We start from the raw sequence: 72,089 nt of genomic DNA, 5'->3' as shown, positions 1-72,089 counted from the left end.
AGTGAAAGTGAAGCTGGTGGGAAACTCTGCTCTGGATCTGAATGACCCTGCTGTCCTGGAAAACCTGCAGGAGGAGGTAAGTTACATCAGGAAATCACCTCCAGGTTCATTTTAAACTTTTAGTATTTAAACTAAGATATCTTTTGAATCTGGCTGATGTAGAAGTGGCCTGTTGGAATCTTCCTTCTTGCACATCCAGCTGGTTTTAAACAAGTCCAGTTCTTTTTGATTCAAGATTAAAAACACATTTATTTGGGATTGCTTTCGACTGTCCTACCTAAACTGTTTTACTGAAACATAATTAGTTCAATTTTGTAGTCCAACTGTTTTTAATATTTGCTTTTAGTTTATTTTCTCCCATATTTTATTTTGTTTCTACATTTTATTCCAACTTGCTTTTATTCTGTTTTTATTTTCCTATGTTTTAATCATGTAAAGCACTTTGTATTGTCTTTGTACTGAAATGTGCGATACAAATAAATTTGCCTTGCCTTCCAGTAAAACCAGTGACTTGTGCTTTAAACTCATCAAATCAGCAATTCTTGTGTTGCAGCTCAAACAGAAGATAAGGGAGCAGGGCGTGGATGCAGAAATCAGGCTGAGCTGGAAGAAACAAGTGGATGGAAAGATCTTCTACAAGGAGAAGGAGGACCAAAAGTGACACGAAGACATGTTGATGAGAAGCTGTTCAGTTATTACTAGATTCGTTAATATTAAACACACGCTAGACATTATATTAACTAGTCAGCAAAAATTTGTTTTGGTTTAGAAATACAACACTCCTATCTTTTATTATAGCTTTAGTTATGCTCAGGGGCTTTAAGTTGCTTCAACCCATCATGGATTCATGTCAAAGTTTTTTGTTTTGTTGGTCAAAAAGGATCAGCTTAAATCCTTGAAACCAGGTGTTAGGATTACTCCAACTTAAACATTCATTTGTGTTTAGTTTCTGATTTGTTTCCTGTGTTCTTTCCTCTGTGCATTTTGCTTTATACACTCCTACTTCTAGTGATTTTATGTCAGTTTCAGTCTTTCTTAGCTCAACTCTCTGTGTTAATTACTCACCCTGTATGGAGTAAGAAAGCTGTCAAAAAGATATGTGTATGATTTTAACAATTCAGATTCAGATTTGTATGTCAATAAAAATTACACAAAAATTCAAATACAAATTCTGCTCTTATATATGTGAATGTGAAAAATGTTGTGGGTTAGGACAGTTTATAGATGAGCATGAATCTAAAGCTTAGAGTCCAAAGTCTCCTGGATACAACTGTAATTTCTACGAGTCTTCACTTCTATGGACACAAAGTCTGAGGCTTTGAGTAATAAAGTGTTTAAATGTCGTACATCCCCCATATGGAGGAAGTCTTTGCAGTGAGTTTCTTGGTGGAATCATTTTTTTCCTCCACTCCCCAGCAGCTGCAGCACAGCCGCTAACTAGTGTTAGCTAACACGCTACATAAGGCTAAGATACTTTTTTAACATGATTTATCTAATATATTGATTTTTATTAAACTATGCTGCTCCCTTCCAACTCTGGTGCCATCATAGAGTGAGGCGATAAGGACAGAGAAAATAAACAAACTGTAGTCACACACACCAACAGCTCACCAGATGCTTCTGCTCATTAGCCTAGCAATTAGCCATCATGCTAAATCTGGCTGCTGTTTATGAACAGTTTGCACACTGATCTGTCAGCATAGCAGGTATTCAATACAAAATTCCCTTTATTTCCTCACATTTAGATCCACGTGTTTTTTTAAGCTACTAAGAGGAGCGACAGCAGCTTTAGTTGTAGATTAAAGACAACATTGTAACTTTTTATTGAACATTTCTACAGGATATGTTGACGTAGACCCAGTGAGAGCAGATTAAAGGTCCATTAATGCCAGTATGGGATCACAGTGACTTTATAACTTGCTTGATTTATTACTGAAATTGCTAATCTCGTTTCAACTTTATTTGTTACTTTGTAAGACGTGTAAACACACCTGCCAGTCACCAATGCACTTAGATGAGGTGAACACACACCCAACCCTGAGGATATGACATCCAGAATATTAGTTTGACTCTTCTGTCAGACTTCAAACTTTCTGGTTTGTGGTGAAATTGTGTTCTTACCTCTTGCAACTTGTCATCCCAACGGTGCTCACTGGAATGCTGAAGTTTAGAGATCCAATTTAAATCAATGTCATCAGTATGTTTAGCTACAATAAGCTTATGGAGGTTACTCGTAAGAGAAAATTGCTTTCAGAGATCATGAGATGCTTCTTGTGTGATGCCAAGCTAAAAATAGGATTTCATAGGCCATCTTTGTAGATAATCTTGTTAGTTGTTGTGTTCAAGTGGTGCTGGGCCCCGAAATGCAGAACCAGACGTTGGAGAAGGAGCAAAATAACAGTTTATTGGCAGTAGAGGGAGAGGATGAGGGGTTGGAGGCGTCTCCAGACTCAGAGGCTGATTGTGGAGGCAGGCAAGCTCATAGGGGGTGGCAGCTGGAGGCTAAGGAAGCAGTGGAAGGTGTGGCTGGGGTTTTGGTGGCCAGGTGTGGTGCTGGAACCTGGAGACAGAAAGCACATGTAAGGTAATCGTAGAAAATCCCAAAAGGCAGGAAATATGCTTATATTATAGAAGATGTCGGCCGATCTACCAACTAAGCGGTGACTATCTGGCAGCGAGCACTTCTTCTTCTTCTTCTTCTTCCAATTATACATTCTCCCACCTATTCCCATCTGTTTCATTTTTATAAGTAATCCTTCTTTCCATAGTGAGTCATATGCTTTTTCATTATTTCCTTCATTTTTAAAGCTTTCTCTATGTCATTGCTGACTCTAATTAGAGCATCCATTGTTGATCTTCCTGTTCTGAATCCACATTGTTATTCATTAATTAAATTATTCTTCTCAAGAAAGTATCCTAATCTATTAACCATTATTTTCTCCATCCATTTACTTAAATGAGAAGTGGCAGCGAGCACACAGGAGGCCAGGCTCTAAAAACTGCTCCTGATGAAGATTGGTCACAGGTGTGTGCAGTCAACTCCTCCCCGAGCCACACCTATCGAAGAGAAAGAGCACACCCAAACCACACCCACACAGGCTCACTCACCACAGTTAGCCATCCACTTTATTACGCAGAACTTAATTTATGAGCAAAGTTTTGATGTTTTTTTTGCACATGAGAAACTGCTTTTAGATTTATGAATTGGGAGTTTCTTGTCAGTAAACCCTTTAAAAAGATAGTAACCAATAACATTTTTGACATGTTCAGTATTTTTTCTTTTGTTCAACATAAGATGTAGCACTAATAAGATCAGCTCAGAAGTAAATAATTAGCATTATTTACCACTGCCCACTCCTGGTGCCTTGGATATAGAAAAGTTCCCAATTTTAAGTGCAAAATCTGTACATGAAAGTTTGTAAATTTTTTTCTCTACAAATATTTACTGAGGTTTTGGTGTGATAGTCACAGCTATTTCTGACTTTACAAGCAAACTAAGTAATTCCCTAACTTTTGGATTGTTTGGGGAAATGTATACTTTTTGATGAAACAAAGAACTCTTATTAAAGTGATTAAAAATGTTTTTCGGTTTCATGTTTAAATGAGGTTCAAACATATTTAAAACGCTTTCTGTTTACAGGTTGGCACCTGTAGAGTTTTTCCTCCTTTAGTCCGGATCTTTCTCTGAACTTCTTCAAAACAGTCATGTTGTCCCCCCTTTAATCATGAATCCTGTGTAGTGCCATTGAGCCATGATGAGAGCAACATGGGTTGGGACCCTCACATGCATTAAGGATGCTCCCTCTCAGCGGGGTGCCTGCTGTAAACCACCCCCAAAGAACAAAAGAACAGACCTTCTTCTGACCAAGCTCACTTCTGACCAGACTTCCCTCAGACGACTTCTCCCTGGAGCAAGCCAGGACAAAGCTACTGCGTCTCACCTCCTCCCTCCTTGAGACAAAAGGAGGAGAGGGAGGCTGGCTGAACCATGAGGCCACTGAACAGGGACGTGCAGAGGGGGGGGCGGAGGGGGCTTGAGCACCTGCCCCTTTGCCCCTTGGTGCCCAAAGTGCCCTTTTGTCAGGGTTTTTTTTTTTTTTTTTTTTTTTTTTTTTTTTTTTTTTTTTTTTTTTTTTTTTTTTTTTATGTGTACGTGTTTGTTGGTGTGTGCATGGTGCATGTCCAAAAGAATAATAATTTAGATATACCGTGGCTGGTTACATGATCCACATAACGTACCATCACTCTGCCCTACTTTTCCTCTCCCAGCTCCCAGCTCCGCTGCCTCACGCTCGCCAATCTGTCCTGCCCACTGAGCTATATAATACACTGGAGTGCTAATCACCGTCTGTTTGAACGAGTCGCTTTGAAGCCACCAGCCGCCATATTGGTACTCCCTATTTCCCCCCAGTAACTAGGGAATATGTGCGCTACAGCATCGAATAACGAGGATTTTCTCATGTTCAGGGGGGGCTTAAGACTTTTAAAATGTCAAATGCCATATAGTTTTATGTTATGTTCTAAAAATATCAAGTACTGAGAAAGTCATGTGCTGAAATATTTTGCATTTTATTCATTTAAATAATATGTTTAACATTTATAAATATATAAATAACAATGTACAAAAACATATATTTACATATGTGTATACATATATATACATATATACACATACTTATATATACATATATATATATTTAATATGAATAACATGTAAAATATTTCAGCACCTAATTTCCTAGTAGTTGATAGTGTTAGTACATCCACTGACTGTAGAATTACCTATGAAACGTTTTCATACAGCCAGAAAACTGCTTGTTGTTGCAACCAAATCCTATGGGATTCTGTGAGAGTAGGGAGTAGCAAGATGGCGGCCAGTGACTTCAGTTTTTCGGCAAAATCAGCACTCCAGTGTATTATATAGCTCAGTGGTCCTGCCCCTTTAAATCTGCAGCACACTTGACTGTGCTCTGTGCTGTTTAACTCCACTGTCATTGGTTATACTGCTTTAAATCCCGCCTTCCCTCTTTCTGATTGGCTGTTTTCTAGTCTGTCCGTGTGCGTGCTTGCTTGGAGCGGAGATTTCAGTTTTGAGTCATACAGGAATACTGTGGTTACCACAATTAATACTAGGCTACGGAACTAGTCCCAGTTAAGAAACTAATTATCTGCAGTAAAATAGGTGAAAGCTGCTGAGTGCAGTTCTGTAAAGAAGCAGGCGAGAGAGTTTTGATTTATGGAACTTGAGAAATGTAAGTAACCAACGTTAGCATCTCAAAATAGCATCTAATTCTGAAGTATAATGCATTTATCAACAGAAACCTAATCTGTTTTATAAAACTAAATATTTTGTGCCAGGCTGGAGTTCTGAAGCCGGCTGGAAAGATGGAAAAGCAAAGACTGTAGACTATTAAAAATTCTGATTCTTAGCCACAGCTGCCTGAAAAAGAAAGGTGAGGGTTTCCCTTTTACCAATATTTCGTTGCTATTATTGTTTAATTTTTTTGTTGACCCTCTGATGCAGTTCAGGTATAAATAGCAGGTGATATTTCTTTTATATGATATACAACACAACAACACTATATGCTGCCTAAACAACTGCTATATTTTGTTTAGACTTTTACTTATTTATAATAGCGTAATTAGGATTTCACAAAATGATAGTGCTATTTATTTCACTATTTCTACTTCTAGAATTAGAATTACGACAAATACAACCGAGGAACACTATTTACATTGTTTTTATTGTACAAAGATTTCCACACTGTCTATTAGTAAATTAGTGCAAACCAGGGGCCGAGCTAGACATTCTTATCATCAGGGACTTAATCCATAAAATATTACTTCATTACGAGGGTAATTTGGTACACCAAAAAAGTAAAAAGTATTTAATCTGTTGATATGGTCGTAAAATTAATTTAATATAGGCCTTAACATATCTTAAAGTTTTATCTGCTGTTCTTTATTAGTCTTACTAGTATATACCAATAGTACGTGGTTCTCATTTGAGTGATGAAATGGACAACCACTCATGAAACAATTCAGTTTTGGTGTCACCAATCTTACTCAAAGTACAGTATTGGGTCCTCCATGCTCCTTATGTATTAAGATTTAGTGCACATTTAAACATCGACAACTCACTATTGTTAGGGAAATAATTTAATTGTCTGAGAAGATGTAGGTAAGGAGAAGCTGTTATCTACTCTTCAGATATATGATGTAAGAAATGTGTTTGGAATGTTGCAGATGGTAAAAATTGATAGGTCTCTGTTGCTGGTAAGTTCAAATGCAAACTTTTTCAAAGTGGGAAAAAAGTCTCAATTCAACGTTCATCAGATCGGGCGCTGCTTTATAATTTATAATAATAATAGAACTTTATTGATCTCACAATGGAGAAATTCACTTCTGCATCTTTACCCATCCCCTTGGTGAGCAGTGGGCTGCCACTGTGCGGCGCCCGGGGAGCAATCGGGGTTAAGTGTCTTGCTCAGGGACCCAGAATGGTAGTCTGTGGGAGTTGAACTCAGAACCTCTGGGACCCAAGATCAATGCTCTAACCACTAGGCCACCAGATTAACAAAAAGCATCTAGTGTGTGTCGTGCTTATAAAATCTGTATAAATGTAGTAAGAAATACTGCTTTTCTCTTTAGACAGAAGAAACGCGCCCTGACGCTCAAGTCAAGCATAAAGAAATAGGAGCATGCATACTGCGTATGATGTCAGAGCAATGAAGTGTCCCTAGGGTTAAAGTTCAAATCAAACCTACGCCCTTGATTCCATGTTACATTCTTCATAGTATGGGTTGGTACATTTCAGCCGGTTGTATAGCAAGGTATGTTTCTGTATCGTGTTTTAAATCCGTGCCCCATGTGCCCTCTTTTAACTTTGAGCACCTGCCCCTCCAACGGTCTCTGCACGTCCCTGCCACTGAACCATGAGGCCACATGGTCTCCTCTGCCTGAGACATCTGAAGGAATGTGGCTGGGCCAGCCACGCCTGATCCAGGGTCTGCTTTGACCGGCAGAAATGGGACTTAAGGCCCAAAAGCCTAGCTGCACAGAAAGTAAGATAAGATAAGATAAGATAGTCTTTATTGATCTCACAATGGAGAAATTCACTCGTCACATCGGCTCATACAAGAAGGTGCAGAGTAGGGAAGGTGCATTCAGTTATATACAGTGAATCTTCATATATACAATGGATCAGAAAGAATACCAAAAAATACAAAAAGGGAAATAGGAATGGGCATATGATGTCTGCTGTGCTGCTAAACTCTTCTGCCTGCTTCGATGGAGTGACAAAGGGGGGAGGAAATTCTCGTTCTCTGCGTAGGACCCGACTGAATTCGGAGAATGATCGACCAAATCGAAGTTGCACTCAGAAGTTGCACTCTGACTTCTGTGCAACCAGCCGCACAGTAAAGAATGCCGAAACAGCTTTGTTTATTTCTTCTCAGCCTTTACAGGAATGCAGACTCCAGATTGAGCCGAAAAGCCAGCAAAAGGAGCCACTACCCCAAGCTGAAGGCAAAATCTGCTGAAATCGTGGCTGCAACCGGGTCAGAGGACCCCGCAGATCCCAGGCCTCCAAATCTGACCACAGGTGGCTGCTGCTAGACTACAGAGCCGCAAGCTAGCCCATAGCTGCTAAGCCACTAGCCGCTGCTAAACAGACCAACGATTTCCCTGCTTTTCAGTGCTCCTTCCTTGGATGACCACACGAGGCACCGACAGGTTGGACAGAGAGACTCAAAGGGACAGGTTAGATGGTTTATTGGGAAATGTTGTGTGATGCGTTACACATGGTTGCTTTAAAACAAAGGGCTAACGGAATAGCTCATTGCTAGCATTCAGTACCATGTCATTGTTCGGTGTGTTTTTATGGTTATAACCAGACCTCTCAACTTTTATCAAAAGTTAGGAGTGAGATTATGCTAATTTGGGGGCGGGGCTTGTTTGGGGGCGGGGCTAACCGGACCCTGGAAGAGCCGATGGAGTCAACTCCATCTCATTTTTATCCCACCAGACAATGAAGTAGACATGTATTACTTGTGTTAAAAAGAGAAAGAGACATATTAATACTTTATTGTTCAGTTAATGGATTAAAACATAAATAATACACAATTGTTCAAATAATACTGAATAAAATTAAGTAGATTTTAATTATTGACCGAATTATTATACTGTTACACATTCATCTATGGGTTGTTTATCATTGTAAATCTATAACCTGATTGGTGAATCAGGCTGAGTTTCATCAAGCCTTTATGATCCCCTCAGCAGCAACACTGAAGCACACAGAGGTTCCCGCTGCGTCTTTACGCACCATTCAGCTGCTGATGTCTCCCTCTTTTCAGCTCAATGCACTTCTAGACTGTTACAGTTTATAACCATTATCACCTTTCACAGCGACAGGTTTCTCAGTCAGTCGCCGCGCTGACCAGACAAATCTCTATTGCTCTCGTCAGTGCGCTCTGGGCGCACTGACGCCCAGAAAGCACCTGCTCCGAGGGAGAGGAGGGGGAGAGGAGCAAGCGCGGAGGCACAGAAATACGGTGCATGTAGTTAAAAAAATGCAGAATTAATAAAAACGAAACTTATAAACAGACCAAGTGGCGTTTTAAACTGCATCTGGTTAGCAGAACTGTTTTATTATCCAGCGTGCAGCCATGTCTGGTTCTGAATGGACCGGTCATCTTGCAGCAGCTCTCCCTCCGCCCCCTCCCCTCCTGTGTACGCGGTACAGGATCTTACCGGCTCACTTTCACCACTGTTAAGACTAAAATTATTCATAACTCTGATCACTCTTCCTGCTGCTCTGTTAACACGAACTGCAGCAGGAATTACTGATGGCCACAAGCTGTGAAAGAAGCCGAAACAGCTCAGCAGAAGGCGGAGTTTTGTGGTCCGCAGCCCAGAGGGGCTTTGTGATTTTTATGCGTGAGAAATGCCATGTTTGCGTGTGAAATGTCATGTGTTGCGTGTGAGCGTGTGAAGTTAGTGAAATGCGTGTGTCACACGGTCAATGCGTGAGAGTTGAGAGCTATGGTTATAACAAAGGTTATCTCCACAAGGGTTTCATACATTGATGGGACAATAATGTTTACGTTATCCGGCCCACTCATTATGACTAAAATAAAACCGGAGCTTTTATTTGTTAGCGCCGAAAATCCGCTAGCCAAAATGCTATTAGCTTCTGGTAATTTCCGGTTCCGGTTTTTCTACAAATGCCCGCTCCAAGCATGAACCTTATTTTTTCTGCTCTGCCATCATTCAATAGAGCTATGAGCCTTATTCCCGTATTAATACTGAATATTAATGTTGATTTAAAGCACTGCGCTATATGATACACTGGAGTGCTGATTTTGCCGAAAAACTGAAGTCACTGGCCGCCATCTTGCTACTCCCTACTCTTACAGAACCCCATAGGATTTGGTTGCAACAACAAGCAGTTTTCTGGCTGTGTGAAAACGTTTCACAGGTAATTCTACAGTCAGTGGATGTACTAACACTATCAACTACTAGGAAATTAGGTGCTGAAAGATTTTACATGTTATTCATATTAAATTTATATATATGTATATATAAGTATGTGTATATGTATATATGTATATGTATACATATGTAAATATATGTTTTTGTATATTGTTATTTATATATTTATAAATATTACATATATATATTTAAATAAATAAAATGCAAAATATTTCAGCACATGACATACTTGATAGTTTTAGAACATAACATAAAAGTATATGGCATTTGACATTTTAAAAGTTTTAAGACCCCCCTGAACATGAGAAAAATCATCGTTATTCGATGCTGTAGCGCATATATTCCCTAGTTACTGGAGAAAAATAGGGAGTACCAATATGGCGGCTGGTGGCTTCAAAGCGACTCGTTCTAACAGCGGGCGATTAGCATTCCAGTGTATAATATAGCTCAGTGGTTGAAACACATGTCAAATGTTGCTCTGAATTAGTCAAGCTAATTTAACTCCATTCCATGCATTTTGAATCAGATCTGTAGTGATAGATAGATAGATAGATAGATAGATAGATAGATAGATAGATAGATAGATAGATAGATAGATATCTCTATTGTCATTTTGTATGCACAAAGTGCGTACAGAACAAAATTTCGTTTGCATACAGCTTGAAAAAAGTCACTCTAGAAATCACTCTTAAGTTTCACTTGCCTAGTAGAGAGGATTTGTTAATCGAAATATTGTGTTAATTCACATAAACAGCATTACATAGTGATGTTCTCTGGATGTTCATTTTATTTCTGTTATTAAATTCTTGAACTTGAAAAGAAGTTGTCACTCCTTTATTCTATGTGTGTGCAGGTTTTGCTGTTAAAATATCTCTAGTGCTTGAATTCATCCCTTTCAACCGTTGTCTTGATATCAGCTTAAAAACTGATCATCACCAGACAATACTTAACAGACAGAGGGTTATTTAATAAACATTAAATAACTTGTGTATAATTGCACAACACCAGGGGTCCGTTCTTCGTACGTCACTAACTCAGTTAGCTGGATTGATTGTTGTCGGTTTGGCATGATCTTGGATCGTTTGGTTCTTCAAAACTCATCCTGGACTTGTTGTCATAGCAACATGTGTGCCAGCTTAAACCTGCTCGTGAGCATAGACATCATATACGTAGACGCGTCATAGGGCGCAGGTTCGCACGTCAACGTCACCGCCATATTGTATGTGGCAGAAAAAAGTTGAGTTCTGTTATTGTGAACGTGGATCAGAGAAGATGCCTCATTCCTGTGCTGCAATAAATACACACACACACACACACACACACACACACACACACACACACACACACACACACACACACACACACACACACACACACACACACACACACACACACACACACACATTATATATATACATTTGTGTGTGTATGTGTTATGAATATAAGGATCAATTTGTTAAATCTAAACATTGTGGTCTTCATTATTTCATTAAACCGTGTCACATGTGAACCTTTAGGAACAGACTTTTTGGGGGAGTATTAAAGAGGTAAAATTAATAATATGAGAAAAAAAGTACTAGGTAAATAAAGTAAAAATAAACACACAAACACAAAAGTGATAATGTTATGATAAAAACATCATATTATGAGAATTAAGGGGGAACATTTCCAGATTAATCACAGTTTGCAGAATTATTTCACTCCTGGAGTAATGGGGCCAGGTTAGATTATTTTAAATATTTTTATTCTTTAGGAGAATAAATTCAGGAGAATGAAGCTAAAGGGATACGAAAATAAACTTGTAATATTACAAAAAATACTACGAATACAAAGTATATTCAGAGATTAAAGTCCCTCTGATACTGTTTAAGTGACTGAGTAACTGCAGATTTGCCACATTTAAGATGGCGGACGCTCTGACGCATCGCTGCAGAGGCAGAACCCGCCCAATGACGCGTCTACTCTTATATTATGTCTATGCTCGTGAGCAGGTTTATTTCATGTAAACAGGATTAGATCGCAGCTTTATAAGCGGAGGCGATAGGGAAGTCTGTCCAGCCAGCGCACTTGCACCACCTAGTGGCAGAGGACGGGACAGAATTGTGGAACACCATTTTTTAATGTTTAATAAAAGACGAAACAAATAATGCTTAGTTCCTGTTGTTTTATTTAAACAATTCTTTATAAAGAAAAGACAGCAAGTCATGTTTTGCCTGCAATAAGGGATAGTTATATAAAGTCAGCAATACTACTGTCAAATGGTTTATTAGAACTTACTCTGAACGTCCTTTTGAATCAACTCGATCTCTAGTGCAATTTTTCTCTTTTTTCAAGTTGTGGAGTTCAATTTCTTCTCTTAATTTGTTTTTTTTTTTCAGGTCAAAATACAATTTTTTTGTTGAAGAAGCCGTTTATATAGGGAACGGATGACCCCTGTGTCATTTTGTGAAAGAAAAAGAAAGGGTGAAACATGCCTCATGCAACAAGATTAAAAGAAAACTGTTTTTTTTCCAGCCTTTTTCTTGGTGGCTGTTATAAACAAACAAACACATCATTTAACAGTGGCTTTTAAAAAAGAAGAAGAAGTTGCTTTTTAAAATACAGTATAATAATTAAAGGCTACCATTTTGTAGAATATTCTTGTATTTCACTTTTACTTGTCCCCATGTTCTAGTGGCTCCCATGGAGGCTCTGATATAAAAGAACAAAGTAAATATGAAATTATTAAAAAGCAAAAATTCATACTGTAGAAAGTGATAGAAACATCTACCATGGACAGTATTTACGCATTAATTTGTCTGCTACTTTTTGCCAGCCCTCTCTCCTGGCTTTAGCAGACTTTGAGGTGTTTTAATTGACTCAAATTCAGCATAACCTTCCATTAAAAGCTCTTGTTCTGATTGGGAGAAAAACTGTGGGCGTTCTTTGTTCATGCTGAACAGCCAATAGCAGCGCTGCTGATCAATGTTTCTACTATCGATACATTTCCCCTTTTAAACAAACGCATGAACGCGCAGTTGTCTCAGATAACTCAATCCAGCCATACTAATCATAAACAACAGGTGTGTTTGAAGAACCCAGTTAGCCGGATCATGATTAGCCGGATGAAATCATCTTGGATGTGTCATTTGATCTCGGATGTTTTAAGCAACGTACGAAGAACGGGGCCCTGTTTAGCCTGATCATTGTTTTTATTATCTGTTTTCTGTATTAGTTCTGATTTTAGTTCTGCGCTTAGTTTTCATTATTATCCTCGTTCTTTGGTTTATTCCCCAGCTCCTGTCAGTTCCGCAATTGCTTCCACCTGCCTTTGGTTAATTAGTTTTCACTCCGCTTACCTGTTTGTCCGTTTATTTAAGCCTCACTTCCTCCTCAGCTAGTTGTCGGTTCGTCACACTTACTTCCATCCCTTCGTATTCCTGAGTGCACGCTCTGCTTTTTGGTCCCGTCTCTGGTAAGAGCTTCCAGCACCTTGATTCTGTTTTTATGACCCTGTTCTGTCTGTTCTGCCCAGTGGCCGAGTGTTTTTTACCCCGGTTTTTTTTTTTATGTTTTACGTCATCAATTTTCAATTTTAATGAATTAGGCTCAGTCTTTTCTGATACATAGGGTTCTATAGATGGGATTTATACACTGTGGGGCAACAATAAAAATACCTGTTGTGGTAATTCTCACTTTAACTCTTTCAAGTAGGAATTTCTTAATCACATCCATAAGAAGCTTGTTACTTACAATCCCACTGTTGTTAAATGTGGTACTTCATTTTCCAAACACACACACGAGCACACACTGCAGACTTTAATTTTGTAGGACTCTACCGCCCTCCCTCGAATTACACGGCCTATTATCTGGACGCCCTTATCCTGTTTTTTTTTTTTTTTCTACACAGACTTTTTGGGCTCTGTTACCCCTTTGCGTACCTGTCAGTGCCAAGGATGATAGGGTGTGTTATCACGGACTTTCCCGGACTCCGTTATCCCATCTATGCGCAATACCCCTCAGTCACTCACTCACACCTTTAAATAAACTCCACTCACCACTGATGTCAATCCTTCCTCGGACTTCCCGTCAACAGTCAGATACCAGGAGTGAGATAGACTAGGCCCTTTAAAAAAGATCTGAATGCAGTGGCCATTGTCTTATCACCCGGTTCACCTCACCCACAGGAATCCTCCGGCATGTTGGGATCCGGCTCGGAAGAATTAAATGTCAGGTTCAAACACCTAAAACATTCATTAAACAAACACAAGGAGGAGAGACAACAGAAGAGTTAGTTTTCAAGACTTGCAAGGAGAGCTAAACGGAGATGCTTAATACAGATCTCCAAATTCGCTCTGAAGCAAATCCGTCGCCTCCTCTCTTTTTATTTTGGAAAAGGAAACCCTGGTTCCATTTGTCAAGCTAAGGGGTCGGGAAAAGCTAAACAACTATATGACCTTCAAGATAAAACCAAGCAGTTCACACAGTTCAGTTATCCATAAGCACTCCAGATTGCTGAATAGAGTTCATAAAAGCACTTATCGTCATAACATAGTTCTCTGCTTTCTGCAACGATGAGAGAGAGAGAGAGATCAGTCACATGAAATACACTTTAATATCTAAAACCTTAAAACTTCTTAGTAGTAAAGAGTAAATATATATGATAAATGCAATGAACATAGTAAATAACATAAACATAAAATATGTAGAAAATAGTAAAAATAATTCTATCAAAGTACTTTTAAATGCTTTTAATGGTTGCCTTTAACAGTTTCTTTTTAACAGGACCATTTCATGTGTTTTAATGTGCTTTTTATGAGCATGTTGATGTATTTACTGTACTCTAAGTAAGGGAACACTGTTGTTGGAGCCCTGTCAAAGGAAAATGTCTGCCAGAATCTAGGACATACACTAAGGTTTTGACTTCCATTCTAATATTACTGAGATTTTTTTAATTGTAAGAGTTCAGATTTGTCTTTGAACTCTAAAGCTTTTTTAAAGCTATTTGCATGATGTTTGCAATTTTAATGACTTCTAATCCTGACCTTCTGAAACCAAGTTTGGCTCTGAACAGTGTAAACATCTAATAAATTATGCAAATGTAATGACTTCGCATTTTCGCTGTAGAGCGAGGGTCAGCAACTTTAGATTCTTCAATGTTAAATTCACCAGATTATAACTCACTACTGTTCTCCCTGATCACCCAAAATCACAGTTGCATTCATACATAGATTCACTCTCTCCTACCAGTGGATGGATGTGAGCAAATCTATACGCAGAAACTATTTTTCTACCATCTCTCATCAATTCCAGCCGGCCTACTTTTCATCTTACCCTTTCTGTTTGATTCAACCAAATGAAGATTTTGTCTTAAACTCACCAACAGAATCACATTGTCTGCAAAAGGACTGAAGCAAACAATTATCAACCCTTGCTTTGCCCTCTTTTGGAGCGGATTTCAAAGAATGCACTTGCAAATATCTTGTCCTATTTCTGGGTGTTTTTTTTTGCTCTACACCTTAATATAAACTCTATAATTAGAGACTGACATAAAAAATAAATTCTGGCATAAATGTGTCAGTTTTTGAGGCACACCCTTTTAGGAGTAACGAACACAGCATATTTATAGATGGACCATAAATGGACCATAAAACGTCTCAGGTAAAGTTTTGTCTCCAAAAGTTTGTGACTTAAAAATATTTCAACCAAGCTCCCAGTAACAAAGAATATCAAGATTTGTGACCCATGTGAGCCCTGACTACATAATAATTTCTCTGGACAGATGCAGGAAGAATTTATGCTGAAAGACGGGATGCATTAGGATTTAATGGTAGAACAACATGTCCCAGTGTTACCACCATAAGCAGGTATAGGTTTCCCAGGACTGCATTCAATTCAGTTCAATTCAATTTCATCTATATAGCATCAATCCACATCACACATCATCTGAAGGCTCTTTCCAAAGTCAGACTCCATCAGATCCTCCAGGTTGGTGAGAAAGTTTCCTCTCTAAGGAAACCCAGCAGGTTGCATCAAGTCTCTCCAAGCAGCATTCACTCCTCCTGAAAGAGCGTAGAGCCACAGTGGACAGTCGTCTGCATTGTTGATGGCTTTGCAGCAATCCCTCATACTGAGCATGCATGAAGCGACAGTGGAGAGGAAAACTCCCCTTTAACAGGGAGGAGAACCTCCAGCAGAACCAGAACTGCAGATCTTCCTCCTCCCATACGCATAGTTCCTCTCTCCACCACTGATTCCTGCCACCTACCTAATTAACCGGACTCTTTCCACCTGCCAACCTCTCCACTTAAGCACACCTCAGTCAGCTCTTCCCCGCTGGATCGTCAGCTCACAACCACTCTCGAGCGCCTCGCGTCACTCTCCTTGCTGCAGCTTTCCCGCATGCACCAGCCTTCGTCCTTCGTCATTGTTCTCACCACCCTCCTCCGCCTCAAGCCTGCTGCCCTCCCTTCCTTGTCCATACCTGCTGCCTTCGAGCTTCCTCTGTGTCTGCCTGCCTGCCTGCCTGCGATTATTTTAAATTCAGCCTGTGATTCTATATATTTTACAGTTGCAAACTGCTCTGGAAAGATTTCTGCTTATAAGACTGGGCAAGAAAGATTGCTGCAGATGGAGAGATTTATTTATGAGAAAAAGAAAGTGCATGCTGTTTCTGATCTACAGTTCTGCTTAATATCTGAAAAAAAACATCTTAATCAGTATTGAACATCAACTAGGCAAAAACAAATTCCTTTTAGTCATTAAAATTAGAAGAATCTATTGTGTCAGCTGTTAGTCTGTGGTTCTGCTGACTTTGGATCCCTGTCTGCCAGAATCTCTGACTCAGTCTTTTGCTTCTGTTTTAAAATCCATAATAAGTTAAACATTGGTTTTAGACATCAGCAAATGAACATGAACAACAAAAACAATATGTTGAGAAACTTAGAAAGATTTCAGAAAGTGCTGTTGAAAGCAGGGAGGGATCCCAGGTTATCCTAAAACAGCTGAAATAAATGAGCCATGTCATGTGAACAGTGAGTTTTAGATAACTAAGATGTGACCTTGTCTTTCTGCAGTGGATATTCATTGTCTTAATACCAATAAATCCTCTCTTGACACCCAACTCTCGAAGGTTTATTTTATTTTTGTTAAAGTATTACGTACAAACTGAAGAAGAGAGCAAAAGGAATAAAAAGGAAAGAGATGATAAAAGACAAAGGAATGAGAAAGAGAAAATATATAGACAGGAATTACAAAACCTCACCTCCCCAGCCTGTTTCCGGATTGTGAGATCTCTCGCAAACATCTACAGGTTCTTAGATTCAGGCACCTACAGACTCACTTCTATATCGAAAACCCCTTTTATCACCTTTAGCTGTCACTTTCTACTTTTAAAGTTTTGCCTTATCTTTTTCTGTTCCCAAAATAATATCCCATACAGTTTTTTTTTGCATATATATTAAGTGAAGCACTATAGCAAAAGCAGTAATGCTTTACTTGTGAAAGTTCTGCTAATCTGTTAATCTTTGGCATTAAGACAGCAATTCTATAGACTACACTGCCAGACAGGACACATAAAAATAATAATAATTCTTTTTTGAATCCTAGATTCACTTGCAACTCTATCGCATTTCTAACAGATCTATAACAATATCATGAATGTGTTTCATATAGACTTTAGGTTACATGAACTATTTGATTAAAACGGACTGTAAAGGGTGTCATGCGACCACCAGGGGGAGGTTTTGTTACGCATTTCCTTTGGTCTCAGGAGTCAGAAAATCATTTCACTAAGTCCTCCTGATCATTACACAACAGAAATGGATAAAAATGTTTAATTACCTATAACATTCAATGACTGATCAAAGCTGCATTTCTTAATCATTCTGAGAAATGATCTCTTCAGTCTCAAAGGGGAAGATGCTGCACACTGTGGAGGATGTCAAGTGCTGAAGCCTCGAGTCAAATAAGTCGTTTGGGATTTAAAATATGTTTTCATATCATTGGCGACATTGTTAGAAATGCCTGTCGCCTAAAATGCAAATAGTTTGTCCAAGGTTTTGCATTTTGAGGTTAAAAGAAAGAAGCTGGATCTCTGCCATCACAGATTAGAGACCAGCGATCGTGCAGGAATGGAGAAAATCCTTTGGTACATCACCGCTGCATCAGGCAAGTGCATTACTTTTTAATTGTCTGGCTTTTAAAACTATATCTAACATAGGCTACCTTTCAACTGGAAATTTATCATCACTTTGATAGAGCAGATATCGCACAATTACAGCCTCCCCCCTTATTTACGGTGTTTAGAGGAGAAAAGTTTGCATTGGTATAGGATAGATTTCAGCTTTAAGATAGATTTAAGTCCTGATATAGAAAATTATGCAGCAAGGCATTTAAAATAATATTTTTATCTCTGTCCATACAGCTCTGTGCACCGTCTCCTCACTCACTGTACGTCACTACCATTTCATTTATGAGCCAAAGAACTGGACTGAAGCGCAGAGTTACTGCAGAGAAAACTACATAGACCTGGTTACCGTCGACAACGCAGACGTCATGACAACCCTGAACAAAATGGTCGATCTGACACAACTGGACTCCTCCATATCTGTAAAGTCACTTTTTTCTCTGCTTCTTTAAAAATACTTATGGTTATGAGTTTTTTTAAGTTTTCTTGTTTGTGTTTGTTGTTGATATTCTTGTGTTTCTGTAGCTATAATTTGCCACATTTCAACATTTCTTATACGTAAACATTTAGTTTTATTGCTCACAAATTATGACACATCCTACATGATATCCCATATATTTTTAATATGATCTTGATCCGCTCTTTATATATAAGCTATAACAGCTTTAACTATTCTTGAAAAGGCTTTACAAAAGATTGAGGAGCTTGTATGTGAAAATTTAAGGCAATTCTTCCAGGACAGCTTTTGTGAGGACGAACACTGATGATGGATAGGAAGGTCCAACGTTTAAGGCTAAGTGTCTTACATCAAAATTTAGGTCTACAATTTGGCCAAATTTGAGAGCTAGACATAGACTGTATAGCGAATTATATTTGCTCATCTATCCAAATAATGTAAATCAGGCGTTCTCAACACCTTCATGGCCACAAGTGTATAAAATCAATCACCACGCACACAGACTGTTACTACAAACATTTGTTAAAGAATGGGCTGCTCTCAGGAGCTCTGAGAACTCAGAGAAGAAAGTCGGTGGTATTATGTATCTTGCACCTTAACTTTATACTTCTCGCTAGAAATGTAATTCAGATATATAGAATTCTGTCTTAAAATGTTGCATGTCCTGATTCAAATACAGGGGATGATAACAGACTAAATGGAAAGCAGCCCTGCTATGGTCACAGCAGCTTCCGTAGCACCAGCCTAAAGAACCCGTACAACGTGTGACATCCTAAAATCTTAAGCAAAACTAATAAACAAAAGCTAGTCTATGTTCCCTGAATGAAGACTATGAAAAATGCATAGAAATTCAGAAGCTTTCTTTAAATGGGGAGTTTTCCATATAAACAGGGACAGAGACTGGCAGCCATTTTAATATATATATTTTTTTTGCTGGGAAACACTTGATAGTCACGTGACCTGGTGGCAAGCTGATATAAATGAATAGGCCGGATAAAACATCAGACTGAAACATATTAAGGAGCCAAACTGTGACAATACAACGTTTCCCCTTGTAGACCAAAGTGGCCATTACACACTTTTCAGTAAGATACGGTTGCTTAGCAGTTAGAGAGCAGTGCACTTGCATCCTGGAGAGATTGCAAGGTTTTGGGATTGAATTCCACAGACTGCCACTCTGGGTCCCTGAGCAAGACTTTTAGCCCCAGATTGCTCCCCAGGTGTCACATAGTGACCACACAGGCTTCCCTAAGGGATGATTTAAATGCAGAAGACGAATTGCAGTTGAAATCATCATTATTGTGATGATTTTGATCACATAAACATCTTCCAAGCACTTCTGAATGTATGCAGCAACACATTCAACATACCTGTCTGTGTCAGTGTGATGATTACTTGTTGCTGCATCCTAGAAAACAGTCCGTTTGGTGCAAGTTTAAAACACAACAATAAAACTGGTAAAGTAAACCAAACCCATTTTGGTGCAGCTCTTCTTTCTAGGAATCTGGCCGGATTTATTAGTTCTCCTAAATGCTGACAACCCAGGGTCCAGACCAGAAAGCAGAGCCGTAGTTTAACACACCTCTCTGCAGCTTCTGTACTGTTACCCACCCATTACCCCATTGAGACGGTGTCTTTCCACTGCCAAAACAAAATATTAAACGGATCTAAAAGGAGAAAATCATAAAAATCTAATAAAAATCAATATGACTCAACCTGAACCAAAAAATAAAACAATTAAATGTGGTTTATTAAATATAAGGTATCTCCCTCCAAAGACTTTCTTATTTCTGATAATCAGATTGATTTATTTTGTCTCACAGAAACCTGGCTACAAGAGAACTACGTTAGTATAAATGAGTCAACTCTCTCCAACTATTTAAGTTTCCACATTCCCAGATCTACGGGAAGAGGAGGAGGAGTGGCAACCATCTTTCAGTCTGATTCATTAATTAGTCCCAGGCCAATTAATAACTACAGTTCTTTTGAACATTTAACCCTCAGTTTCCCTCATCCAAACTGCAAAGCAATATCGTCCACCAGGCCCTTACTCTCAGTTTTTGATCAGTTGTCAGACTTCTTATCTGATTTGGTGATAAACACTGATGAGGTTTTTATAGTGGGTGATTTTAGTAATAATAATATCATCTTTATTGTCATTGAAATATACATTACGACGAAATTTGTTCTCTGCTTTTAACCCATATCCTTGGGGAGCAGTGGGCTGCCATGTGCGGCGCCCAGGGAGCAATCTGGGGTTAAGGGTCTTGCTCAGAGACCCAGAGTGCAGGCACTGGGGATCGAACTGGGTACTTGCATCCTTCTCTGAGTGCAAGCGCGCTGCTCTAACCACTCGGCCAGGACTCCCCATACACTGAGACACAGCTCGGTAGGCAATTTGGGGTTAAGTGCCTTGCCTTGGGCACATCGACATGTGGCAAGGGGAAGCTGGAATCAAACCCACAACCTTCTGATTGCCAGACAACTACTCAAACCATCAAGCCACAGTCGCCCTTTTAACATTCATGCTGACACAGAATGTGATAACCTTAGTGTAGCCTTTAAAACTATCCTAGATTGAATTGGTTTTGCTCAAAATGTGCATAAACCAACGCACTCTTGGCTTCATACTTTAGACCTTGCGCTGACATATGGCATTGATTGTGAAGAATTAACAGTATTTCCTCACATCCCTGTCCTATCTGATCATTTTTTAATAACCTTTGAGTTTAATCTAACTGAGTTCTCCACCCCCAAAAGAAGGTTTTATTATAGTAGATCTTTATTGGATAACGATGTATCAAACTTTAGAGTCTGTTCGGCTTTTTAATATCCTCAGTATTGCAGAAATGCCCTGCAGATGGCAGCAATGTTGTTTCTTCCCATTCACAAATAGACGCTTTTGTTAACGGTGTGACTTCCTCATTGCATTCTGCATTAGACAATGTAGCTCCCTTGAAAAAGAAAGTGTTTATAATAATTGGAGAAAAAAATCGTGCAACTGTTGTATAAATAGACCCTTCGCAGAGTTAGATCAGCATATTTTTCATCATTAATAGAAGAAAATAAAAGTAATCATAAGTTTCTCTTCAGTACAGTTGCTAAACTTACCCAGAGCCACAGCTCTGTTGATCCATCCGTTCCCTTAACTCTTAGCAGTAATGATTTTATGGGATTCTTCATAAATAAAATTTATTCCATTAAAAATTAAATAATTGGCATCTTCCCAAACATGATTACCTAGTCCTCAGTAAGTGAGGCAGCATTGGAGGAATCTTTAGAACTTGTGCAGTGTCTGAACTGTTTAGAAGCAGTAGAGCTTTCTGAGCTATCTAAAGTTTTAGCTTCATCTAAACCTTCTACCTGCATGTTAGACCCAATCCCAACCAAGTTGTTTAAGGAAGTATTCCCTTTGATCAGTGGCACTATTTTAGACATGATTAATCTAGCCTTAGCAAATGGATATGTACCACAGGCTTTTAAAGTAGCTGTTATTAAACCTGTAATTAAGAAATCATCTCTTGATCAAGATGACTTAATAAGTTACAGACTTATATCTAATCTTCTTTTCTTATCTAAAATTCTTGAGAAAGTAGTTCCTAATCAATTTTATGGACATTTACAAAGTAATGACCTACTTGAGGAGTTTCAGTCAGGCTTCAGAGCTCATCATAGCACTGAAACAGCTCTGGTGAAGGTCACTAATGATATTCTCATGGCCTCAGATAATGGACTTGTGTCTATACTTGTCCTGTTAGATCTCAGTGCTGCATTTGACACAGTTGATCACAATATTATCCTACAAAGACTAGAGCATACTGTAGGGATTAAGGGGATTAAATCTTATCTGTCTGACAGATTCCAGTTTGTTCATGTTAATAATAAATCTTCTTCAAAGTCTAGGGTCACTTGTGGAGTACCACAGGGTTCAGTCCTTGGACCAATTCTCTTTACTATATATATGCTTCCGATTGGCAAAATTATCAGACAGCATGGAATTAATTTCCACTGTTATGCTGATGACACTCAGCTATATTTATCCATAAATCCTGATGAATCCAATCAATTACTTCGACTACAGTTATGTCTTGATGACATCAAAAGCTGGATGACTTTAAACTTCCTGCTTTTAAACTCTGACAAGACAGAAGTTGTAATCTTTAGACCAAATTCCTCAAAAAAATAAACTTCTTAACCAATCACTTAATCTGGATGTCATTAAATTGGCCTCTGGTAATAAAGTAAAAATTCTTGGTGTTATTTTCGTCATTTAAATCCCATATTAAACAGGTTTCCAGAGTTTCCTTTTTTCACCTCCGGAATATCGCCAAAATTAGAAACATTCTGTCCAGGAGTGATGCTGAAAAACTAGTCCATGCATTTGTTACTTCAAGGCTGGACTATTGTAATTCTTTACTATCAGGAAGTCCACAAAATGCAGTTCGAAGTCTTCAGCTGATTCAAAATGCTGCAGCAAGAGTTCTGATGAAAATCAACAAGAGGGATCATATTTCTCCAATTTTAGCTTCCCTTCATTGACTTTCTGTTAAATCAAGAATAGAATTTAAAATTCTTCTTCTAACGTATAAAGCCCTTAATAATCAAGCTCGATCATATATCAGAGCTCTGATTACCCCGTATGTTCCTAACAGAGCACTTCGCTCTCAGACTGCAGGTCTGCTGGTGGTTCCTAGAGTCTCTAAAAGTAGAATGGGAGGCAGATCCTTTAGCTATCAGGCTCCTCTCCTGTGGAACCAACTCCCAGTTCTGGTCCGTGAGACAGACACCCCGTCTACTTTTAAGACTAATCTTAAAACTTTCCTTTGTGACAAAGCTTCTAGTTAGAGTGGCTCATGTTATCCTGAGCTACCTCTATAGTTATGCTGCTATAGGCTTAGGCTGCTGGAGGACATCAGGGTCTATTTCTCTCACTCTGCTGAGTTCTCCTACTGCTCTCCAATCTGCATTGCTTGTTGTCATTTCAGCTTTTAACTTTTCGTTCTCTTTCATGTTTTTTCTTCATAGAAGGTACACCTGGTCTGGCGTTCTGTTAGCTGTGACATCATCCAGGGGAGACAGATCATCCAATATTACCATCTAACATAGAAAAGATTCCTGGATCAATGTGTACTTCTGTGCTTTCTGTGTCTCTGCTCTGTCTTCTCTAACTGCTCTGTGACATTTAGCCATGTTTTTATGACAGAAATGTGATCTCACCATATACTAAGGTCCAAACTCTACAAGACTACACTGGCTGAGACTAGATGATAATTTAAAACAGAAGGTTGTTAAATATAATTGAACTGGTCCCATCTCAAACAGGCCTGGATTGGTTTGTACTACAACGTGTTCAGCTGGAATTCGTTGTCAGTAGATAAAGGTTTTTACCAACACGATGAGTCAAACTTTGTGAACTGGGACTATCGTGAGCCAAACTCCCTTTGGTACCCAGCAGCATGTGGAGTGATGTACAGTTCTGGAAAGTGGCATGATACCTATTGTGACCATCTATTTAAACCAGTCTGCTCCAATGTCACAGGTAAAAATTTGGTTTACTTCTGTCTGTCTGCTACTTGTTTAGGGATTAGTTACTTTTTATAACTACTTTTGCTGTTTATTCCTATTATGTTGAAGAATAAAGCCCAAAGGTGCTTTTTTTTTTTTAGGACAGCCATTTACCCAATCTGTGTAATTAGAGGTAGTCAGCTGGTTTTAAAAAGCTTTCTTAAAAGAAAACCAATGAATTACAGGTATTGTAATTTGGATATTTTGTAAATCATTCTAAACCAGGTGAACCCAATGAACTTAAGCCCACAAATCTATCAAAGAGTTTTAAAGAAGAAAAATCACAGTACAGTCTAAATAAGCAATTATCAGTAAATGCAGAAATAGGACATGAGTTCAGCAAAGGACATTACCACTGTCTACCAATGTACAGCAAGTCTCTCTTTTATCATTTCCAGGACAGCATATTGAATTTGTCTTCATTGACACTACAATGAACTGGATGGATGCCCAGAGCTACTGCAGAGAACACTTTACAGACCTGGCCATTCCTAGAAACCTGTCAGAGAATGAGAAGATAAGGGCAGTGATCCCTGCAGGTGTTTACGGCTGGATCGGCCTTTTCAGAATAACCTGGAAGTGGTCAGGCGGACCTATGTATGTGTTTCGACGCTGGCTATCAGGCGAACCTGATGGTGGGACAGAGAAATGTGCAGCTGCAAAATTTGATCTCTCTGGTTACTGGGCAGACTGGTCATGTGATATAAGGAAACCCTTTATCTGCCACCATGGTAAGTTATTATTGTATCTGATTTAGCAAAAAAAAAAATAGATACAATCAGAACTCTTGGCCCATTACCCTATGTTCTTTTCACTACTTTTTCTTTAATGCATCACTTCCCAACACCTTATGTTCTGTGGTGCATCTACCTACCATTAGGCCTGAAATTATCCAAACACCTGGAAGATTTAGGTTTAAAATAAACAATAAAAGATCCTAAAACTGCCACAAGAAATATACAATTTGCCAGTGTGCAAAAAATGAATGCCTTTTGGGAAATGCTTTTATGTGGAATATAAATGTCATGTAACAACTACAACTATTTGCATGTCAGTTCCCTGCTAATATTCTTACATTACAAATGGTAACATTAGTGAGATCCTTGATGTATAACCAAGATGTTCTCAAACATGTGTGGTACTTCAGAGCTCCAAAAATCTGTGGCACGGTAAGTTTAAATAAAGTTTAGATTCAGTTTATTTGCCATTTGCAGTATAAAAAAAAAACTTTGAAAAAGAAATGCAAGTAGCTCAAGTGCACAACGGTCCGGCGGGTCGGGTGGTTGTGGTGTTGGTCTCAGTTTGAGGTTGGCTCTCGGACCCTGCGCCTATCTTTGTCCCCATTGACTATGGTGGTGGAGAACGGGGGTGCCTATTGGAGTCAGCGGGGGAGCTGGCTTCCTGGGAGGACATGTTAGAGACTTGGACTTAGACTTAGATAAGCTTTATTGTAATTGTGTATGCACAGAGTGTATCCAAAACGAATTTCGTTGCATACAGTTTACGACAGTGTAATGAGATTGCAGTTGGAATAAGATAACATTACAATAGAAAGTGCAGCTGTGATAAGAACACTGCTGAGGAGCTTGTTGATCCTCAGTCATTCCTTCCCATACCCAGAAAACCTCCCTCTGCCTGCTCCATCATGCTGCCACACATGTAAATGGTAAAAATGGTAAATGGACTGAACTTATATAGCGCTTTTCCAGTCATGTTGACCACCCAAAGCGCTGTACACTATAGCCACATTCACCCAGTCGCTCTCACTAACGCACACACATTTATACACAGAGACGCAGCTCGGTAGGCAACTTGGGGTTAAGTGCCTTGCCCAGGGGCACATCGACATGTGGCAAGGGGAAGCTGGAATCGAACCCACAACCCTAAGATTGCCAGACGACTACTCAACCCACCAAGCCACAGTCGCCCGTAGGCGACATGTAGGACCTTGGTGGGTGGGACCATCGCTGGGGAGAGGGGAGGATGTCACAGCCCCGCTGTCTGGCGACGTCTTTGACCCCAATTTTATTATACATCTTAGACACTTTCATTTATAACATTCTCACAACATATTTCTAGGGCATTAATTTGGGGGGTTGTTGGCCCGTTCAGTCCATGTTGGCCCCATTTCTGGGTGGATAGACCCGTCGGTTGTCTGGTGTGGGACCAGGGTGGGGTGTTAGGACCGGAGTATGGACCAGGTAGGTTGGGTTGTGATGATCGATCCCCACCCACCCCACCCCTCCCCCCTTAAGCTGGGGTTCACCTCCCAGGCCTGGGGGCTGAATACTCATATCTGACCAACAGGTTCAGGTGTGAGCACAGATTGTGATCCAGATTTCAGATTTATTTATTGCTCCATTGCAAAAATCACAAAAACATGTACTTTCTCTCATTGATTTCCCATGAGCAAAATGGAGCAGAAAGAAGTTAAAATCTTGTGATTTTAACTAGTGAAAAAAAACTAAATAACTTTGCTAAGTGGCTTACAGCCAAAATAAATCAATAACATAACAAACATCTATGTTCAGTTAAACCAACATTTTTAAAGAAAATATCAACATTAACACATAATAATATTAACCCCAATGCACAAGGCAAAAAATATTGCATATACTGCAGGGCAGTCAAACTTTTTTACAGTAGCAGACCACACACTATCAGGTAGTAGGGTGCACTTATGCCAGTGCCTGAGCCCCGAAGAGGAGAATTTTGAAAAATAGTCTCCCTGATGTATTTTGGAAGCTTTCAAGACAGGTGATTATTTAAACAATAGAGTCAGAGTGCATGTTTTAAATTGAATAAAAGGCAAAAAAAGAAGTGAATTATCAATTCTTCAAAAACAACCTTTGTTTTTTATTATTATTCTTAAAACATTATTTTTTCACATGATGTTTTCATCATGTTTTAACAAGGTAAGGTAATCTCCATTTGCATAAAATTAGTTTAATTTGAATTACTAGCACAACATAAAACAGATCAGATTAGGTGAGGTCTATTCATATTATTATTATTCACAGTTCTGTTCTAAAAACGATCGTAACATTTCTTCACGAACAAAGTCAAATTTTTATAATAAAAATACAGGGTTGGAATTTGAAATTGAATTTACATGTTGAATTTATTTCAGTCATATTGCTCTTTCGAAATCTCTTATCTCAGTTTTATTTCACTTGCACTCATCACACACGATATCGTATCATCGGCGAGGATTCTAGAGACGAACACAAAATGCATCCCCTGAAAAACTTTGATAATTTGCTGCTGTAATATATTATATTATATGTAATATTATAGATTTTTCAGAATAAAAAGCTAACAGATGTATATAATTTAAAAAAAATATCAGAAATACTATTATAGAGCATTCAGTATTGTAAGAAAGCCCACGCTTTTTCTGGATAAACACATTACTGTATGAGTTAAGTTCTATTCCATTTTGTGCCTCTTTCCTTGTACGTTTGAAATTTCCCATGCTCCTGAATGCACCATAGCTTTCTTGTGAATGCATCACACTGGTCTATGAACGCTGTGCTGTGTAGATGCACGTTTGATCTTCCGCTTAAGACAAAGCTTTGCAGTTTCAAAACTCACGTCAGCTCTCACGGTCTCCCCGGTCTGTGTTTTGATTGGAAAAGTAGCATCTCGGTTGGAACAAGGAACCCAATCACTCGTTAATGTTGCTCTCAGTGGAGACAGATGCTAAGGTGATTTTTGGGATGTATAATTAGGGAAAAGTAGGCGGCGGCAAGAGCTGCTATAGACTCCGATTTGCCGACGTTGACCGGCTTCTTTTGACTGCCCTGATACTGTACATACACATACATATTTATATACACATACATTCATACATAAATACATATATACATACATAAATATCTGTATAATATGATTGAATTTGACTTTGTAAAGTGCATCGAGATGACATGTTTCATGAATTGGCGCTATATAAATAAAATTGAATTGAATTGAATAAATACATGCATACATACATACATACATACATACATACATACATACACACATACATACATAGACACAATACATATACAAAAAAACTAAAATTAACCTCTTTATATTAATACTGACTAAATATACGTTGTTTATACATATGCTTTAATTGACAAATATTCTTACAACTTTTGAAATCTTCAAGAAGTAGTGTTGTATGTGCAAAATGGTGTTTGAAATTTTATTTTCTCCTACTAAACTCATTTTCTAAATGGAAAAGGTGTTGTATTTTTCCTGGTAAATTTCTACATCTTGCTTTAAACATAAGTAATAATGTTTGTAACTTAACCAAATCTTCAAGCTTTAATATTTTGTATGTAACAAGTAATTTACTGGTGTGTTCTTGATAACCGACTTTGTGTTTGACAAAACTTAAACACTCTCTCAATGTCAACTCCATCTACAGATAATGTAATACCTTCATCTATTTTCCAATTTCCAAAAATCACAAATTTAGTCTTTTTTAATTCACTGTTATAATGTTAAACCTGAAAGAATAATGAGAACAATATGACATGAAAGAGAAACAAAAACAGGCTGGGACATATTTTAAGATTAATTGTTTGCAGACAAATGTTGAATCAGAAAGTGAGAACTGCTTTGTTTTGACTCTTAACAAAATTTAAACTATGGTGGAACAGGGGCAACGGTGGCTCAAGGAATTAGGTGTTTGTCCTGTAACCGCTGGTTTGAATCCAGCTCCAACCATCTCAGTCGTTGTGTCGTTGGGCAAGGCACTTCACCCGCTGTTTGTGAGGCATCCTCGCTTCTATCAGTCTGCCCCAGGGCAGCTGGGGTAACAATATAGCTCACCGCTGTGTGAGCGAATGACTGAATGTAGTGTAAATTGTTTGGGGTCCTCAGGATTTAATAAAGACCTAAGCAAAGCACAGGCTACTTCTCCAAACACATCATCTGGATGATCTTTGCTGAGCCTTGGAGATGTGGTTATCCAAGGCATTGTGGGCTCACCATCATGTGGTAGGACGTAAGAGGTTCTCAGCTGTTTTTAGTATCCATAACGCCTCCTCACCGTTGTTGTGATGGAAGCACATCATGGTGCTGGATGGAGCGTGGTGGCACCCCTTAAAATTCAGCAACAGTATCATATTTCTACAGTTTGCTGAAATACTGCAGGCATATCAGAAAGTTACATTTCAGGAGGTGACTCAGACATCCATAGAAGAATAGGAGAGCTAATGAAATGTTGTTAATGTTTGTTTTAAAGACTCTGTGCCTTTCACAAAGCAAGTAGTGAAAGTGAAGCTGGTGGGAAACTCTGCTCTGGATCTGAATGACCCTGCTGTCCTGGAAAACCTGCAGGAGGAGGTAAGTAACATCAGGAAATCACCAACAAGGGTTGGACTTTGTAGCTCAGATTATAATGTTTATATATATATATATATATATATATATATATATATATATATATATATATATATATATATATATATATATATATATATATATATATATATATATATTAAACTTTTAGTATTTAGACTAAACTATATTAAACTTTTAGTATTTAGACTAAACTATATTCAGCAAATCAGCAATTTTTGTGTTGCAGCTCAAACAGAAGATAAGGGAGCAGGGCGTGGATGCAGAAATCAGGCTGAGCTGGAAGAAACAAGTGGATGGAAAGATCTTCTACAAGGAGAAGGAGGAGGACCAAAAGTGACACGAAGACATGTTGATGAGAAGCTGTTCAGTTATTACTAGATCCTTTAATATTAAACACACACTAGACATAATATTAACTAATCAGCAAAAATATGTTTTGGTTTAGAATTACAACACTCCTATCTTTTATTACAGCTTTAGTTATGCTCAGGGGCTTCAATCCAAAAAAAGTGCGGAGTTCCCAGCATTATTGACCTGCTGGCAAGGCCTCGTTAGAGCTTAGATTCACCTGTAGATACACCTGGAACTGACCGCCCCTTGTATTTTTAATCTTTTTTTGATTGCTCATGACCTGGATGACTAAGAATCTTCACCAACATCAAGGACTTTAAGTTGCTTCAACCCATCGTGGCCAAAACTATTCATGTCAAAGTTTTTTGTTTTGTTGGTCAAAAAGGATCAGTTTAAATCCTTGAAATCGGGTGTTAGGATTACGCCAACTTAAATATTCATTGGTGTTTCGTTTTATTTGTTTCCTGTGTTCTTTCCACTGTGTATTTTGCTTTATACACGCCTAATTCTGGTGATTTTATGTTAGTTTCAGTCTTTCTTAGCTCAGCTCTCTTTGTGTTAATTACTCACCCGCTATGGAGTAAGAAAGCTGTCAAAAAGATATGTATATGATTTTAACAATTCAGATTCATATTTATATGTTAATAAAATCATAATACAAACATTAAAATACAAATTCTGCTGTCATATATGTGAGTGTGAAAAATGTTGTGGATTAGGATTGTTTATAAATGAACATGAATCTAAAGCTTACAGTCCAAAGTCTCCTTTATACAACTATAATTTCTACGAATCTTTACTGCTGTGGATACAAATGGGGCAGTTCTCAAATGACATCATATTTTTCATGAGACAGCCGGTTTCCTGGCTGGTCTGACAGGAAGAGTGCAAATTACAAAGCCAACAACCGCAATGATAACCATTTTGGAAGATCACAACATCCCAGGAGCTTCATTTCAACCTGCTTCAATGGAGAAACCCAGCATAGAACAGCAGAAATGTTGTCTGAAATATAGAGCGATCAAAATGAGCCGAAAGAAAGCAGGCTGTCCTCTCCTCTCTCACAACGGATCAGACACTCAGATTCCATCTCCTCTCCACACGCACAAACATACACACGCTCTTCTGCAGAGACACACAAACATCGACACTGTGAGAAACAAAGTAGTTGTTGCGAGAGAGGGGAGTTGAGCCCCGTTCTCTTAGTGCGTGGCAAGTTAACCAGAAAAAGGGGTTCTGTCTGAAAAAACAAAGCCCAAAAAAGTGACTGCACGTTCAGAAACAACACCAAGAAATCACAACCGCCGACTCACAAAAGTTACAAGTGATTTTAGAGAGAAACAAGCCCAAAGTCACTGATAAGTGGACTAAAGGCAACAATGAAGCTCACATGAACGCCCGTCATGGATTGTATGAAGTTTTAAAGCCACTGTGAAAAAGCCAAATAAACGTTGCCTACCTGCACAGATGCTGCAGTCGCCGGTTTCAGGTCTGGGCATTCAAGTGTTGGCTTCTTACCACAGAGGAAATATAGAGACCACATTTGGATGTCTTTGATCAGTCCACTCGGTTACAAGCTCGTATGCAACACTGACATTTGTGACACCATGTCGCTAGTCAATCCAGCATATACCAAAGCAACAGTGGTGTTTTGTTGTTGCCATTTTATTCTGTTGAGACGATATTTACGACAGAAATGTTCACTATTTGACTCAAACAAATAAACTATTCAAGCATTACTGCTATGCTTGTATTCCCACAAGATGGCCACCATGTGTCTAAATTTAGTAATCTGACATCATTTATTTATTTTGTTTTTTATTTATTTTTTCTGTTCTGTCTCTCTTAGTGTTTTTTCTCTCATCTCCTGCTTTTTGAGCATTTTCTTCATATCACCTGAACTCTGAAAAACATGGAAATAGTAAGCAACGAAAGGGGGACCCGTCCGGTCCCGTTTTGACTCATTTTGTGAGATACACCCTAAATTCTTGGATGGAAAATGGTGTGTCTTTCGACTTTGTCATTCCTGGACGTTTGAAACGTTTGCATGTTTGGATTCAGGATACCTGGATTTCTACTTATTGGACTTGGTGGATTTTTGATGTATCAGCAAATACAGCGGATGTCGGTAGCCATTTGGCCTTGATCAGTCTGCCGGCTGCATGACGCACTCACTAAGGCGGTGAACGGAGGAGGAGCAGAGCTGTAAAGCTGGATGTGCTGGAACGCAGACTGGCTTTGGTGGTTGAACTCAAGGGGAGATGGGATAAAATCTGGAAGTGAAACGTGGAAAAGCCCAACAATTTGGAATATTGGATTTACCATTTGGAGCCAGCAAAAGACTTAAAGCTGACAGGAAAGTCAGTGCAGCTTGTCTCATAACAAATAACATATTTGGATTATGCCCTCCCTATCTATCATCACTCCTGGATTGTCATGGCGTAGAGCTCAGAACTCTCCACCGCTCCCTCCTCCTCCGCTGACATCTGCGGATGCTTTCTGAACTGAACGGCGGATAACATCAAGGACAATGGCCTCTGGAGAGCGTTCACGGAGATATAAACACTTTCACCTAAACAGACACACATAACTGATGCTCATAAAACTGATGAACTTACACGCGACTAGTCTCAAATGTTTACCTTCTGCTATATGTGTCTTGTCTTATTTATGCTTTTTGTGCAAGAGGTTTTTGATATCTTAAACTGTATCCTGGGGGGTGGGGGTTCGTGGCCAAGTGGTTAGAGCAGCACGCTTGCACTCAGAGAAGGATGCAAGTACCCTGTTTGATCCCCAGTGCCGGCACCCTGGGTCCCTGAGCAAGACCCTTAACCCCTGATTGCTCCCCGGGTGCCGCACATGGCAGCCCACTGCTCCCCAAGGGGATGGGTTAAGATGCAGAAGTGAATTCCCCCCCCCCCCCCGCCACTCTCATCAACCCCCGACCCATCCACATCTTCGGCTTTGCCTTTCTCCCCCCTCACAGTCACACCAATGCAAGTGAGAGGACACCTCACCTGATGAGGCTTAAACAGGGGAAAGCTTTAGGACCGTACGACACCCCCCCCCCCACGCTGCTGAGGACCTGTGCAGATGAGCTCTGTGAGGTCCTCAGCTACATCTACAACCTGAGCCTCAGTCTGGGGGTGGTGCCCACCCTGTGGAAGACCTCCTGTGTGGAACACCGCACGTCAGGGAACCGGCCCACTTCAGACCAGTCACCCTAACCTCCCACCTGATGAAGACCATGGAGCGCCTCATCCTAGCACACCTGCGCACCGTGGTCAGCCCCACTCTGGACTCGCTGCAGTTTGCCTACCGGCCCAACATCGGAGTAGAGGATGCCATCATCTACCTGCTGCAGCGGGCGCTCACCCACCTGGAGACCACCGGGAGGTCTGCAGAAAGCAGAGAAATATGTTGTGACGATAATAAGTGTCTTATGAACTCTATTCAGCCATCTGGACAGCTTACGCATAACTGTACTGTGTGAACTGCTTGGTTTTATCTCGAAGGTCACTTAGTTGTTTTGCTTATCCCGACCCCTTAGCTTGACAATGGAACCATGGATAACCTAATAAAAAGAAAGGAGGGGACAGAGTGCTTCAGATCGAATTTGGAGATCTGTTTTAAGCATTTCTGCTCCTCTCCTTGCAAGATTTTAAAAACTGACTACACTGTTGTCTCTCCTCATTGTGTTGTTAATGAATGTTTTAGGTGTTTGAACCTCACACTCAGCCGAGCCGCCTGCCGCTTCGACTGCCGGTACACATCAGCTGCTTCCGGAGTCCCACAGGCCAATAAAGCCCAATAGGACTCCTTCTTCAGCTTGACGGCTTCCCTCACCGCTGGTGTCCACCAGCGTGTTCCACGGTTGCCGCCACGACATGCACCGACAACCTTGCGGCCACAGCTCCGACTAGCCGCCTCAACAATAGAGGCGCGGAACATGGTCCATTCAGACTCAATGTCCCCCGCCTCCCTCGGGACGTGTTCAAAGTTCTCCCGGAGGTGGGAGTTAAAGCTCCGTCTCACGGTGGACTCCGCCAGACGTTCCCAGCAAACCCTCACAGTACGTTTGGGCCTACCAGGTCTGACCAGCTTCCTCCCCCGCCATCGGAGCCAACTCACCACCAGGTAGTGGTCGGTGGAGAGCTCCGCCCCTCTCTTCACCCGAGTGTCCAAGACATGCGGCCGAAGGTCAGATGAAACGACAACAAAGTCAATCATTGAACTGCGGTCTAGGGTGTCCTGGTGCCAAGAGCACATATGGACACCCTTATGCTTGAACATGGTGTTCGTGATGGACAATCCATGACGAGCACAGAAGTCCTTTCCTGTGGAAGCAACTCCTAGTTTTGGTCCGTGAGGCAGATACCCTGTCTACTTTTAAAACTAGGCTTAAAACTTTCCTTTGTGACAAAGCTTCTAGTCAGAGTGGCTCATGTTACCCTGAGCTACCTCTGGAGTTATGCTGCTACTGTTCTCCTACTGCTCTCCAATCTGCATTGTTTGTTGTTTTTTCATATTTTACCATTTTATTTGTTTTTCTCTTCATAGAAGGTACACCTGGTCTGGGGTTCTGTTAGCTTTGACATCATCCATGGAAGACAGATCCTCCGCTATTACCATCTAACATAGAAAGGATTCCTGGATCAATGTGGGCTGCTGTGCTTGCTGTGTCTTTATTCTGATCCAATCTGTATAATCTGATTTAATTTCACGTTGTAAAGTGCCTTGTGATGACATGTATCATGAATTGGCGCTCTATAGATACAATTTACTGAATTGAACTGAACTGGTTGAGCTTTGTTTTGGGACAAAGCTGATGGGGTTTGGTTCACAGAATAGAAAATATTTGAAATCAGACATTCTGCACCTGACCTATTAAGAGAGAAACCTTCTCTGTTGAACAGATGTCTCCTTTCCCAAAAAATTTGAAAGTTGTCTATAAAGGTTACACCTGTTTGTTTGCATGTTTTTTCAGCCATTTGTTTAGCATCAGAACTCTTGAAAAACTCTCATCTCCACAATTAACGGGCACATGAGGGCTGCTGAGAAACACCTTGACATTAAGGCCATCAACTAAATTTAGCAGACAAATGTAATTCTCCTTCAATATTTTCTTATTTAGACAGCATCACCCAAGGCATCAGCTTGTACTCTGAGGCTTTCCATGGTCGGGCGTTCTTAAAGCAATGTCATAAGTATGTTTAAACACAATAAGTTTATGCAGGTTGCTTGTGAGAGCAAATTGCTTTCAGAGATCATGAGATGCTTCTTGTGTGATGTCAAGCTAAAAATAAGATCTTTCATAGGCCATCTTTGTAGATAATCTTGTTAGCCATCCACTTTATAACACAGACCTTAGTTTATGAGAAAAGTTTTGTGGGGAGTTTTGCACATGACATTGTGAGTAAACCTTTTACTAAAAAGATAGTAACCAATCATTTTTTTGACATGTTCAGTATTTACTTTCCCTGTAGTATGTGGTCATAGAAACTCTGTGCTGGTGCAGCTTCATCAAAAAATACTTTAACTTTGACAAAAGAAGAGCAACTATACTGTTGATGGATGCAGTTTTCATGCTGAAAGAAGCTCTACAAGAATCTGGATTTAGTACAATTTACATGCTGCTGGTTTTCTTTCCACCACTTAAGATGTAGCACTAATAAAATCAGCGGAGAGGTCAATAATTAGCATTATTTACCACTGCCCACTTCTGGTGACTTGGATATAAAAAAGTTTGGAATTTTAAGTATAAAATCTCTACATGAAAGTTTGGAAATTTGTTCTCTACAAATATTTCTGAGGTTTTGACGTGATAGTCACAGCCATTTGTAACTTCACAAGCAAACTAAATAATTCCCTAACTTTTGCACCTGATCTGGACTGTTTTGGGAAATTAATACATTATGACGAAACAAAGAACTCTCATTAAACTGATAAAATGTATTTTTCGGTTTCATGTTTAAATAAGGTTCAAACACACTGAAAATGCTTTCTGCTTACAGGTCGGCGTCTGTAGAGTTTTTTTCCTCCTTTAGTCCGGATCTTTCTCTGAACTTCTTCAAAATAAAGTAATTATTAAAATTAAATTAAATTAAAACATTTGAGTACTTTAAGCCTCAGGGTCATAGGCTACTGCCTCTGTAAGCACTTTCTAAAGTCTGACCCAACCCAGGAGGATGTCTGGTGCCGAAGCCTCTGGAGTCAAATGAGTAATTTGGAATTTAAAACCTGCTTTACTTGGTTTGATATGATAGCATCTGTCAGAATAAACCTGTCGTCTCCAATACAAATCTTTTAATCGATGACTTTGCATTTTGGTGTTTAAACGCTGAAGGTGAACATCTTCAGTCTGAAACTGAACAGAGAACTGATAAGGATAGAAAAAGTTCTTCTGTACCTCATAGCTGCTTTAGGCAAGTGGATTTAATACATTTCTTCTAATGTCAACAGTTTTATATGACAGCTTTCACATTCATATTTGATTTTAGAGATTGTTCTACCAATTAAAATAACAGATTAATCATGTAATATATATATATATATATATGTCAGGATCCCCAGAGTTGTGTTCTTGTTTGATTGGACTCACCTGTGTTTAATTATCCCCATTGTGTATTTAAGTTGCCTCAGTTTGTTTCCCCGTTGTCGGGTCATTCTGGTCCTCCTGTGTTTCCACGTTGTCCTGTGCTCCCGAGTTCTGCTGTAAGTCTCTTGTTTCATTAAATATTACCTTTAATCCCATTTGCTGTTTCTGCCTCGTTGCTGCCTAGGTCCTCTTCTGCTAAACATGACTATATATATATATATATATATATATATATATATATATATATATATATATATATATATATATATATATACAGACTTGGTCACTGTGGACAGTTTGGAAATGGTGAAGATGCTAAACAACATGGCAGGCATGAGCAGAATGGGCTCAAAAACAGATGTAAATTCTCTTCTTTTGTCTGTTTCCATTGAAAATAGTCCATTGAAAATACTCAATCATTACAAATAATCTGAAGCATTGGTTTTCACCTTTTTTCTATTTTTAGGTTACTTTTCACTGGAAGATTTATTTAAAATTTGCTGTTTTTTCAAACTACAACTCACCAAGCTGATGACCATTTTCCATAAGGAAATGTACTGTTTTTCTGAAATAATTCCAACATTTTATCGGTTTAAACACAAAGCCACTGTGTAACAAATAAGGCCAGCTAAATCATCGGTTCACCTCAGATGTCTCTCTCCAAACTGTCCAACTGCTCAGTCATCAGGACCACCATGATCCCAGAAGATCCTTCTCATCCCCTCCACCATTCCAGCTGCTCCCATTAGCCAGAAGGTTTAAAGCCCCTCTGGCCTGGACAGCCATTTAGAAGAAGTCATTTAAGTATTTTTAAATGCTTTTAATGATTGCCTTTAGCAGTTTCTTTTTAACAGACCCATTTCATGTGTTTTAATGTGCTTTTTATGAGCATGTTGATGTATTTACTGTACTCTAAGTAAGGGAACACTGTTGTTGGAGCCCTGTCAAAAGAAAATGGCTGCCAGAATCTAGGACAGACACTAAGGTTTTGACTTCCATTCTAATGTTACTGAGATTTTTTTAATTGTAAGAGTTTAGATTTGTCTTTGCACTCTAAAACATTTTTAAAGCTATTTGCATGATGTTTGCAATTTTAATGACTTCTAATCCTGACCTTCTGAAACCAAGTTTGGCTCTGAACAGTGTAAACATCTAATAAATTATGCAAATGTCATGACTTCGCATTTTCGCTGTAGAGCGAGGGTCAGCAACTTTAGATTCTTCAATGTTAAATTCACCAGATTATAACTCACTACTGTTCTCCCTGATCACCCAAAATCTCAGTTGCATTCATACATAGATTCACTCTCTCCTACCAGTGGATGGATGTGAGCAAATCTATACGCAGAAACTTTGTTTCTACCATCTCTCATCAATTCCAGCCCACCTACTTTTCTTCTGTTTGATTCAGCCAAATGAAGATGTTGTCTTAAACTCACCAACAGAATCACATTGTCTGCAAAAGGACTTAAGCAAACAATTATCAACCCTTGCTTTGCCCTCTTTTGGAGCGGATTTCAAAGAATGCACTTGCAAATATCTTGTCCTATTTCTGGGTGTTTGTCTTTGCTCTAAACCTTAATATAAACTCTATAATCAGAGACTGACATAGAAGATAAATTCTGGCATAAATGTGTCAGTTTTTGAGGCACACCCTTTTAGGAGTAACAAATACACAGCATAATGATAGATGGACCATAAATGGACCATAAAACGTCTCAGGTAAAGTTTTGTCTCCAAAAGTTTGTGACTTAAAAATATTTCAACCAATATCAAGATTTGTGACCCATGTGAGCCCTGACTACATAATAATTTCACTGGACAGATGCAAGAAGAATTTATGCTGAAAGACGGGATGCATCAGGATTTAATGGTAGAACAACATGTCCCAGTGTTACCACCACAAGCAGGTATAGGTTTCCCAGGACTGAAGGAACTGATGGGCAAAAAAACTTGAGAGTCACGCAGAACTGGATTAGATCTGACTTTAAGTTCTTCTGATCTACAGAGCCCACGGTCCTTTGCTGCATGTGTCTCTCCCCCTTCCTGTCAGCCTACTGTGTTAAGAAGCAAGCCATTAGAGCTGTGAAAAAATCTCCAAAAAAGTACGGAAACTTCAGAAACTGGGAATATTTAGAGCCAAACAGCTACTGGTCCTTAGCAGAATGTGCTTATATGTATGACAACAACACTGGAACGATGCTCCCTGTCTGTGGCTTTATGGATTCATCTGGTGAGAAGACAGCTGACCAGACTCCACTCCGGCAAAGCTGCAGGGCCCCGATGGTGTACTCCCCAGGGTGCTCAAAGCATGTGCCTACCAGCTGTGTGGAGTACTTAGCCTAGTCTTCAGCATGAGCCTGCACCTCCAGAGAGTCCCCGTGCTGTGGAAGACGCCGTGTCCTAGCGGCCCTCAGGACTACAGACCGGTGGCACTGACGTCCCACATCATGAAGACCTTAGAGAGGCTAGTCCTGGAGCAGCTAAGGCCCATGGTCAGACCCTTCACTGATCCACTACAGTTCACCTACCAGCCCCGCCTGGGAGTTTAGGACAGCATCATCTTACTGCTGAACAGAGTCTACGCTCATCTGGACAAGCTAGCGAGCACTGTGAGAATCGTGTTCTTTGATTTCTCCAGTGCCTTCCACACCATCTGTCCAGCTCTACTGGGTGAGAAGACGGCGATGCAGGTGGAGGCCCCCATGGTGTCCTGGATGGTTGATTACCTGACGGGCAGACCACAGTATGTCCGCCTGCAGAACTGTGTGTCTGATAGGGTGGTCAGCAACACTTGGGCCCCTCAGGGGACTGTCCTCTCCCCCTTCCTCTTCACCCTCTTCACCTCAGACTTCAACTACTGCACTGAGTCCTGCCACCTTCAGAAGTTTTCTGATGACTCAGCAATAGTTGGCTGCATTGAAAAGGGTGATGAGAGTGAATATAGGACTGTGGTGGGCAACTTTGTCACTTGGAGTGAGCTGAACCATCTGCAGCTCAATGTGACAAAGACTAAGGAGCTAATAGTGGATCTGAGGAGGACAAAAACACCTGTGACCCCTGTTTCCATCCAGGGGGTCCCTGTAGACACTGTGGAGGAGTATAAGTACCTGGGAGAGTACTTTAACTATAAGCTGGACTGGACTAGGAACACTGAGGCGGTCTACAAAAAGGGGCAAAGCCGACTGTTCTTCCTGAGGAGGCTGAGGTCCTTTAACATCTGTGGGACGATGCTGAGGATGTTGTTGCCGGCACGATCTTCTTTGCTGTCACATGCTGTGGCAGTGGGCTGAGGGCTGCTGACAACAACAGACTAAACAAAGTGATCAGGAGGGCAGGGGATGTGTGTGTGTGGGGGGGGGGGGGGGGGGGGGGGGGGGCTGGACACAGAGAGGAGGATGCTGTCCAGGCTCCACCATCTTAGACAATGTCTCACACCCTCTCCACGACACACTGACCCAGTGGTAAGACTGTTTAATCAATACAGTTTTCTTTAAAAAGAACATTGAATTTTATTTTTAAGGTTGATATGACAGAATATTCATGTTTTCTTTTTTCTGAAGGTTTTCTGAAATATTTTTTGTTGGACAGCAGTCAGTGATGTCTCAGCTACTCAGAACCGGGCTTAATTAGGAGAAAAGTTTAGTCAGGCAGAAAAACCACAAACCAAAAAACTTAAAATATCAAGTGAAAGATCCAATATACATTTCAACAGCATCAAATCTGCATTACATAGCTCAGGGTTTAGGTGAGGTTGCAAAATGTTTCTTTTTAATTATTCAGGATCCGCCACTATTTTTGGCACCACTAGTAAAGATGTGTTCGAGGCCTTAAAATAACTTTCATATCTCACACTTTGCTACCATGTGAACTGTAGCAAAGTGTTAGATAAGTGTGAGATATCACCATTTTTTAGGGGGGGAAGGCGGGGGGGTTGCTGGCGGATCAGGTTACTGGCCTGGTGGGGCCAACATGAACCGAACGGGCCAACCAACCAGAGGCCCCCCCGCCCCCATCACAAGCCCTGGAGTGCTACCTACCCCACACCCTCCCCCTTCAAAAATGAGACCATCAGGCTACTTTATTCTTTATTGCATTATATTATTGTACTGTATTTGTTGTTCTGCCTTGAAATAAACAATAAGATAAGCTAAACAGCCAGGAGCTTCTCTGTCAATCTATGGACTTACTTTTTTTCAGCAGCCTCCCAATCTTCAGCTTTTATTTAAAAAACTGTTGTGAGCCTCACCTCTATTTTTTGAAACCTCATAATCAGACAATGACACAGACTGATGAAGAAAACAGAAAAGGAGATATTTTATCTGAAGAAACAGAGTCAGGTCTAAAGCTCATTATTATTATTATTCCTGGACTTCTCTTCATCTTTGTGGAAGATCTTTCCATCCTTTTGCTTCTTCCAGCTCAGTCTGATGTCTTCATCCACTCCCTGGTCCTTCAGCTTCTGCTTCATCTAGAACACAGACAAACAACCATACCTTCAGAAAAACTGGATCAGTGTTTGTTTTTGTCCATTTTCCCTTGAGAACACTGCCCCTTGTGGTCACTTTTATGTATTGCTCCATCTTGTTTCAGCCTGAAAAACATCTGACTGTTGGTGATCATGGTGGAACCATTCCTTCATTCAGTTTTAACTCTTGATCCAATTTACCAACAAGTAAAGACAGAAAACCTGGATAGACTATTTGCTTTGTGGTTGTTGTTGTTGTTTTTTTTTTTTTGCATTTTTCAATTATTTTTTTCTTGTCGTCAGAGAAATCAGAAAGACAGCAAATCACACAAAGGAATAACTAGGGTTTCTTCTGCAGCAGGAGAACCTGGAACTGAATGGAACTGAAGGATTCAAAGGAAGACCGGAGAGCTGCAAAGGAACCAGGAAAACGGTACCGATTATGTCCCGGAGAAACTGATGCTTAACAGAGAGCAGGTGTGACAGCAGTGAACATAGAAACAGGATCTACCAAAGTAAAACAGGAAGTTAGCTAAAAGAACACAGACCGAGGAGCAGAACAATGAAGAGTGAAAACAAAAATGATTCACCTCTTTCAGCAGGTCTTCTAGCACTTCAGGGTTGTTGAGGTCCACAGAGGAACTTCCCACCACCTTCAGTTTCACTTGCTTGGTGTGAACCGGATCTGATTGGGTAAGAAGTATTGCGTCACTTCCTGTGTTCTGTTTAAAACACATTCTCTGTTGCTGCACCTCACGGTTGGAGGTAAGAGGCCGTTAGCTTAGCCTAGCCTAGCTTTAGCCTCACAATGGCTTCCTCCCCTAGCCTTCCATCAGCTTCTCCGTCTCTTGTCTCCCCCTCTCTCCTGCTCTCTGTGTCTGATGTTCAGTTATTCCTCTGCCTCATTTAGTGATAATGGTACATGTAATAAATGTAGTGTTTGTGTAGCTTTGGAGGCGAGGGTGTCAGAATTAGGGACCTGGCTCTGTGCTGATGAAAAACCTGCAGATTATGCAGAGCCACAGAGTTTAGCTTCACGTAGCGGTCCTCCAGCAGGAGCACCCGGGCAGCCGGGTAACCAGGCCGGCTGGGTGACGGTTCGTAGGAAGCATAGCTCTAGATTCCAGCCCCAAGGTCACCATCCACCTCAGAAGCCGACTCTGGTAATTGGCAGCTCCATAGTCAGAAACATGAGACACCAGGGACCATAGTCAAGTTGTACCTGAAACTGCTGGCTAAGGATAAGCGTAAATACAGGAAAATTGTTATTCACGCTGGCAGTAATAACACCCGGCTACGCCAATCGGAGGTCACTAAAGTTAGTGTTGCTTCGGTGTGTATGTTCGCTAAAACAATGTTGGACTCCATACATTTTAGCCTCATCTAAACCTTCAACTTGTATGTTAGACCCAATCCCAACCAAATCATTTAAGGAAGTGTTCCCTTTGTTTAATGCCCCTATTGCAGACATGATAACATAAGATAAGAATTCCTTTATTGTCCCACAATGAGGACATTCGGGTGTGACAGTGGCAAACATACAGACGGTTACACACAATTATTAGTGACGAGAAGAAAGTAAAAAAAGAGCAAACCAGTCTAATCCTAAATTAGCTTAAAAGAAACACCAAGAGTGGAAGACAGAAACTCTAGACTATTTACCTAACCCATTTTAATAGAGTATACAATATTTCCATAATGTACGATTTCCATAATGTACTAAGCTTAATACAATATACAATATGTATGGTACTGCAGCAGCATCCTAGCTAAGGTGTGTCCAAGTTACCTTAGTATCTGAAAACTCTAAACAATTTGTAAGTAAGTAATTCAATTCAATTCAATTCAGTTTTATTTATACAACACTAATTTACAGCACGTCATCTCAAGGCACGTTACAAAGTCAAATTCAATCAAATCATACAAGTAAAGGTTTACTTATATAACACCTTTCAGTGCTTTACAAAAGTGCTTTATAAAATGTATATAATAACTAGGGCTGGGCAACGATTAAAATTTTTAATCACGATTAATCGCATAATTTGCCCGATTAATCATGATTAATTGCATTGTATGCGCAAACTCCAAGAATGAATTCAAAAGTAGTGTAAAGAGCACTTTTATTTTAATGTTCTGCTGCCATATGAACAAAAGTGTTGTAACATTTGTAGCACTTATTTTATACTGGATATTTTCAAACCATCTATTGAATTTAGTGCACTAGTTGATCTTTTCTTCATAAGAGAACAGCAAGCACTGCAGCCAAAATATGGCCTTTTTTGACCTGCTGTATATTAGCCAGTCCCTAAGCTTGATGTATCATGAAACTGTTGACCTTTTGGGTTTTGTTGTTTTTATTTTATTATTACAATTAAATAATAATAATAATAATAATAATAATGTTATGTTCAGTGTTTTTTTCGCTAATCCACCTCTTATATATTTCAATCCTTATGTAATTTTGTTTGTGTTGTGTGCACCTGCCTGTTGCTTTAATCCTATAAATATCCCCATCGTGGGATAAAAAAAAGGATTAGCTAATGTTATCTTATCTTAAATGACACTTTTTAATATATGTACTGGGTTCTTTCAAGGTCTTAATTACATTTTCTGTGTGGGCTCCAGTAACATATGATAGATAATATCTACTTTGAAAGTTAACATGAACTGCTGCTGAAGATGACCACTGATCTACCTGGATGTTCCATGGAGGACTGAAACGCCTCAGTCAGAGACGTCTGTGGGTCTGTCGGGGCAATGAGAGAAGTTTCGTCTCCTCTCTCCGTTTCTGTGGCTCGACGTTTTCATGTTTTTTCACGTGCTTAGATAAATTTGTTGTGTTTCCACTGAAATGAACCGGCTTTTTACAAAACATACAGCTTGATTTAATTTACGGTATTAAAATAAAGCCAAACGGTGCTACTTTCCCTGTTCATGTTTTTCCGCTGCTGCGGTCTCTCTCAGCTGTTTGTGTGATGAGTTTGTGTGAGAGCTGAGTGGGCAAGCCAGGCTGAGCCTGGCTTGCCAGGCTCAGCCTGGCAAGCCAGAGAGAAATCTCTTCTAGACTTAAAACGGGTGTGAGGGACCATGAGAAGGTTCTGATCTGATGACAGCCTTCAAGAAGGGATAGACGGAAGACGTGTTGGTAGGATCAATCAATCAATCAATCAATCAATCAATCAATCAATCAATCAGTCAACTGCAATTTGCATTGCAATCGAAAATTCAGTTCCAGTACAACCGTCCGGGGGAACGATTGACTGAGGCCTTGCATTGCCAGGAACGCAGCCAGTCGGCCGCTGCTACATGAGCGCAAGCCGTTAGGTGCGTTCCTCCAAACTGCCCCAGACCCCGCTTTACACGGGGTCCCCAGGCGCTGCCCTTGAAGCAAAGGAGGCCTTAAGGAGGTCTTTGAAGTATTCCGCCCACCGACTCACGACGTCCCGAGTCGAGGTCAGCAGCACACCACCCCCACTATAAACAGTGTTGGTACTGCACTGCTTCCCCCTCCTGAGACGCCGGATAGTGGACCAGAATCGCTTCGAAGCCGTACAGAAGTCTTTCTCCATGGCCTCTCTGAACTCTTCCCACGCCCGAGTTTTTGCCTCGGCCACCAGCCGAGCCGCCTGCCTCTTCGAATGCCGGTACACATCAGCTGCTTCCGGAGTCCCACAGGCCAAAAAAGTCCGGTAGGACTCCTTCTTCAGCTTGACGGCTTCCCTCATCGCTGGTGTCCACCAGCGGGTTCGAGGGTTGCCGCTGCAACATGCACCGACAACCTTGCAGCCACAGCTCCGACTAGCCGCCTCAACAATAGAGGCGTGGAACATGGTCCATTCAGACTCAATGTCCCCCGCCTCCCTCGGGACGTGTTCAAAATGAAATATAGCGTTAATTCAGATAAACAGCATTCTATAGTGATGTTCTCTGATGTTCATTTTATTTTTGTTAATTCTTAAACTTGAGAAGTTGTCACTCCTTTATTCTATGTGTGTGCAGAGTTTGCTGTTAACATATCGCCAGTGCTTGAATTATCCCTTTCTACTATTGTCCTGATATCAGCTGATTAGGCTGATAGTCACCGAACAATACCTAACAGAGTTATTCATTAAACATTAAATAACTTTGAGCAGCACATTTGTATGTAATGTTTCTCTCTGTAATGTTTTTCTATTCATGTACAGCACTTTGAATCATCTTGTTTAAATGTGCTATATGAATAAACTTGCCTCTCTGTGCCTTGCCTTATATTTCAGTTTTGGAACTTAATTACTGAAATGTTTTGTCTATATTCTAATTGATGGAAGCACACTTTTAAAATACCTTGATTGGACTGCATCTAACAAAGAGCTAAAGGACCTTTTCCCACAAACAGGACCCCACCAAACCAAGGCTGGCTCTGGCTTACCTGCAGAACAAATAAATGTTGTTTTTACTTCACAGTTCCAGTCCTCCCATTTTCCATGATTTTTCATGTCTGCAGCAGCACAGTTGTCACTGTTTCCATTGGGTTCCCCAGAACTCCAGTACCGAAATGCAGAGCTGGTTCCATCCGACCACGTCCAGGTATTTCTGAAAAGGCCGATCCAGACCTTTTCTCCTGGTGACATCAGCTCATTGACCTTCTGGTTCTCTGCTATGTTCCTCACACTGGCCAGGTCTGTGTGGACCTCTCTGCAGTAACGCTGACTGTCAGTCCAGTTCATTTTGATGCTAATGTGAACAAATGTCACATTTGTCCCTAAAACACAATTAAAGGGATAAATAGTCACAAAAATTAGTTTAATGTCAACAATAAAAATGTATCATCTTTGCATAATGAAATAACATCCCGACCTGTGACATCAAAGCAGATTGAGTTTTTTTGTTCAGCACAAGGTTTGTCGTTCCAGCGTCCATTATCATACATCTCAACACAGCTCTCTATTCCAGCATAGTTGTTTGGTTCTTCAGTTTCCCAGTTTGTGAAATTCTCATCATGTTGGTAGAAGTCTGAGTCTGACATGGACCACATCCAGCTGTTCATGTTGTCATACAGTCCGATCCAGGCTACCTGGAAGAGGAGAGTATTTCCTGAACTCCACTTTCCAGCCTGATAAATATTCCATGGGAACTAAGTGATTCACTTTTCTTCCGCAGAGACTGACGTCATTTTGCTCTCTGCATTTAGGTTGGAAATGCAGAGGTGCCTCATGAATCTGTTGAACTTAACAACGTAGTTTAACTGTGGTGGTTTAAGTGGTGGAGCATGCAGCTAAATGATCCAAACGGAGCAGCACCCCTCGCTGTAGAACCACACGCGCCAGACGTTTGCAGTCTGTCCAAATAGTGCCAGAGAACACTGTGGGCTGTTATTTCTGTCTGTTCTACTTTCAGCTCTCCCCCCTCTCCTCTGTCTGCCCTCAATCGGTTTTTAGTGAAAAAAAACAAGGTTTATGCATTTTTCCTCCTCCTCTCTTCCTGCTATATCTGCCTTTCTGGTGTTGTCTGTAAATTTACACAATCTTAAAACGGGTGTGACGTGTGATAGTGGGGCGGACCTCAGCAGCCGAGCTTGTCATGAAGTATGAATAGACAGAGCAACAACAAACGTTTTTCATGTTCTTGCTACGCTGGTCTAGCTTGTCGTGGAGTATGCAGCAAGCTTTATCTGGAAGACATTCTGACGCTGTCCTGTTGCATCTCAATAATCACGGTTTTTAACGTTGAACTAGTTGATTCACTATAAAAAAGCACTGCTGGTAAGGTTGAGCTTACCTGGACCTCCTCACACTGAAGACGTCTCGTGGAGAAGAAACAAAATGTTCCAACAAAGAAGGACATACTCAACTTTTATTTCTTTATTTTCTAAAACTATTTGTTCATAGAATGATTCCTGACCCACAAAATTTAAAATAACAGACTTGCAATATACATAGTTAAAAGTTTCTATGTTGTAGAGTGACAGGATTAATCCTGGCCAGTCACATATGGGCCTATGAACTTGGGAGTGAGCTTTCTGGATTTTATTATGAAGCTTTAGATGTACCAGACCGGGTTCCTCGGCTGAAGCCAAGGTCCTGGCTGTTGTTGTTGTTTAATCTACTGGGAGTTAGCTCTGAAAATACCTGCCTGAGCCCCCATCCAGGCCAACCCACTATGCCAGGTGAGTAGCTGGGCTGCAGATCTCTCCACCTCGGCTTCCTGAGGGAGTGGTGGCCTATGGTTAGAGGCAGGTACCTGGTTCAATCCTAGCAGACTGCCCCTATAGCCCAGTTCCTCTGGCTCCTAATGGAGCACAGCTCTGCCCACTTTCAATTGTTTCAGGAGCCGTTTATTTCAGGGCCAGCCTGGGTATCTGACTTGAGAAAAATAAAGCGAAATATGTTTTTATTATATTCAAACCATAAACCTCGCCCAAAGGATAAAACAAAGAGGACACTTCAGCTTTCCCAGACACGCTGTATCACATCCATAGATATACGGAGGCTCTCTCTCATTTCACACTGAGGCTGTTTCATCCATTCACCTCATGCGGCATAAGCCAGCGGCTGCCTTTCCCTGCTGCCGGTCTGTCTTCCTGTAGAAAGACTCAGAGCACCCAGGGGAGCTTTGCAACCTTTCCAGGCTGGTAAAATCACTAAAGTGGCCGAAGGTAATGAGGGGGAGGAGCCGAGTAGGGCCGGTGAAAGCAGGCGGGCCGGCGGGATTGAGATTCCTCCCCGGGTGCTATAATAGCTGCTCACTGCTCCCCAAAGGATGGGTTAATGCAGAAGACTAATCTTTCTTTGTTTCTTTGTTTCTTTGTTTGTTTGTTTGTTTCTTTCTTTCTTTCTTTCTTTCTTTCTTTCTTTCTTTCTTTCTTTCTGACATTTTTGTGTCAATCTGTAGGTGAGATCACCAAAAAAATAGAAATAAATATTTATACAGATGAAATACTGTGGCGACTGTGGCTTGATGGGTTGAGTAGTCGTCTGGCAACCAGAAGGTTGTTGGTTCGATTCCAGCTTCCCCTTGCCACATGTCGATGTGCCCTTGGGCAAGGCACTTAACCCCAAGTTGCCTACCGAGCTGCGTCTCGGTGTATAAATGTGTGCGTGTTAGTGAGAGCGACTGGGTGAATGTGGCTATAGTGTACAGCGCTTTGGGTAGTCAGCATGACTGGAAAAGCGCTATATAAGTTCAGTCCATTTACCAAATATAAGGAGTGTGAAAACCCTACTTCAGTGTTTCTGTTCTGTTTCCCTGTGGATCCCTAAACCTCTGTGGGTTCTAACAGAGTCCTCAGTAGTTCTGTGAGGAGACCAGTCAGATGACCAGGGTCCACGGGTCCATGGACCGGCCCCCAGAACTGGTTTAATCAATCAATCAGAGAGAGGAAGCGAGAACTTACATGGTTGTCTCCCATTTTACTCTGATCCACCTGCTCATTCAGCATCGTCACGTCGTCCATTCCCTGTATCGCTGCCAGGTCGGAGTACTTTTCTCTGCAGAAACTCTGGGCTTCAGTCCAGGTCTTCATCTCATTAACAAAACGGTATTTATTTGCCAGAAGTGGGCAGACAGCTCTCAGCACTGCTTTGACAAAGATTATCATTAGCTTTAAAACCCAAAGTTTAGACTGATGGCAAAGACTAAGAACGTTTAACATCAGACATGAAAAACACTCGATGCAAACTTCTCTTTGGTTCAGTGTGACAAAAACAGAATAAAGCGACTTGCTTCATTCCAGCAGTAGAAGTCATGAAACGTCTTACAGTCCTCGATAGCCAAGAACACCATAAAACATGAAGTTATGAACAGAAGTTCTGAAACATATAATAAACTTGCCTGAAGCAGCACAGATGCACAGGAGGAGGACTCTCTCCATCCTGTTCCTCTCTTCCTGTTCTCCTTCAGTTTCAGTCTGACTGCAGATAAAACACAGGTTAATCTTTACACCAGAGATAATAACGTCATGAGCTACTGCAATAACCTCACTGTGCTTTATGCAAAATCTTATTTGAGTTGAAAATAATCTGTCACTATGGGCTGGACATTTTACCCTAAGCAGTAAAGCGTGGCGTAGAGTGATGAGGGGCGCATCCTAAACGGAGGCTGGCGTTCTCAACAACAATCTTAATTGTCATTGCAACATACATTCCAATGAATAAATTTAACCCATCCCTCAGGGAGCAAGGGGCTACCGCTGTGCAGTGCATTCTGGGGTTAAGAGTCTTACTCAGGGACAGAAAATGGCAGTCTGTGGGAGTTGAACCAGGAACCGTGCAGCCTCACCGCTATGCAAGGCCCCGCTCTCTAACCCATAGCAGTGTTCTAGCCTTGATGACGCTACAAAGGAGAGAACCTGCTGCAAACATTAGCTTCTGTCCTTACAGCATTACAGACTTGACTGACGTTAGTGTCATCATAGTGTCAGCAGCTCTCTGCTTCTCAGCAACAGTTTTCTCTGTTGCCTCTTCCTGAATCTGCCTCAGCAGCATAAGACCAACGTGATGAACTGAGATCACGCCTCATTCAGTCTTCCCAGTGTGCTGCTGACACATTCTGGGTTTTCTGTATAAAGTCATCCAGGACGCTGTTTGTATGTCATTTAAATCTGAGGAGAGGGACAAAGAGAACGACTCACATGATAAGAAGTTTAATCCAAAGTTTCTGGGAAGCAGTTAAGAACATTTATGGAAATTCAACTTGAATAAACAAAGAGAACAGTTATCACTTTGGACTACCCACAATGCACTTTGTTCAGTTTTAAACACGGATCTGCGTGCTGTGGCTGTTTAACACTAATACACATTGTCATTTATTCCTAAAATACGACTTCAAAGGATGACCCCCTTTTGCTCAAAAGTCCACAATGACTAGAAAAAGATGTTAAAACTGAACTGTGGAGCAGTTGGTAGCTCTGGTTTCTTTGGCCACTGTCTTTATAAACTAAAAATAAATGTGTCATCTCCTCAGTTCAGGGCTATCAGGGTAAAACCTTTGCCGTTGGATTTGAGAGGTCTGGTAGTTTTTATAAAACCTGCATTAATATCTTTAATATCACAGCAGTAAACAAAAAATGCTTGGTGCCATATTTGTTAACTCGGGTATTTAGAGCAGCTGAATCCTCCAACCTTAATGTTGTTTTCACAATAATGAGTGCTGTATTTGAATAAGCTTTAAGAAGTTACCACGGGTAACAAGGCACATGTGTTCAATTCAGTTCATTCATGACACACCCTAATAAACAAATCTGCAGAGTCAGCGATGCCCATGCACTCCCACGGTCACTCTGCACGCCACAGATCCACTGCTAAGCTCATATTTACATGGATTAAGGCAGGGTGTGTCAATTTAGTCCGGCCCGGTGGCTAAATGCATTATCATTATTAAAAAAAAAAAGAAAAAAGATATATCTTTTTTTTTTTTTGGCAAGGCATTTAACCCCAAGTTGTCTACCAACCTCCATGTTGGCGTCTGTGAGTGAGATTAGGTGAACGTGGCTTTAGGTTAAACTGCTTTGAATGGTCAGTATAACTGGAAAAGCTCTGGATGAGTTTATTCCATTTAGTATGGAACACATGAGAACATTTTTATCCACACACAGTCAGTGATCATAGCTGGGGACAGTAGAATAATTATGTAGAAATAAAAGCTGTGCTCCCAAACTTCACAGCGTTCCTGACCAGAGAATAAATAAATAAAATAAGAGCAGCTCCTCACTTTGGCCTGTCAGATCACCTCTCTGGACACACCAAGAACAGAAGAACTGAAGAGATAAATAACCTAGAACACCGTTGGTGACAAACCCAAAGCCCTACGGATCATGACATCAGGAACAACACAGAACTCAGTGACCTTTCCTGCCTTTCAGTCCTGTCCCTTTATAACAGAATCTGGAAACACTTCCTGTCTCCAGACGATGGGATGTGAAGCTGGTTTCTGGTGAAGAGCAGCAATGTTTAAATCTCTTGTTGGATAACATCTAGGAGAAATTATGATGTTCTGCCTTTAATGCCGATGGGGAGGCCAGATTCTGGTAACAGCATTTGGGTGCTGGTAGCATGGTTCAGTGGACCAGATCCATAATTTATAGTTTGGAAGATATTTAAAAACAGGCTCCAAATTGATTGATAGAAGCAGGGAGAACAGAGGAGAACGTTACCATGTCACGTGACTAGCTTTGTCACTAGGGCTGGACAATATAAAATAAAAGCATATTGATAAAATAGAAATCATATTGATCGATATTGATAATTATCAAAACAATTCAAAATATACATTTTAAGTGCAGCCCTGGCCATTTAATGCTGTTGCTTAATGACCTATTTTTAGATAAATGGATTCAAACACAACCTTTTACTCAACCAACCTTTTATGAAAACTGTGTTAAAAAAGAAAAAACTCTCTGAAGGCTGATGGAGCGTTCCTGGGTTTGTGATTGGTTGGGAGGATGTAATGACTCTAGTATTAACCTACATGACAGGTTAGAATGCATTGTTCTTTTATTGAACTTTTTATTTACCCGTTTTTTATATTGAACCATGCGTCTGTCGATGGAGATCATTATAGAATTATCGTCCAGCCCTGGGTGGTGATCATGTCCAGGATTAAAGTGGAAACACCGCGCTCATCATGTCAGATGCTGCAAAGCCCTTTTAAATCCATTTATTATGACAAGAGGGTGGATGGCCACCAATCATTAGCTGTTTGTTTTATCATTCATATTACTTGTATGGTTTATATTTTACATGATGTAATTTAAATTATTAATCAGCAATGTGAAAAAATAGGACATGATCTGTGGTCTTAGTTTTTCCCAGAGCTGCTTGTAATGATAATTATATCCAACCAAACATTTACTGATGCCTTGTTTTTGCATTAAATGTTCTGCACCTTTTTAATAAAGAATTAAAAACCTAACAACCTGAATAAGGTAATTTCTCCGTCCTGCAGGAAAAAATAATCCTCTGCTGCAAAGATGAACGAAAACCAGACATTTATTAATTATTGATCAATAACCAATAATGGAGCCAGAACAGCAGGCTGTCCTCTTCAGAGACCACGCCCCCTAGGTGTGCTACCGTCAACCATCAGGTGCTGTTACCTGCACCTCAGAACCAGAACCGTTCATCCGTTGGAGGCCATGAGGAGCGGCTGAAGAGCTCTTAGTGAAGATGACATCATGAACCCGAGAACATTTAGAGTCAGAAGTACCGGGTCTATGAGGTGACGCTGTAACTCAGGTAGCTTTAGGATGATGGCTTAGATGATTTTTAACCTGCTGAAGATCACAAGGATGAAAATGATACAGTAAAACCTGTTAAATGAGTATCAGGACACCTGCAGCACACCTGTACACCTGCAGGATCAGTTTAAAGTGTTTCTTTGTCTAAACAGACTGCAAGTTCACCTGAGTGACATCATTAACAATATAACATCAAGGTGGACAATTAAAAGTGAATTTCACAGTGACACAAAGAGCACCTGAGCAGGTAAACGCAATTGGTCCTCTCAGCCAATGAAAAGCAAGCAGTTCAGACAGGTGAGTCTCAGAGATAATGATGTTCTCTGGCTCCCCCTGCAGGACCCAAAAAGAACCTCACATTGAAGACTTGACTCTGATTGGCTGAAAGTTCCCGTAGATGTGTTTCATTGGTCGGTCTGAATTCGAGGCCGTTTGCTCTGCAGCTGCTCTGATTGGTCAGCGTCTCTGAAGCCCTCGCAGGTGATCTGGTATTGGACGGTAGCGTCCATGTGACCCGGGGACTTAATGATGGAGGCCAGCCGCCGTGACTCCTCCCACTGAAGGAGGAGCCTGATGGAGGGCGCGTGGCCCCAGACGTCCCCCAGGGCAGGCACCAGCTGTGATTGGCCGCCCCGCAGCCGCGTTGTCATGTGGTTGGTGATCACCACGGCGATGCTGTGACGCGTTGCCGTGGCGATAAGCTGCAGGCCGAGGCCTTGTAGGAGGCGTGTCCTCTGGGACAGATCGTCGTGCAGCCGCAGGAACGGGAACGCCACGCTGTCAACGACGAGGAGGCGGAGCTTTGGCCGGTCCCGCAGGAAGTCGGGCAGCAGGTGTAGCTCGGCCAACAGCTCCACGTAGTCACGGCAACGCACCTGGGACCAGGGACAGAGGACCAATCAGAGGCCTGCTATCAATATATTTCAGCGAGAGCTTAAACCAAAGGAAGTGGGCCCGTCAGAACCACCAGAACCAACATGAACGTCTCAGTTTGACTTTAAGTACCAGGAAGATGTTTGAGAGGATGGTCTCCACGGAGAAGGTCGTCATGGCCACGCGCTGCTCCTCATCCTCAGCCAGCAGCGAGCAGTGTCTGACAGCGGCGCCGGCGAGGTCCACAACTCTCTGGAGCTGGAAGCTGCCCTCTGTGTCCACAAAGATCACCTGACCGCCGAGGCCCCCGAAGCACGGCGGCACCTGGACGTCCACGGCCAGCTGCAGGCTGAGCAGAACCACACAGAACCAATCACAGCGGGTCACACGGGAGAATCCCTCAGCGTGTCCGTTTCATCCGCAGCACAGGCAGCGGTCTGAGCGCGCTCAGTGTGGAGAAACGGCCGAGGTCTGCTACAGAAGAACCGAGTTAACTGAACCCACAACCACCAGAACCAGCAGGTGAACGGATCCAGGTCATTCCTGATGTTCTGAAAGATTTAAAATGAACCAGGTTCTCCACACTGAGCATGCTCAGATTCACTGGTGCGTGATGCAAATGTGACAGAAGCAAAACAAAAGAACCTGCTGTAGGTCGGCTGGAGGGAAGAACTTCATCATTTCATATGTGGATGGGACAAAGGGACACTCGTTTGAAGACAACAACGTCCACGTTTTGGACGAGGAAGACAGGTGGTCTGAGAAAGACGCGGTCAACGCCAAACCAACGACAAACAGAGGAGGGGCCTCAGATTTCACCTTTCCACCACCTGCCCTGCAGCCGTGACTCGTATCTCCAGGTGGTTTCACACCTTTGACCATAACATGGCCTCGTTAGGGACAACGAGCAACGAGCCAATCACTGAGCTCAACAGAGGGAGGAGTGACTGCCGCCCCGTTACTGACGTCTCTAAGGAATCATCTGCAGACCACCTGTCCACCTGCACACCTGGATGTGTGTGTTCGGTCCTGTGCGTGTTTTCTGACCACAGCTGGGTTTTCCCGACTCCTGGAGCGCCGCAGATCTCCGTCACCTTCCCGACAGGAATTCCTCCTCCGAGAGCTTCGTCCAGCCGGGAGGAGAACGTCACGATGCTCCCGAACTCCTCCTCCTTCTGCAGGAGCTCCAGAGCCGTCACCGAGGCTCCGCCTTCTCCGGTCCTGGCAGCCTGCAGCGCCTCCAGCGCCTCCTGCTGGGAGACGGAGGCCTCTGCAGGAGGAACGGGTAAAACTGGCCGTCAGAGGAACCTTTAACATTTGTGTGATCAGGACACAGCTTCTACTTCACCAACATCTGCAGGACAACAATGTTTAGATGTACGAGAAATAAGAAATTACATGTTAGTAAAAATATTAAGCCTGTGAGTTAAATGCCCCTGATTTATTGTAGCTGTTGGATTTCCTGCTGAGGTAGAAACTGTTCAACTGGGAAATAAAGGTCAGACTTAAACTATATATATTAAGTTAAAGTAAGAAGATAAAAATCTTTCAGAACCTTTTTCAACAACCCATAATATGTAAAGGGGTAAAAGTCTAGAAGCCCAGCATGTGTAGAACAGAACCTTTATCTTGATATAATTATCTTCTAGACCTAGTTTAGCTGATTTCCGTTTGGTTCCTGTAGGAACTGGACTGTAAGTTCTGTAAACACAATAAAACAGCCCTTTGTTGTGTGAAAAAATGGTCATAATGATCAATATATTAACAATAAACGCAGCCTAACAACATGGCGGAAACTATTCAGAATGGTTAATAAGAAACCTAGAGATGTTCTTCTTCTGTAACTTCTAGGAGGAGGAGCGGTTCCAGGAGAACCAGAGCAAAGCGTCCAGTTCACATCAATATTGACTTTAACGTTCTTGATCAAACATTTGCTCAGATTCCTCTCGTCTAAATTAGCCGTGAAGGTGAAAACCTCAACAAACGACGTCCAATCAGTGATCCCAGCGGCTCACATTCACCCTTTGAGAAGAGCGCCGTTCTAGGAGCCGTTTCACTGCACCGTACTTTTTACGTCTACATTATTATAGAGCGACGCTGCGTCCACCTGGAGCTACTTCCCTGATGAGGAACAAGGACGGTGGAACCAAAGAAGCACCAGAACCAGATCCACACGCTTCTAATAACGTTTTCTATCTGCAGAGTCATTATCACTACAACTAGTTTTCTCTGCTCTAACGTAAACTCAGAATATTGCAACCCAGAACCACAAGGAGCAGCTTTTAGAACCATAACCTGCTGGGACAACAAAGCTGAAATAACTGATCAGAACTTAGAAAAAGACGTTTTGAGGACCATCAATTGAGAACTTAATATTTCAACGGTCTAAAAATATCCTGTTCCTCTCTGAAAACATAGGAACAAATTAATCTAGCAAGGATCTTTTCCTGTATTTATTCCTATCATAACTCCTGAGAATTTGGACACATTTGCTGTATATGACAGAGACCTATGTGTCTTCCTGAGAGGACACGCAAATATGCCCAGCACCAATATTTAATGTTTTATTTTTCTCACTGAAGTCAAGCTGTTAATTACTTTTTTTGTGACAGGAAAATTGTCGGAGTCCTTCAACAATATTATATAAAGATATAGAAATATTGTTGAGGGCAATACAGCACTTTGAAAAGTCTTTACTGAAAAGTACTGTATAAACCAGGGGTGTCAAACTCATTTTGGTTGAGGGGCCGCATTCAGCTTAATCTGATCTCAAGAGCGCCACACGAGTAAACTCATTGGAAGATTAAATAGAACTAATAAATGTGGACTTGTTGTTGATTTTTATATTAAGTTAATTTCACTTTTACACAATATATTATGAATAACCTCAGCGTTTTTAAGAAAAGTATGTGCAATTTCAACAATACTTTTACTCAGTTAAACATTTACTTGTGCATTATGCATAAGAACTGATCACAGTGATTATACAATGTTGAAAAACATTTTTCACATTTTTTGGAACTTAAAAACACTGTCCTACATGACAAAATACATCAAACAGATAAAAATTAAGAAATGATTAAAATTTTTCCACACCTGAATTAAAACACAGCGCCCCTCGTGGACAATATAGGAACTGCATATTTTCAATTAAACGAAGTACATGTTTTTTTCAATAATTGTTTTATCATTCTGTTCCTTTTATCTCCTCTTTCTTTCACCTTTTGTTTTTTTTCTTCTTGTTCTTCCTTTCCTCTACTACTTTCCCATTGTAGTGTCCATATCATTTGAGATATTGCCCGCATGAATCATAATAAAACTATTCACATTCATAAATCAAGCGGAGCACTATGGCAAAAGCAGTACTGCACCACTTGTGAAAGTCAAATCTGATGAGCTCTTTTTGGCATTAAGACAACAATTATTTTTGCCACATTGCCAGACAGGACACTGGGAAAAAAAATAATATATATATTTTTTTATAATGATAATGCATATAGCCACAGGGCCGGACTAAATTGTTCGGCGGGCCGCATCCGGCCCGCGGGCCGTATGTTTGACACCCCTGGTATAAACAATCTTGTCTTACCTATAGAAATATATAGAGATATAAGACTATAGATATTAATATAGAGATAGACATGGAGTGTCCATGTAATTTATATAATATATGCATTTATAAAAACGTATAGCTGTAAAATGTATTGATAATACATAATATTCCATTACTGTTAAACCCCACTGAGAATACAGCGCTGAACCATGTGTTATTATAGCTGTAAGTTTAAGGTTTGGAGCAAAAACAGTGTGAAAATCATATTCAGCAAGTTATAACTGATGAAATGCTGCCTGTCTGATAAACACATTATACTGAGTGGAGCGGGCGACCTTTCCAAGATGGCGGCCACACAACAGCGCTAGTAGGCAACAGCGATCCATGAGGCGTCTACTCATCATATTAGGACCGTTTCTCAATATGCGTTCTTGAGCGTTCTCGTGTGCTCGTGACACGTCATCAGCCTCAGCCCGAGCACTGTTCCAATGCTGAGAACGCCAAATCGAGAACGCGCCGAATTCCCCGGATGTTGTTCTCGCCCGCCCTCTTTATCGAGCATGCATCAGAGCAGACTTGTGCGTTCTTCAGACTGACCGCTTGCCCAGAATGCACCGCGGCCGCAGCTTGATTCGAGACAGCGCAAACAGAGCTCACAGCGGTAAGTTAAAAATTCCCTTTTCTGCTGCTGTTGTTCTTCAAAAGTATGTTTTAAGATCGTTTGAGGCGAGAACATTATACTTTTAAGCTTCCCTATGTGGCCTGTTTACAGAGTTAGTGCGTAATTTAAAAAAAGTAGTGTGCATAATACCGCTGGTTATGATTTATTTGTTTTGTGTTTATCTGACTGACGTGTGTTGCTTTATTAACTCAATACTTGCTGGAATAAATTGTAAATGTCTCCCTAGGACGGCAGCAGCATATAAAATAAATAAATAAATAAATTCTATAAATGTTTTTCCTATCTAAGTGAGTTTCTTCTGAGTCAGGACACGAATAATTGAGAGGAGAAAGAGGGAAAGAAAATAATAGTAATAATAGTATATGAAAAAACATTTATTTTATACAAATGTTTTATCTTTGGAACAGAATGAAGGTGTAATATATTCAACAAATTATTAACAGTTACTAACATGGTTTAAAACAAATAAATAACTTCTATTAAGATCTTATACAAATAGACAACGCCTATAAACTTATAATTAAAAATAGCTGTAATGGAAATTAATTTACTGATTATTTAATTTATTTTCACAGGTGGTGAAAACATTGAAATGAAGCAGCATGTGAACATGACTCCAACTGATCTACATTAGGTCAGATGTAGTCATGTTCACTTAAACATGCAGCCAGCTGGAGCAGCTCCCCGTCTTCAGCTGTCGGATGGTCATCCTCCTCTGGGTCAACCTCCTCATCCTCCACGTCTAGCTGGTCCCCTGCCTCTATAGACCAGTTCACGCGTGACGTCAGCGCTACATCCGGGCACGGTGGTAGACAAAAACAGTACTGTTCTCGTCTACTACATGACAAAACGGGTGATTTAGAGCGTACTTTTAGTTAGTTTATTTTTGGAATCTAAGCAATGCCTACGACTTGTGCTCCCGGTTGCACAGAGAGGCATTCCAAATCATTGGATGTACGTTTCTGTCGTTTACCGAAGGAGGAAGGACGAAGAAAGAAATTGATATTTTCAATGAAAAGAGCGCAGGCAGACACTCCCAATGGACTGGGGGAGCCATCATTCTACAACAGAATTTGCAGTCTACACTTCATCTCCGGTAAATACAACTTAATTCTGCTCTAGTCATTGTTCTACTTAAATAGCGGCGGAGGGGAGGTGGCGATCGCTACACGGGCCGGAGAAGGGGGCCGCTGCAGCAGCTGCTGTAGCAGCCCCCTTCTCCGGCTGTCAGGAGCAGCAGCAGGCTTCTGCTCCAGAAAGCGGCTCCATTACGCCCCCGTTCACACGCGCTAGTACTTCCGTGTTTACGCTGCAATGTCGCCGACACCCCCACCCATTTTAACAAGACAGAAACACCAAAATAATCGGTAGTGAACAATGTTTTTTTACCTACCGGTGGCGGGCCTTCCTCTCTGCCGAGGCGCGGTCTGTGTCCGACTCCGCTTTCAGATGTTACACAAACGTGTGAACGTCCATCCATCCATTTTCTGACCCGCCTAATCCCTCATGGGGTCCCGATATAAAATAATTGTAGCCGTCCAGTGGTTTCAGGGGCTTTCGTGCTCTCTTGTCCGTACTGGCCTGCGTGTTTATAAAGCAGCTGTGTCGCGGTACGAAACCCTCGGCCAGCATTTCACAGACTCGCTCCGTCCCTTCAGGCTTTTGCTGTGTGGATCTGGCAATCTGATACCATTAACCATCAACTTACTCTTAAAACGATCTTGTGATACGTTATCTAAAGAAGAAAAATATGTGGAGAACTCATCGTTTCCTTTGTTTGCGTCCGCAATTGTGTTCGCCTTTTGCCTACCAGTCCGGCGCGCATGCGCGAAAAACCCGGATCAAAACAATAACAGTGAACTGGTCTATACTAATATTGTGGATGATGCAGCAGGCGGTGATTACTTTTGGGGCAAACGTCAGGCGGACCTCCAGCCCCCTTAAGAAGATGGAACACCACCGTGTCTTCAGACCACCATAGGCGCACTCAGTGATGTTTCTCGCCTTGGCATGGTTACTGTTGTAGGGTGCCTCCCCTTGACCTGTACCAAATATAAAATTAACTTGTACTTTAGGTAATATGCTGATCTGTCTTAATCTTCTATCCAATTAATATAATCTATTTATCAATTGTGTGTCATTGTGGCTCTATTTAAGGACAAGAAGGTAAGAGATCTTACTGGCAAGCTGTTTCCCTATAGCAGTGATTCTCAAATGGGGGTACGCGTACCCCTGGGGGTACGTGGAGGTACTGCAGGGGGTACGTGAAGCTTTTCAAAATATATTTTAAAAATCAGTAGGCTCCTCATAATAAGTCTTGGGAGAAATTATTCTGTAAAAAGTTCGATAGAATATAAATGTGTGTTCATGCACTGCATTTTATATTCAGTATTTAGTTTCAATATCCTTTAAAATAAAACGGACCCCCCACCAAGTTAGTTTGACCCACGGACCCAGCGCACTTGTCAACGACCTGTCGTTACCATGGTTACGCTGTAACTATGGAGACGTGGCTAAAGCGTAGCAGCAACGCTGCTGAAAGTGCAGATGAAGTTAAAAAGAAGGCAAAACCAGAGCCAACGAAGTACAGAACGTACATGGAGAAGTATGTTTTAATGGGATTTACGTCCACGATCTCTGACCCCCCCCTGGCACTGTGTTTTTTTTGCGGGGAGAAATTAGCCAACGCTAGCATGAAGCCAGCGCACCTCCAGCGGCATCTCACAACAAAACATGGATGTCACGTTGGTAAGCCACCGGAGTTCTTCAAGAGGAAACTTTCTGAGTTCAAGTCATCCCAAGCCGCAATGCGAAAAGCCTCCACCACATCAGCCAAAGCCCTGGAGGCTTCTTACGCGGTGTCTTTGCTTGTTGCTAAAGCCAAAAAAACCGTTCACCATAGCGGAAGACCTACTGCTCCCCGCTGCTGTTGTATTGGCCGAAACTATGCTGGACAAAAAATCAGCGGATACATTAAAAACTGTGCCTCTGTCTAATGACACAGTTTGCCGCAGAATAGATCACATGGGCACAGACATTGTCGAACAAGTTGTGGGGAAACTTGGCGACTCATTTTCACTGCAGCTGGATGAATCCACAGATGTGAGTGGAAATGCGCAACTTGTTGCATTTGTAAGATACATTGACACAGACGACATCTGTGAACACATCCTATTCTGCAAAGAAATGGAGGGGCGAACAACCGGAGAGGACATTTTTAATGTCGTTAACATGTTTTTCACTGAAAACGCTATCAGCTGGAAATCCTGCAGCAGCGTCTGCACAGATGCGGCTGCATCAATGACGGGCAGCGCGAAAGGGCTCATAGCGCGGATTAAAAAAGAAAATCCCCTCATCAAGTGGACGCACTGTGTGATACACAGGGAAGCGCTAGCGTCCAAGAAAATGAGCCCTGTGCTTCACGATATTTTGAACGACAGCATTAAAGTTATAAACTTCATCAAATCAAGGCCAATTAACGCACGTTTGTTCCGCAGCCTCTGTGAAAATACGGGAGCTGAACACACTGAACTGCTCCTGCATACTGAAGTGCGCTGGCTGTCCCGTGGAAAAGTACTGAACAGGCTATTTGAGTTGCGAGCTGAAGTGCACACCTTCCTGACAAAGCACGGATCTCCCCATGCCACCTTGTTTGAGAACACTGACTGGCTTGCAAAGCTTTGCTATCTGGCAGATATATTCAGGAAACTGAATGAACTGAATATGTCCTTGCAGGGCAAGGGCACCAGCATCCTGAACCTGTATGACAAGGTGGGTGGTTTCCTGAAGAAAGTAGAGATGTGGAAAAGGGCATGTGATCAGGAGGATTTCACCTGCTTTCCTCAGCTGGATGCTTTTCTCTGCAGTGAGGATGTGGCGACAGCTCCGGTGAAGTTAGTCATAGTGGGACATTTGGCTAACTTGATCAGTGGTTTTCACTCCTACTTTGCTGACATGGATGAGAAATCTGCACAGCTGGATTGGGTGAGAAATCCATTTCTCTTGTCTGAAGCAAACAGAAGCAAGCTTCCTGTCAGTCATCAGGAAAAACTAATGGAAGTAGCATCTGACCGTGGCCTGCAGATGAAGTTTGGTGCATCCACGCTCACACAGTTTTGGGTGTGTGTGAGGCAGGAGCACCCTGATCTGGGACAGAAAGCTTTGGAGCAGCTGCTACCCTTTGCATCCACATATTTATGTGAGGCCTCCTTCTCTGCAATGATGCTGATCAAAACAAAGCAAAGAAACAGACTGTGCCTGGAGAAGAGCTTGATCACTGCAGTTGCCTCCCTGCCAATAAGAATGACAAAGATCCTCAGTGAGGTGCAAGCCCATATTTCTCATTAAAATGTATTGAGTAATTTTTTTCCTGTTCATAAATCACTGCCTGTTACATACTGTTCAAATCAAATCAAATGTTCAATGCAAAGTGATTAAAGTGCAATCTTCTTTTTTTTATCCTAAAAGATGTAACCTTTATTTTTTTGTAAGCAAATCTTTATTTAAGTTAATTTATTTTGTAAACAAAATATAACTTATTTATAATTAAGTTATAGATTTATTTCTGTGAACACATTTTAGGTATTTATGTAAATATTCAATGTTGTACCATTACAGAGACCAATATAAATTAGCAGCGTTAGCAGCATATTTCAGTTTTGACTGGTTTTATGCCTTCCTGGTGGTCACCGTCTTCTGTTTTTCTTTTTTTTTCTACATGCAATGGTTGGAGTATGGATCAGTTGTTTGGCTTTAATAAATAAGACAGTGATTTTACAGCACTGTACCTCTTTTTTCTTCCAAAAATGTTTTGCCTGTGTCAGGGGGTACTTGACTAAAAATATATTTTTAAGGGGGTACATCACTGAAAAAAGTTTGAGAACCACTGCCCTATAGGATGCACTGCAGACCAGCCAGCAGAGGGTCACCAGCACCTCTATCTCCTGTGGCCATCCATGGACCTTCTGGATGGGCAGCAGCTGAAGGAGGAGTTCGATGGTGGCCCTTCTTAGCCTGAAGGCTGGTTTCAGGTCCCCTTCATTAAAAAATATTTGGAGGATCGGCACAGAAGTGTTTATCCTCACATATTTTGTTTCTGTTTCTTCCTGTAAATAAAAAATGCCAAATGTTACCATAATTTTTTTTTTTCAAATGTCACCTTTTCACAGCATAAAACTATACCTGCTTAACATGCAGATTATTATAGTTCTCAAGAAAGAAAAGGTAAAATGTATAGTGTTGTAAAACTAGTCCAGTATAGTAAATGTAACAAATGGCTTCCCTTCTCTGGTATTTTTACCATTTAACTGAAAAATGAGCTGAACTAACTGCACATAATTTATAGATTAATCACTGTAAAGGTGGACAGACATAAAAATATGTTTTTTTTCCCTTTCTTTTTTTCGCGGCTCGCCCTTTTCGAAAGTAGGCTGACAGGAAGGGGGGTAGAAGAGGGGGAGAGACATTCGGCAAAGGACCGCGGGTCTGATTCGACCCCGGGTCAACCGCGTCGAGGACTAAGGCCTCTGTATATGGGTCGCGCTACCCGCTGCGCCACATGCGCGCCCTTTTTTCCCTTTCTTAATGATCAATACTGTGAAGGTCAGTAGGTGCAATAAAGTAGCTTAACTCTACTGTCATACTGCTTCTAATGTTAAAATTGGGTCTTCATTTTAATTCATTATAGAACAATAGTCACAATTTCAACCTGATCACGTTTTTATTACCATCCCCAATATTATTTTTAAGATAAAAGTAGGAAATAGGCTGTCAATCTTAAAATGCCTCCCAGTTGGCAATAGATGGGTGAGCAAAGCCTGCCTTCTGAGCCTCCTCTGCCGCATCAATCTTCTCCTTGCTCGGATTTGCCTCCTTAATAGGGGGTTTTCACTGACGTCACTGGCCAACTTCTGGTCCGCCATATTGGGTGGTACACTTCCTTATCTCTAGTTGTCGTACACGTATTTTCGTATCGCGAATGGATAAGTACGCCAGCACGCTAGAGCGACCAGATAAGGACGTATATCTGAGGAAATGTTCCGTGATCGACCATATGGACCCGTATGCCCACCACGGTGCCTTGTTTAAGCCGGGCGTACACTGTACGAGTTTTTCAGTCGTGGTACTTATATACATCTCAAACTGTGCGACGGAACCGCGGGGTTTAAAAAGTTCACCGCTCACGATCTGTGCGGCGCGACGCTCGGACGAGACCGGACTGCTCACACTGTACGTCGTGTCCCCTCTGGGACCGCTCACTGTGGGGACAGAGGCAGGTGAGCGACGGTAGGTGACAGGGACCCAGAGCAGGGGTTGGAGCCCAGCTCTGGCGAAGCCCGCAGGAGGCACCGGGCGTCGGGGGAACGGAGGGGAGAGAGGAGGGACGAGACGCATCGGCGGCCGCTCGGCACGGCAGGTCGCCTGGCCCGCACCCCCCCCCCCCCCCCCCCAGCAAGCGGAGGAGTGCCGAAACAGGCGGCCAGCGCTTTGCGCGGACCGGACGGCTCGCCCTCCCCAACACCGGCCGGAGGTCGCTTCAGGGACGCCCGCTTCCCTCCCTCCGCTGGCGGGGACGGAGAGGAGGGGAGGGCGCCCCCTCGTAGCTCTGCTTGAACAGCAGGATGCGCTCACGAAAACCTCACGACAGCCGACTGAATTTCAAACATGTTTGATTTTCACCGATCGTCCGATTCCTGATCGGGAGGTAGTCTGGAGAAGCCAGTCCCCCCTCCTCCCCCCTCTACGATCAAGCTGAAATTCGGCCCGATTCAAAAAATGCTCGCACGACTGAAGAATCGGCCCGAAAAGGGGAAAAACTCGTACAGTGTACGCCCGGCTTAAGCCGTAATCCAGATGATTGGCCAAATGTAGAGCACGGCGACATAGTGCATTACCTGGTGTTCGGTGAGAACCCTCTGCACACTCTCGAGGAAATGAGAGCTTACAAGGATCTAGAGGCTCACAACCAGTTCACATCTGGTTATGTTCATCAAGGAAATCGCCATCATACGTGGACGGGTGAGTTTTAATAAGATGGTAAAAATGTAAACAATCCACCTCCTCTTCAGCCTGCTGGTAAAGCTGACCAACGACCGAAGCAACAGCAAAATTGCTCATTTTGCTTCTATAAAGTGCTGATTTTTTAAAAAGATTCAATCGCCTCTACAACTACAACAATTACAACTCGCTATTGCTGGTTTTATACCCACAGCTCTGTAATTTTTTTAGATATCTTTTAGACTTTTTAGAAATTAATAATAAAAAATAATAAAAAAACCGTTTTCAATAAGATATTATGGTGTAGTGTATAAATAGTTTTGAATATTAAAGAAATGCATAAGAACTGTGGGTGTGATGACGTCACGAGTATACGTCTGTTCCAATACACAATACGTGCTGCGTGCTCGTCAAGTCTGATCTTCCAGTGTTCTTGCCAAGACCGGACTTGAGACCTGAATTGAGAAACGGCCATTGTCTCTGGTTCAGCCTCACTTTAGAAGAATTTCACTGACAATCTGAAAGCAGCGGGTGTTATGACGTCCTCACAAGAGCACGTGTTTGTGAGGTACTTCCGGCATTAGAGGCGCTCCAGGTCCACCAGGAAGTTGTCGCCTACCTGCGCTCAGGTGTTCCGGGTCCAGGTTCTGCAGGTCGGTGCTGAACTGGAACCCAGCCCTGAGCAGCTTCACCTTCACACTGGAACTTAGGTTCAAGCTGGAGACGGGTCTCCTCATCCTCACGGTGCTGCCGTCCTTCTCAGCACTTCCGCTTCCGCTTTTCAGAGTAAAAGCTGCTGACTCCCCCGCGTTGCTGCTTTTTCTCATAGACGATGATGTAAGAGTAGACCCCGCATTGACTGTCGCGGCGCAGGAATTATGGCCGCCATCTTGGGGCGGTCGACCTGCTACCCTAACCTGCTGATTCAAGCTGAACACACTAATGATAACTCAGCACTGTGCGGCGTATTTTTGTTTAAATCGACGGACTACTGACGTCAGGGTTAGAGGGATAACCTTTCACAAGGAAGATTAAAAGATATTGTTTATATTAGAATTAGAATGTGATTTTTCTCATATTAGATAGAGAGATACAGGTCTACATGTCCAAGTTTTTGCATCTACTCCGTGAAGGCATCAGAGCTTTAAACATTGGTGAATATTATATATATATATATATATATATATATATATATATATATATATATATATATATATATATATATATATATATATCCTTTATTGATCTCACAATGGAGAAATTCACTCGTCACATCGGCTCATACAAGAAGGTGCAGAGTAGGGAAGGTGTATTCAGTTATATACAGTGAATCTTCATATATACAATGGATCAAAAAGAATACCAAAAAAAAAAAAAAAAGTACAAAAAGGAAATAGGAATGGGCATATGATGTCTCATTTACATTCTTAGTGGTCTATATATATATATAAACATATCTATACAGTATACTTAAATATATACATATATCTATGCGCCTACAAACATACGTACCTACGTGTATATATGTGCATATACATTGTATACATTTGTACATACATACATACATGTGGGCTGACTTATGTTCAGGTATTGATAGCAGCAGAAGTCACTACATCAGGATAATTGCACGGGTTCTAGTACAGTGTATTAAATAGATTATTGCACATTAGTTATTGCACATTAATTGTTACAGTTATGGTCACAGTTGCAGTTACAGTGCAGCATTGTACAGTCTGATAGCAGCAGGAATAAATGACCTGCGGTAGCGCTCCTTTTTACAGACAGGATGTCTAAGTCTTGCACTGAAGGAGCTGCTCAGCTCCTCTACAGTCTGGTGCAGGGGGTGGAAGGTGTTGTCCATGATGGATGTGAACTTGGACAACACCCTCCTCTCAGCCACTTCCTCCACAGAGTCCAGAGGGCAGCCCAGGACAGAAGTGGCCTTCCTCACCAGCTTATTCAGCCTCTTTCTGTCCCGCTCTGTGCTGCCTGGGGCCCAGCAGACGACAGCGTAGAGGAGGGCTGAGGCCACCACAGAGTCATAGAAGGTCTTAAGCAGAGGTCGGCTCACTCCAAAGGACCTCAGCCTCCTCAGGAGGTGGAGGCGGCTCTGGCCCTTCTTATACAGAGCATCTGTGTTATGAGTCCAGTCCAGTTTATTGTTGACGTGAACACCCAGGTATCTGAAACTCTCCACAGTTTCTATGTCCTGCCCCTGGATGTTCACAGGTGAGTGAGGTGGGGGTCTTCTCCTGAGGTCCATCACCATCTCCTTGGTCTTACTGGTGTTTAAGCACAGATGGTTCTTCTCACACCAGTCCACAAAGTCCATGATGACCGACCGGTACTCCAGCTGGTTCCCCTCAGACACACAGCCCACAATGGCCGAGTCATCAGAGAACTTCTGAAGGTGGCAGCTGTCCGTGTTGTAAGTGATGTCCGAGGTGTAGAGGGTGAAGAGAAACGGAGACAGAACGTTGCCCTGGGGGGCCCCGGTGCTGCAGAGTGCCACCTTTGACTGACAGCCATGCAGCCGCACGAGAGAGTATAGGAGACACCTTCTGTCACTTTTTAATCCGATTTTGATGGATTAAAAGTGGGCGGGGCGATTAAAAAGGGGCGGGGTTTATTTTTTAATTGACCTTTTAGGTGATCACATGATTGTCACGTGACCCTGCTCGTGACCCTCATGTGACACCCTATCATTGACCCCTACCGTGACCTCCATATGACCCCACCACGTGACCCCTCATGTGACACCCCCCACATTAATCATTATTAAATTAATTATTCTTTTATTAATTGTATTATTATTATTTTCATTTATATTCATATCATTAATAATATTATTACTACTATCATTGATATTATTGTAATTATTTAATTCCGTTACGCATACCCAACCTTATTTAGTAGTATTATTGTAATCATTTAAAGTTATTTATAATTATTTAACTCCGGTATACATACCCAATCTTTTTATTAGTATTATTATGATTATTTTGAATTGTTTAATTCCGTTACGCGCACCTAATCTTTAAGGTGGGAGGAAATCAGTCTTTGTTTCAGCCGTAAAAGCACTCAGACTCTGTTTCAAGTTTCAAAATAAAGATTAAAAATAAAACTATATAAATCGTTTAGACGCATAAGCTTCCCCATCCGGAATCTGTAAATAAAAAGCTCACGGTTCTCGCTCAGCCCAGAATCCAGCGATGCAACCCCTCAGCTCTCCCTGTAAACAGCAAGCGTTACTGATCGCTTACCGGTTGCAGCTTACAACATAATAAGTCCATACACTCTACAGGTCAGTTTGAGTGTCATAAGTTTACTCGGTCAGTAAGCAGTTAAAACAATACTCAACCTGTTCGAAGCGCCGCGCGGGAGGAGACACAAGGGGGGAGATCTCGCTTTCTCTCAATCATCTGACCCCTCAACACAAAAAACTGTCTCTTTCTCTACAACCCTCGCGCCGTCATGGTTAGTATTTATAAATAGCGGACACCCTGTCAAAAAAATCGACAGGATGTTGTATTTCACGCCTTTACGCATCCTAAAAATCCTCATCACGCGGACAAACACAATGCCTGTATTATCAATAATGTATATATAAGGCCCCCCTCCCACCTAACTGAATGCATGCACGTTGACTCCTCCGAAACATGTCAAAAGACATTTATGTGTGAAATGTTTATCTCCCCTTTATTATAACTTTTTTGTTACCATCAAGGCTCAGTCAGTATTAAAATAAAGCATTGTAAAATGAAAAAATGATTGAAGTTTTGGGTGTCTTACTGTGTTTCTTATTTTTTCTTCATAAATTTAGCACAAATATCATTCTCATCCGTACCCCCCCCCATTTCCGTCCCCTCCCCCCACTTCGGAAAATCCATACCCCTCCCCCATTTTCCGGTCCCCTCCCCCACTCTAGGAATTCGATAACATGACCACAGATTCAACAAATAGGATCTTCTCACCAACACTGACAATCAAGGGCGGGGATCTTACACGGTCGATGGCTTTCTCCGCGCAACTCCGAAGACAGCGCTCAAGATAAAACAACTCGGTTGGTTATTTTTCTGCTTGACGGCCTGGCGTCGACAAGATGATAAGCAGACCGGATGTCAACGCTGTTCTGGCAATGTTTGCAACTGGAGAGATGTTTTGGGTGATCAAGAAGTGGTAAGCTTTTTAAGACACCGCCCCTCCTCACAAACACCCCAGATTACCGGCCCCCCTTCAACGTTAACCACACCCCTTCTCATATAAAAAAACAACCGGGCAGACTGATCGGACCATCCATGCAACTTCACTGACCAGACTTTTAGCATCTGAAACCATGAACAACTACGCGGTTGAAAGAACTACAGCTCAACATCACCGCAGCATTGCTCCCCGGACAGCGACAAATTCTTTCCGGGACCGTACCACCCTCCTTTCCCCTCGCCAACCCCTGAATCCTCTTCCAAACTCGACAGCGACAGCGAGAGTCTCCTCACATCGCTGCAGAGGCGTATCGACGACTGGGCTAATGCCCCCGGAGGCGTGCATGTACGGCCCGAGTACTTTGTTTTACGGGATGAGAATTCCACGCTTCCAACCACACTTCCAGCCAGGCTTCCAGCCATGCCGTCTCTGTCAGAGACCCAGGAGGAAGATTTACAAGTGCTGAATCTTCCACCCACCCCTGAGGTATCCCAGGACTCACAACTACCCTCGGGCCAAGGAGATCCAGCCTCCCCAGACCCTTCTCAACCCGAGGATACGCTGCTTCCATCCAGCCAAGGAGAGACTGACACCGGCGCCGATGAATACAATGGATGGAAGCGCTTCGGGTTCATCAAAGCGGTGAAAACCGTGGTGTTTCATCTTTTGAACGCTGCGATCGGAAAATACATGCACGGTAAATGTTATGGGTGTAATAACAACCGTCCTAGTCAGAGAGACCATGAATGTTCGGAGCTGCTTCAGAATGGGTTATTTGAACGCAATTACAAGGGTGTAATGCGACTACTTTATAACGCACGTTTCTTCGATGCCGTTCAACGGTTTCTAACCGCTCACAACATCCACCAAGACAACCACACAGTCAATGCCGTCGTGCAGGCCTATCTGTACGAATTGACGATGGCCAAGGAGTTATTTCATACAATCCTTGACGGGTATGATGAGATGGTTGAAGAAAACTATGAATTAAAAGATCAACTTGAAGCCATCACGCAGTACTGGCAGGGATCTTGAAACCAAAGCATGCATGTTTTCTCATATATTTCTTTAATATATATTATATGAGTCTTTTCTACAATTAGCTTGTGATATATTAAATGACTATTTACAATGAGTTTGTGATATATTAAAGTAGTGTTTTTTACATTGAGTTTGTGATATATTAAAGTAGTATTTTCTGAAATTAGCTTGTGATATATGAAATGATTGTTGTTTACAATGAGTTTGTGATATAATAAATGCATATTAATAATAAAAAATATATAAAACCCAACCACATTCTTTCTACACTTTTCTTTCAACTAGAAAAAAAAATCTGTTACAGCCATGGCGTGGGAAGTAAAATGGCACCACTCGTCATTCTTGTTTCTAACAGTGTTTTGAAACTCCAAATGGCTAGGAGCACCATGTATTTGTTATATGTTCAGCAGCAAACTTGCAGGCTGTACCCTGTCTTTCTGAGTTACCACCCTTAGATTTTTCGCCCCACCTGTCAAAATGGTCAAGTGGAAATTACTCACGGGCTGGTGAACAAGAAAACTGAGTTGTAAGTAATCTGCGTCCATCTACCTCTAGTTTTGAGTTTCAAGCTAAATTTGTACCATTCTTGAATTGAAGTTGAAGAGAAATTATTTTTTAAATGGCCCCTGGAAATAGTTTAGGCACTCCTACCTTGGCCCGTTGCCTACTAGGTAATCCCGTGGAGGCTGTGTGGACAACTAAGATAACATCCGCAGGTATTATTATTATCACAACACATGGCAAGGCAAGGCAAATTTATTTATATAGCACAATTCAGTACAAAGACAATGCAAAGTGCTTTACATGATTAAAATATAGCAAAAATAAAACAGAATAAAAGCAAGTAGGAATAAAATGTAGATAGAAAATAGAACAAAAAAAGTGGTGATTCAGTTAACTAGAACAGTTGAAGGCAATCCTAAACAAATGTGTTTTTAATGTTGATTTAAAAGGAACTAAGGCTTTCTGCATCTTTACAATTTTCTGGAAGTTTGTTCCAGATAAGTGGAGCATAGGAACTAAATGCTGCTTCTCAGTGTTTAGTTCTGGTTCTAGGTATGAAGAGTAGGCTGGAGCCAGAAGACCTGAGTGGTCTGGAGGGTTGATACACTGATAACAAGTCTGTGATGGATTTAGGTGCTAAGACATTCAGGGATTTATAGACTAACAGAAGTATTTTAAAGTCTATTCTCTGGGATACAGTGAGCCAGTGTAAGGACTTTAGAACTGGGGTGATGTTCTCTACTTTCTTGTCTTCCTGTTGCAAAACATTAGTTAATTAAAATGTAATATAGGCTTATTTTCCTTTCATTACTTGATGTCTGAAAACACTACATATCTTTTTTTCTAATACCGACTACTTTTTATGCAAATATGATAATTTGGTTAGTAGTTTATAGATAAAACCAATCAAGCAAATACTTCTAAGTAGTGTATAAACATGTTGAAGAAGTTTTGCAACGATATATTTCTTTTCTAAAATAAAACTTGGTAGAAACTGTCATGGTTTAGTTTTTGGTCCGGCTTTTTTCCTGTTTTTTTTTTCAGTTCCTCCTCTCACTCAGTTTACCCTCCAGGTTCGTGCGGGTATATTTCTGATTCATTTTTAGTTGAAAACGGCACCCTTCAGGGGAGTTAGTCCAGTACTATTTTCTATTATGATAAACCTGACATAGGAAAATCCCTTTTTGCAGATCACGGGAAAAGAGGAAGGAATATGTTGTAAAGAAAGTTCAGGATGCTATTGATTGTAGTGGAAGATTGGTCTTTGAAATAAGGGATTTAAGTTATCTGTTGAGAAACCTCAATGTTTTTCACGAGAAAGAAAGTCAAATTTGTCTGAAATTGTATAAACAAAGATTAGAAAGCGTAAAAGGTTTTAAATTCTTGGGGTTTGATAGTTTGCTTACGTGGAAACTATTCAATACTAAGAAAGTATTGAATATTATGAGGTGTTTAACAGGAGGTGTATGGGGAGCTGATTGTATGGCGTTGAAAAATGTATATATTGCATTAGTTAGATCAGTTCTAGATTACGGTTGTATTGTTTTTGATTCGGTTCATCATTAAAAAGGTTGGACATAAGGGTTAGGGTTAGTAAAATCGAGGTTGGAGAAATGCCATTAAGTCTTAGAAGGAAACACTTGAGGGTAAATTATTGGGCTCAACTGTCAAAAAGAAACACATCTAACAAAAAGTATACTAATTGAAAGTTGGGAAAGTAGTAAAATTAAAAAGGAGGTATTTAGTAAGGGAATTATTCAGATAATTGAGGAGTTAGGAATCGATAATTGAGCCGTTAGTCTACCTTAATGCCGGCTATACCATCATGGTTACTACCTCAACCTAGCGTTGATCTTTCTTTATTAAAAAAGATTAGTTCAAGCAATAACGTGTTAAGTATACAAGCTTATGTGAACACTTTGATACATGAGAGATATGGGTATTATGTACATGTATTCACGGATAAGTAAAAAAAAACAGACAATGGAAACACAAGCTGTGCTTTTGACATTCCTAAATTAAAAGTTAAGGTGTTTAAAACTGATTATTTGTCAGTTTATGCAGCATATTATTGGGAAGCATCCATAGTTTCAGCATTCCAGAAACTGTGGAACATGTGCTGTTTGAGTGTATTAAATACTCAAATCAAAGAATGGATCTAAGGAATGGAACAAGAAGGAATCAAACAACTGAACATTACAAATATCTTCTCAAATAAATACGGAAAGATGGTGCTTAAGATCATGTCATCTTATCTACAACAAACTGGACTAAAACTAACGATTTAAGGAAAAGTAACTAAAGATCAAGTAGGCGGTGGTAATGCATTATTTGATTGCAAGACACCGGTAAAAAAAAGAAGAAGAAGCTCACCCTCCACTCCCTCAGCAATCTGTCACACCTGTTGGGCACTAATTAGTCAGAAGTAATAGGTACCTCTCCAAAATAAGTCACTGACTGAAATGTTACTTGAGTTAAAGTATCTGAAATGTCTTACGTATGAAAATTACTGTAAAATAGATGTATTTAATGTAAGAAGTAAAACAAAGCAAATGCAGTTTGAATG

General features: G+C 41.1%; 2 protein-coding genes and 1 long non-coding RNA gene across 6 annotated transcripts in view; 1 reads left to right on the top strand and 2 right to left on the bottom strand.

The window, feature by feature from the left end:
* LOC118564649 overlaps positions 1-650 on the top strand; it is a 7,760-nt gene extending 7,110 nt beyond the window's left edge. Inside the window, exons 2-3 of the long non-coding RNA XR_004931992.1 lie at positions 1-76; positions 554-650. The exon at positions 1-76 is cut by the window's left edge and continues 25 nt beyond it. This is a non-coding gene — a long non-coding RNA (uncharacterized LOC118564649). The remainder of the gene's footprint in view (positions 77-553) is intronic.
* Positions 651-40,253: 39,603 nt separating this feature from the next.
* LOC118564620 (macrophage mannose receptor 1-like) lies at positions 40,254-50,672 on the bottom strand. 4 transcript variants are annotated; one of them, XM_036143503.1, is made up of 7 exons: positions 50,153-50,669; positions 48,269-48,348; positions 47,832-48,013; positions 45,296-45,512; positions 44,868-45,200; positions 41,050-41,144; positions 40,254-40,462 (listed from the first exon to the last, which is right to left on the bottom strand). In XM_036143503.1, the coding sequence occupies exons 2-7, from the start codon at positions 48,306-48,308 to the stop codon at positions 40,334-40,336; spliced, it is 996 nt and encodes a 331-aa protein (XP_035999396.1). In that variant the 5' UTR covers positions 48,309-48,348; positions 50,153-50,669; the 3' UTR covers positions 40,254-40,333. The 4 variants fall into 4 exon arrangements, with proteins under 4 accessions (XP_035999396.1, XP_035999404.1, XP_035999410.1 ...); XM_036143511.1 differs by having other exon boundaries at positions 50,282-50,669; XM_036143517.1 differs by having other exon boundaries at positions 48,269-48,344; positions 50,282-50,669.
* Positions 50,673-51,400: 728 nt separating this feature from the next.
* LOC118556496 (DNA repair protein RAD51 homolog 3-like) lies at positions 51,401-64,544 on the bottom strand. Its single transcript, XM_036143496.1, has 4 exons — positions 64,395-64,544; positions 53,592-53,814; positions 52,677-52,893; positions 51,401-52,546 (listed from the first exon to the last, which is right to left on the bottom strand). The coding sequence occupies exons 1-4, from the start codon at positions 64,510-64,512 to the stop codon at positions 52,076-52,078; spliced, it is 1,029 nt and encodes a 342-aa protein (XP_035999389.1). The 5' UTR covers positions 64,513-64,544; the 3' UTR covers positions 51,401-52,075.
* Positions 64,545-72,089: the final 7,545 nt, after the last annotated feature.

Source organism: Fundulus heteroclitus, chromosome 1 (assembly GCF_011125445.2).
Source record: "Fundulus heteroclitus isolate FHET01 chromosome 1, MU-UCD_Fhet_4.1, whole genome shotgun sequence".
NCBI lineage: Eukaryota > Metazoa > Chordata > Actinopteri > Cyprinodontiformes > Fundulidae > Fundulus > Fundulus heteroclitus.
The sequence above is the reverse complement of the archived record's forward strand: the minus strand, read 5'-3'. Positions and strand labels throughout refer to the sequence as shown.

What these genes read in the sequence shown, in the direction of transcription:
- LOC118556496 (XM_036143496.1), bottom strand. Translation starts at nt 64,512, where the DNA reads ATGAGGAGACCCGTCTCCAGCTTGAACCTAAGTTCCAGTGTGAAGGTG. An exon ending in CCCGGAACACCTGAGCGCAG is followed by an intron (nt 53,815 to 64,394) that starts GTAGGCGACAAC and finishes TTCCTCCTGCAG; the next exon opens with AGGCCTCCGTCTCCCAGCAG. An exon ending in GTCGGGAAAACCCAGCTGTG is followed by an intron (nt 52,894 to 53,591) that starts GTCAGAAAACAC and finishes GGTTCTGCTCAG; the next exon opens with CCTGCAGCTGGCCGTGGACG.
- LOC118564620 (XM_036143503.1), bottom strand. Translation starts at nt 48,308, where the DNA reads ATGGAGAGAGTCCTCCTCCTGTGCATCTGTGCTGCTTCAG. An exon ending in AACATTTATTTGTTCTGCAG is followed by an intron (nt 41,145 to 44,867) that starts GTAAGCCAGAGC and finishes TTACCCAATCAG; the next exon opens with ATCCGGTTCACACCAAGCAA. An exon ending in TAGAAGACCTGCTGAAAGAG is followed by an intron (nt 40,463 to 41,049) that starts GTGAATCATTTT and finishes TCTGTGTTCTAG; the next exon opens with ATGAAGCAGAAGCTGAAGGA.